General features: G+C 56.2%; 1 protein-coding gene and 1 pseudogene across 4 annotated transcripts; both read right to left on the reverse strand.

Annotated features, from left to right (window-relative positions):
• Positions 1 to 29,653: 29,653 nt before the first annotated feature.
• On the reverse strand, positions 29,654 to 34,505 carry LOC137217872 (phosphoethanolamine/phosphocholine phosphatase-like; annotated as a pseudogene).
• A 149-nt stretch (positions 34,506 to 34,654) lies between these two features.
• Positions 34,655 to 46,788, reverse strand: LOC137217871 (putative GTP-binding protein 6). Of its 4 annotated transcripts, none has more exons than XM_067724876.1 (10): positions 46,410 to 46,788; positions 41,713 to 41,850; positions 41,088 to 41,158; positions 40,830 to 40,960; positions 40,433 to 40,503; positions 39,131 to 39,289; positions 37,507 to 37,715; positions 35,798 to 35,946; positions 35,328 to 35,480; positions 34,655 to 35,032 (listed from the first exon to the last, which is right to left on the reverse strand). In XM_067724876.1, exons 1-10 carry the CDS (start codon positions 46,771 to 46,773, stop codon positions 34,909 to 34,911), a joined length of 1,569 nt encoding a protein of 522 aa, XP_067580977.1. In that variant the 5' UTR covers positions 46,774 to 46,788; the 3' UTR covers positions 34,655 to 34,908. The 4 variants fall into 4 exon arrangements, with proteins under 4 accessions (XP_067580977.1, XP_067580976.1, XP_067580975.1 ...); XM_067724875.1 differs by having other exon boundaries at positions 34,655 to 35,138; XM_067724874.1 differs by lacking the exons at positions 34,655 to 35,032; positions 35,328 to 35,480; positions 35,798 to 35,946 and adding an exon at positions 36,349 to 36,843 and having other exon boundaries at positions 36,902 to 37,715.
• Positions 46,789 to 60,948: the final 14,160 nt, after the last annotated feature.

A 60,948-nucleotide genomic window follows, 5' to 3' on the forward strand; every position in this document is an offset into this window, starting at 1 on the left:
CTAACGCTAACCCGCGCCGTCACACGTACGCTCCCCCTAAAGCGTTGTCGTACCCTCACCTGGACCCTAAACCGTCCCCGTCCCGTAACCCTAACCCTAGCCCGAACCCTAACCCTAACCCTTCCCCGAAGCCTGACACTCAGCCGTCCCCTAATCCTAACCCGTACGCTAACGCTAACCCGTGCCCTCACATGTACGCTCCCCCTAAAGCGTTGTCGTAGCTCACCTGTACCCTAAACCGTCCCCGAACACTAACCCTAACCCTAGCCCGAGCCCTAACCCTAACGCTTCCCCGAAGCCTGACCCTCACCCGTCCCCTAATCCTAACCCTTACGCTAACACTAACCCGCGCCCTCACACGTACGCTCCCCCTAAAGCGTTGTCGTACCCTCACCTGGACCCTAAACCGTCCCCGTCCCCTAACCCTAACCCTAGCCTCAACCCTAACCCTAACACTTCCCCGAAGCCTGACCCTCACCGGTCCCCTAATCGTAAGCCGTAAGCTAACACTAACCCGCGCCCTCACACGTACGCTCCCCCTAAAGCGTTGTCGTATCCTCACCTGGACCCTAAACCGTCCCCGTCCCCTAACCCTAACCCTAGCCTGAACCCTAACCTTCAACCTTCCCGGAAGCCTGACCCTCACCGGTCCCCTAATCGTAAGCCGTACGCTAACACTAACCCGCGCCCTCACACGTACGCTCCCCCTAAAGCGTTGTCGTACCCTCACCTGGACCCTAAACTGTCCCCGTCTCCTAACCCTAACGCTAGCCCGAACCCTAAACCTAACCCTTCCCCGAAGCCTGACCCTCACCCGTCCCCTAATCCTAACCCGTACGCTAACGCTAACCCGCACCCTCACACGTACGCTCCCCCTAAAGTGTTGTCGTACACTCACCTGGACCCTAAACCGTCCCCGTTCCCTAACCCTAACCCTATCCCGAACCCTAACCCTAACCCTTCCCCGAAGCCTGACCCTCACCCGTCCCCTAATCCTAACCCATACGCTAACACTAAACCGCGCCCTCACACGTACGCTCCCCCTAAATCGTTGTCGTACCCTCACCTGGACCCTAAACCGTCCCCGTTCCCTAACCCTAACCCTAGCCCGAACCCTAACCCTAACCCTTCCCCGAAGCCTGACCCTCACCCGTCCCCTAATCCTAACCCATACGCTAATACTAACCCACGGCCTCACACGTACGCTCCCCCTAAATCGTTGTCGTACCCTCACCTAGACCCTAAACCGTCCCCGTGCCCTAACCCTAACCCTAGCCCGAACCCTAACCCTAACCCTTCCCCGAAGCCTGACCCTCACCCGTCCCCTGATCCTAACCCGTACGCTGACACTAACCCGCGCCCTCACACGTCCGCTCCCCCTAAAGCGTTGTCGTACCCTCACCTGGACCCTAAACCGTCCCCGTCCCCTAACCCTAACCCTAGCCCGAACCCTAAGCCTAACCCTTCCCCGAAGCCTGACCCTCACCCATCCCCAATCCTAACCCGTACGCTGACACTAACCCGCGCCCTCACACGTCCGCTCCCCCTAAAGCGTTGTCGTACCCTCACCTGGACCCTAAACCGTCCCCGTCCCCTAACCCTAACCCTAGCCCGAACCCTAAGCCTAACCCTTCCCCGAAGCCTGACCCTCACCCGTCCCCTAATCCTAACCCGTACGCTGACACTAACCCGCGCCCTCACACGTCCGCTCCCCCTAAAGCGTTGTCGTACCCTCACCTGGACCCTAAACCGTCCCCGTCCCCTAACCCTAACCCTAGCCCGAACCCTAAGCCTAACCCTTCCCCGAAGCCTGACCCTCACCCGTCCCCTAATCCTAACCCGGACGCTGACACTAACCCGCGCCCTCACACGTCCGCTCCCCCTAAAGCGTTGTCGTACCCTCACCTGGACCCTAACCCGTCCCCGTCCCCTAACCCTAACCCTAGCCCGAACCCTAACCCTAACCCTTCCCCGAAGCCTGACCCTCACCCGTCCCCTATTCCTAACCCGTACGCTGACACTAACCCGCGCCCTCACACGTCCGCTCCCCCTAAAACGTTGTCGTACCCTCACCTGGACCCTAAACCGTCCCCGTCCCCTAACCCTAACCCTAGCCCGAACCCTAACCCTAACCCTTCCCCGAAGCCTGACCCTCACCCGTCCCCTAATCCTAACCCGTACGCTGACACTAACCCGCGCCCTCACACGTCCGCTCCCCCTAAAGCGTTGTCCTACCCTCACCTGGACCCTAAACCGTCCCCGTCCCCTAACCCTAACCCTAGCCCGAACCCTAACCCTAAACCTTCCCCGAAGCCTGACCCTCACCCGTCCCCTAATCCTAACCCGTACGCTGACACTAACCCACGCCCTAACACGTCCGCTCCCCCTAAAGCGTTGTCGTACCCTCACCTGGACCCTAAACCGTCCCCATCCCCTAACCCTAACCCTAGCCCGAACCCTAAGCCTAACCCTTCCCCGAAGCCTGACCCTCACCCGTCCCCTAATCCTAACCCGTACGCTGACACTAACCCGCACCCTCACACGTCCGCTCCCCCTAAAGCGTTGTCGTACCCTCACCTGGACCCTAAACCGTCCCCGTCCCCTAACCCTAACCCTAGCCCGAAACCTAACCCTAACCCTTCCCCGAAGCCTGACCCTCACCCGTCCCCTAATCCTAAACCGTACGCTGACACTAACCCGCGCCCTCACACGTCCGCTCCCCCTAAAGCGTTGACGTACCCTCACCTGGGCCCTAAACCGTCCCCGTCCCCTAACCCTAACCCTAGCCCGAACCCTAAACCTAACACTTCCCCGAAGCCTGACCCTCACCCGTCCCCTAATCCTAACCCGCACCCTCACACGTCCGCTCCCCCTAAAGCGTTGTCGTACCCTCACCTGGACCCTAAACCGTCCCCATCCCCTAACCCTAACCCTAGCCCGAACCCTATCCCAAACCCTTCCCCGAAGCCTGACCCTCACCCGTCCCCTAATCCTAACCCGTACGCTGACACTACCCCACGCCCTCACACGTCCGCTCCCCCTAAATCGTTGTCATACCCTCACCTGGACCCTAAACCGTCCCCGACCCCTAACCCTAACCCTAGCCCGAACCCTAACCCTAACCCTTCCCCGAAGCCTGACCCTCACCCGTCCCCTAATCCTAAACCGTACGCTGACACTAACCCGCGCCCTCACACGTCCGCTCCCCCTAAAGCGTTGTCCTACCCTCACCTGGACCCTAAACCGTCCCCGTCCCCTAACCCTAACCCTAGCCCGAACCCTAAGCCTAACCCTTCCCCGAAGCCTGACCCTCACCCGTCCCCTATTCCTAAACCGTACGCTGACACTAACCCGCGCCCTCACACGTACGCTCCCCCTAAAGCGTTGTCGTACCCTCACCTGGACCCTAAACCGTCCCCGTCCCCTAACCCTAACCCTAGCACGAACCCTAACCCTTCCCCGAAGCCTGACCCTCAACCGTCCCCTAATCCTAACCCGTACGCTGACACTAACCCACGCCCTCACACGTCCGCTCCCCCTAAAGCGTTGTCGTACCCTCACCTGGACCCTAAACCGTCCCCGTCCCCTAACCCTAACCCTAGCCCGAACCCTAACCCTAACCCTTCCCCGAGGCCTGACCCTCACCCGTCTCCTAATCCTAACCCGTACGCTAACGCTAACCCGCGCCGTCACACGTACGCTCCCCCTAAAGCGTTGTCGTACCCTCACCTGGACCCTAAACCGTCCCCGTCCCGTAACCCTAACCCTAGCCCGAACCCTAACCCTAACCCTTCCCCGAAGCCTGACACTCAGCCGTCCCCTAATCCTAACCCGTACGCTAACGCTAACCCGCACCCTCACACGTACGCTCCCGCTAAAGCGTTGTCGTACACTCACCTGGACGCTAAACCGTCCCCGTCCCCTAACCCTAACCCTAGCCCGAACCCTAACCCTAACCCTTCCCCGAAGCCTGACCCTCACCCGTCCCCTAATCCTAACCCGTACGCTAACGCTAACCCGTGCCCTCACATGTACGCTCCCCCTAAAGCGTTGTCGTAGCTCACCTGTACCCTAAACCGTCCCCGAACACTAACCCTAACCCTAGCCCGAGCCCTAACCCTAACCCTTCCCCGAAGCCTGACCCTCACCCGTCCCCTAATCCTAACCCTTACGCTAACACTAACCCGCGCCCTCACACGTACGCTCCCCCTAAAGCGTTGTCGTACCCTCACCTGGACCCTAAACCGTCCCCGTCCCCTAACCCTAACCCTAGCCTCAACCCTAACCCTAACCCTTCCCCGAAGCCTGACCCTCACCGGTCCCCTAATCGTAAGCCGTAAGCTAACACTAACCCGCGCCCTAACACGTACGCTCCCCCTAAAGCGTTGTCGTATCCTCACCTGGACCCTAAACCGTCCCCGTCCCCTAACCCTAACCCTAGCCTGAACCCTAACCTTCAACCTTCCCCGAAGCCTGACCCTCACCGGTCCCCTAATCGTAAGCCGTACGCTAACACTAACCCGCGCCCTCACACGTACGCTCCCCCTAAAGCGTTGTCGTACCCTCACCTGGACCCTAAACTGTCCCCGTCTCCTAACCCTAACGCTAGCCCGAACCCTAAACCTAACCCTTCCCCGAAGCCTGACCCTCACCCGTCCCCTAATCCTAACCCGTACGCTAACGCTAACCCGCACCCTCACACGTACGCTCCCCCTAAAGTGTTGTCGTACACTCACCTGGACCCTAAACCGTCCCCGTTCCCTAACCCTAACCCTATCCCGAACCCTAACCCTAACCCTTCCCCGAAGCCTGACCCTCACCCGTCCCCTAATCCTAACCCATACGCTAACACTAAACCGCGCCCTCACACGTACGCTCCCCCTAAATCGTTGTCGTACCCTCACCTGGACCCTAAACCGTCTCCGTCCCCTAACCCTAACCCTAGCCCGAACCCTAACCCTAACCCTTCCCCGAAGCCTGACCCTCACCCGTCCCCTAATCCTAACCCATACGCTAATACTAACCCACGGCCTCACATGTACGCTCCCCCTAAATCGTTGTCGTACCCTCACCTAGACCCTAAACCGTCCCTGTGCCCTAACCCTAACCCTAGCCCGAACCCTAACCCTAACCCTTCCCCGAAGCCTGACCCTCACCCGTCCCCTAATCCTAAACCGTACACTAACACTAACTCACGCCCTCACACGTACGCTCCCCCTAAAGCGTTGTCGTACCCTCACCTGGACCCTAAACCGTCCCCGTCCCCTAACCCTAACCCTAGCCCGAACCATAACCTTAAAACTTCCCCGAAGCCTGACCCTCACCCGTCCCCTAATCCTAACCCATACGCTAACACTAACCCACGCCCTCACACGTACGCTCCCCCTAAAGCGTTGTCGTACCCTCACCTGGACCCTAAACCGTCCCCGTCCCCTAACCCTAATCCTAGTCCGAACCCTAACCCTAACCCTTCCCCGAAGCCTGACCCTCACCCGTCCCCTAATCCTAACCGGTACGCTAACACTAACACGCGCCCTCACACGTACGCTCCCCCTAAAGCGTTGTCGTACCCTCACCTGGACCCTAAACCGTCCCAGTCCCCTAACCCTAACCCTAGCCCGAACCCTAACCCTAACCCTTCCCCGAAGCCTGACCCTCACCCGTCCCCTAATCCTAACCCGTATGCTAACACTAACCCGTGCCCTCATACGTACGCTCACCCTAAAGCGTTGTCATACCCTCACATGGACCCTAAACCGTCGCCGTCCCCTAAACCTAACTAACCCTAGCCCGAACCCTAACTCTAACCCTTCCCCGAAGCCTTACCCTCACCCGTCCCCTAATCCTAACCGGTACGCTAACACTAACACGCGCCCTCACACGTACGCTCCCCCTAAAGCGTTGTCGTACCCTCACCTGGACCCTAAATCGTCCCCGTCCCCTAACACTAACCCTAGCCCGAAACCTAACCCTAACCCTTCCCCGAAGCCTGACCCTCACCCGTCCCCTAATCCTAACCCGTACGCTAACACTAACCCACGCCCTCACACGTACGCTCCCCCTAAAGCGTTGTCGTACCCTCACCTGGACCTAAACCGTCCCCGTCCCCTAACCCTAACCCTAGCCCGAAACCCTAACCCTAACCCTTCCCCGAAGCGTGACCCTCACCCGTCCCATAATCCTAACCCGTACGCTAACGCTAACCCGCGCCCTCACACGTACGCTCCCCCTAAAGCGTTGTCGTACACTCACCTTGACCCTAAACCATCCCCGTCCCCTAACCCTAACCCTAGCCCGAACCCTAACCCTAACCCTTCCCAGAAGCCTGACACTCAGCCGTCCCCTAATCCTAACCCGTACGCTAACGCTAACCCGCACCCTCACACGTACGCTCCCGCTAAAGCGTTGTCGTACACTCACCTGGACCCTAAACCGTCCCCGTCCCCTAACCCTAACCCTAGCCCGAACCCTAACCCTAACCCTTCCCCGAAGCCTGACCCTCACCCGTCCCATAATCCTAACCCGTACACTAACGCTAACCCGCGCCCTCACATGTACGCTCCCCCTAAAGCGTTGTCGTACCCTCACCTGTACCCTAAACCGTCCCCGAACCCTAACTCTAACCCTAGCCCGAGCCCTAACCCTAACCCTTCCCCGAAGCCTGACCCTCACCCGTCCCCTAATCCTAACCCTTACGCTAACACTAACCCGCGCCCTCACACGTACGCTCCCCCTAAAGCGTTGTCGTACCCTCACCTGGACCCTAAACCATCCCCGTCCCCTAACCCTAACCCTAGCCTCAACCCTAACCATAAACCTTCCCCGAAGCCTGACCCTCACCGGTCCTCTAATCGTAAGCCGTAAGCTAACATTAACCCGCGCCCTCACAGGTACGCTCCCCCTAAAGCGTTGTCGTACCCTCACCTGGACCCTAAACCGTCCCCGTCCCCTAACCCTAACCCTAGCCCGAACCCTAACCTTCAACCTTCCCCGAAGCCTGACCCTCACCGGTCCCCTAATCGTAAGCCGTACGCTAACACTAACCCGCGCCCTCACACGTACGCTCCCCCTAAAGCGTTGTCGTACCCTCACCTGGACCCTAAAACGTCCCCGTCCCCTAACCCTAACCCTAGCCCGAACCCTAACCCTAACCATTCCCCGAAGCCTGACCCTCACCCGTCCCCTAATCCTAACCCGTACGCTAACGCTAACACGCGCCCTCACACGTACGTTCCCCCTAAAGCGTTGTCGTACACTCACCTGGACCCTAAACCGTCCCCGTCCCCTAACCCTAACCCTAGCCCGAACCCTAACCCTAACACTTCCCCGAAGCCTGACCCTCACCCGTCCCCTATACCTAACCCTTACGCTAACACTATCCCGCGCCCTCACACGTACGCTCCCCCTAAATCGTTGTCGTACCCTCACCTGGACCCTAAACCGTCCCCGTCCCCTAACCCTAACCCTAGCCCAAACCCTAACCCTAACCCTTCCCCGAAGCCTGACCCTCACCCGTCCCCTAATCCTAACCCATACGCTAACACTAACCCGCGCCCTCACACGTACGCTCCCCCTAAATCGTTGTCGTACCCTCACCTAGACCCTAAACCGTCCCCGTGCCCTAACCCTAACCCTAGCCCGAACCCTAACCCTAACCCTTCCCCGAAGCCTGACCCTCACCCGTCCCCTAATCCTAAACCGTACACTAACACTAACTCACGCCCTCACACGTACGCTCCCCCTAAAGCGTTGTCGTACCCTCACCTGGACCCTAAACCGTCCCCGTCCCCTAACCCTAACCCTAGCCCGAACCCTAACCTTAAAACTTCCCCGAAGCCTGACCCTCACCCGTCCCCTAATCCTAACCCATACGCTAACACTAACCCACGCCCTCACACGTACGCTCCCCCTAAAGCGTTGTCGTACCCTCACCTGGACCCTAAACCATCCCCGTCCCCTAACCCTAACCCTAGCCTTAACCGTAACCCTAACCCTTCCCCGAAGCCTGATCCTCACCCGTCCCCTAATACTAACCCATACGCTAACGCTAACCTGCGCCCTCACACGTCCGCTCCCCCTAAAGCGTTGTCGTACCCTCACCTGGACCCTAAACCGTCCCCGTCCCCTAACCCTAACCCTAGCCCGAACCCTAACCCTAACTCTTCCCCGAAGCCTGACCCTCACCCGTCCCATAATCCTAACCGGTACGCTAACACTAACACGCGCCCTCACACGTACGCTCCCCCGAAAGCGTTGTCGTACCCTCACCTGGACCCTAAACCGTCCCAGTCCCCTAACCCTAACCCTAGCCCGAACCCTAACCCTAACCCTTCCCCGAAGCCTGACCCTCACCCGTCCCCTAATCCTAACCCGTACGCTAACGCTAACCCGTGCCCTCACATGTACGCTCCCCCTAAAGCGTTGTCGTAGCTCACCTGTACCCTAAACCGTCCCCGAACACTAACCCTAACCCTAGCCCGAGCCCTAACCCTAACCCTTCCCCGAAGCCTGACTCTCACCCGTCCCCTAATCCTAACCCTTACGCTAACACTAACCCGCGCCCTCACACGTACGCTCCCCCTAAAGCGTTGTCGTACCCTCACCTGGACCCTAAACCGTCCCCGTCCCCTAACCCTAACCCTAGCCTCAACCCTAACCCTAACCCTTCCCCGAAGCCTGACCCTCACCGGTCCCCTAATCGTAAGCCGTAAGCTAACACTAACCCGCGCCCTAACACGTACGCTCCCCCTAAAGCGTTGTCGTATCCTCACCTGGACCCTAAACCGTCCCCGTCCCCTAACCCTAACCCTAGCCTGAACCCTAACCTTCAACCTTCCCCGAAGCCTGACCCTCACCGGTCCCCTAATCGTAAGCCGTACGCTAACACTAACCTGCGCCCTCACACGTACGCTCCCCCTAAAGCGTTGTCGTACCCTCACCTGGACCCTAAACTGTCCCCGTCTCCTAACCCTAACGCTAGCCCGAACCCTAACCCTAACCCTTCCCCGAAGCCTGACCCTCACCCGTCCCCTAATCCTAACCCGTACGCTAACGCTAACCCGCACCCTCACACGTACGCTCCCCCTAAAGTGTTGTCGTACACTCACCTGGACCCTAAACCGTCCCCGTTCCCTAACCCTAACCCTATCCCGAACCCTAACCCTAACCCTTCCCCGAAGCCTGACCCTCACACGTCCCCTAATCCTAACCCATACGCTAACACTAAACCGCGCCCTCACACGTACGCTCCCCCTAAATCGTTGTCGTACCCTCACCTGGACCCTAAACCGTCTCCGTCCCCTAACCCTAACCCTAGCCCGAACCCTAACCCTAACCCTTCCCCGAAGCCTGACCCTCACCCGTCCCCTAATCCTAACCCATACGCTAATACTAACCCACGGCCTCACATGTACGCTCCCCCTAAATCGTTGTCGTACCCTCACCTAGACCCTAAACCGTCCCTGTGCCCTAACCCTAACCCTAGCCCGAACCCTAACCCTAACCCTTCCCCGAAGCCTGACCCTCACCCGTCCCCTAATCCTAAACCGTACACTAACACTAACTCACGCCCTCACACGTACGCTCCCCCTAAAGCGTTGTCGTACCCTCACCTGGACCCTAAACCGTCCCCGTCCCCTAACCCTAACCCTAGCCCGAACCATAACCTTAAAACTTCCCCGAAGCCTGACCCTCACCCGTCCCCTAATCCTAACCCATACGCTAACACTAACCCACGCCCTCACACGTACGCTCCCCCTAAAGCGTTGTCGTACCCTCACCTGGACCCTAAACCGTCCCCGTCCCCTAACACTAATCCTAGTCCGAACCCTAACCCTAACCCTTCCCCGAAGCCTGACCCTCACCCGTCCCCTAATCCTAACCGGTACGCTAACACTAACACGCGCCCTCACACGTACGCTCCCCCTAAAGCGTTGTCGTACCCTCACCTGGACCCTAAACCGTCCCCGTCCCCTAACACTAACCCTAGCCCGAAACCTAACCCTAACCCTTCCCCGAAGCCTGACCCTCACCCGTCCCCTAATCCTAACCCGTACGCTAACACTAACCCACGCCCTCACACGTACGCTCCCCCTAAAGCGTTGTCGTACCCTCACCTGGACCTAAACCGTCCCCGTCCCCTAACCCTAACCCTAGCCCGAAACCCTAACCCTAACCCTTCCCCGAAGCGTGACCCTCACCCGTCCCATAATCCTAACCCGTACGCTAACGCTAACCCGCGCCCTCACACGTACGCTCCCCCTAAAGCGTTGTCGTACCCTCACCTGGACCCTAAACCATCCCCGTCCCCTAACCCTAACCCTAGCCTCAACCCTAACCATAACCCTTCCCCGAAGCCTGACCCTCACCGGTCCTCTAATCGTAAGCCGTAAGCTAACATTAACCCGCGCCCTCACAGGTACGCTCCCCCTAAAGCGTTGTCGTACCCTCACCTGGACCCTAAACCGTCCCCGTCCCCTAACCCTAACCCTAGCCCGAACCCTAACCTTCAACCTTCCCCGAAGCCTGACCCTCACCGGTCCCCTAATCGTAAGCCGTACGCTAACACTAACCCGCGCCCTCACACGTACGCTCCCCCTAAAGCGTTGTCGTACCCTCACCTGGACCCTAAAACGTCCCCGTCCCCTAACCCTAACCCTAGCCCGAACCCTAACCCTAACCATTCCCCGAAGCCTGACCCTCACCCGTCCCCTAATCCTAACCCGTACGCTAACGCTAACACGCGCCCTCACACGTACGTTCCCCCTAAAGCGTTGTCGTACACTCACCTGGACCCTAAACCGTCCCCGTCCCCTAACCCTAACCCTATCCCGAACCCTAACCCTAACACTTCCCCGAAGCCTGACCCTCACCCGTCCCCTATACCTAACCCTTACGCTAACACTATCCCGCGCCCTCACACGTACGCTCCCCCTAAATCGTTGTCGTACCCTCACCTGGACCCTAAACCGTCCCCGTCCCCTAACCCTAACCCTAGCCCAAACCCTAACCCTAACCCTTCCCCGAAGCCTGACCCTCACCCGTCCCCTAATCCTAACCCATACGCTAACACTAACCCGCGCCCTCACACGTACGCTCCCCCTAAATCGTTGTCGTACCCTCACCTAGACCCTAAACCGTCCCCGTGCCCTAACCCTAACCCTAGCCCGAACCCTAACCCTAACCCTTCCCCGAAGCCTGACCCTCACCCGTCCCCTAATCCTAAACCGTACACTAACACTAACTCACGCCCTCACACGTACGCTCCCCCTAAAGCGTTGTCGTACCCTCACCTGGACCCTAAACCGTCCCCGTCCCCTAACCCTAACCCTAGCCCGAACCCTAACCTTAAAACTTCCCCGAAGCCTGACCCTCACCCGACCCCTAATCCTAACCCATACGCTAACACTAACCCACGCCCTCACACGTACGCTCCCCCTAAAGCGTTGCCGTACCCTCACCTGGACCCTAAACCGTCCCCGTCCCCTAACCCTAACCCTAGCCTGAACCGTAACCCTAACCCTTCCCCGAAGCCTGATCCTCACCCGTCCCCTAATACTAACCCATACGCTAACGCTAACCTGCGCCCTCACACGTCCGCTCCCCCTAAAGCGTTGTCGTACCCTCACCTGGACCCTAAACCGTCCCCGTCCCCTAACCCTAACCCTAGCCCGAACCCTAACCCTAACTCTTCCCCGAAGCCTGACCCTCACCCGTCCCATAATCCTAACCGGTACGCTAACACTAACACGCGCCCTCACACGTACGCTCCCCCGAAAGCGTTGTCGTACCCTCACCTGGACCCTAAACCGTCCCAGTCCCCTAACCCTAACCCTAGCCCGAACCCTAACCCTAACCCTTCCCCGAAGCCTGACCCTCACCCGTCCCCTAATCCTAACCCGTATGCTAACACTAACCCGTGCCCTCACACGTACGCTCACCCTAAAGCGTTGTCATACCCTCACCTGGACCCTAAACCGTCCCCGTCCCCTAAACCTAACTAACCCTAGCCCGAACCCTAACTCTAACCCTTCCCCGAAGCCTTACCCTCACCCGTCGCCTAATCCTAACACGTACGCTAACACTAACCCGTGCCCTCACACATACGCTCACCCTAAACCGTTGTCGTACCCTCACCTGGACCCTAAATTGTCCCCGTCCCCTAACCCTAACCCTAGCCCGAACCCTAAACCTAACCCTTCCCCGAAACCTTACACTCACACGTCCCCTAATCCTAACCCGTACGCTAACGCTAACCCGCGCCCTCACACGTACGCTCCCCCTAAAGCGTTGTCGTACACTCACCTGGACCCTAAACCGTCCCCGTCCCCTAACCCTAACCCTAGCCCAAACCCTAACCCTAACCCTTCCCCGAAGCGTGACCCTCACCGTCCCCTAATCCTAACCCGTACGCTAACACTAACCCGCGCCCTCACACGTACTCTCCCCCTAAATCGTTCTCGTACCCTCACCTGGACCCTAAACCGTCCCCGTGCCCTAACCCTAACCCTAGCCCGAACCCTAACCCTAACCCTTCCCCGAAGCCTGACCCTCACCCGTCCCCTAATCCTAACCCGTACACTAACACTAACCTGCGCCCTCACACGTACAGTACCCATAAAGCGTTGTCGTACCCTCACCTGGACCCTAAACCGTCCCCGTACCCTATCCCTAACCCTAGCCCGAACCCTACCCTTAAACCTTCCCCTAAGCCTGACCCTCACCCGTCCCCTAATCCTAACCCGTACGCTAACACTAACCCGCGCCCTCACACGTACGCTCCCCCTAAAGCGTTGTCGTACCCTCACCTGGACCCTAAACCGTCCCCGTCACCTAACCCTAACCCTAGCCCGAACCCTAACCCTAACCCTTCCCCGAAGCCTGACACTCACCCGTCCCCTAATCCTAACCGGTACGCTAACACTAACACGCGCCCTCACACGTACACTCCCCCTAAAGCGTTGTCGTAGCCTCACCTGGACCCTAAACCGTCCCCGTCCCCTAACACTAACCCTAGCCCGAACCCTAACCCTAACGCTTCCCCGAAGCCTGACCCTCACCCGTCCCCTAATCCTAACCCGTACGCTAACACTAACATGCGCCCTCACACGTACGCTCCCCGTAAAGCGTTGTCGTACCCTCACCTGGACCTAAACCGTCCCCGTCCCCTAACCCGAACCCTAGCCCGAAACCCTAACCCTAACGCTTCCCCGAAGCCTGACCCTCACCCGTCCCCTAATCCTAACCCATACGCTAACACTAACCCGCGCCCTCACACGTACGCTACCCCTAAAGCGTTGACGTACCCTCACCTGGACCCTAAACCGTCCCCGTCCCCTAACCCAAACCTAGCCCGAACCCTAACCCTAACCCTTCCCCGAAGCCTGACCCTCACCAGTCCCATAATCCTAACCCGTACGCTAACACTAACCCGCACCCTCACACGTACGCTCCCCCTAAAGCGTTGTCGTACACTCACCTGGACCCTAAACCGTCCCCGTCCCCTAAACCTAACCCTAGCCCGAACCCTAACCCTAACCCTTCCCCGAAGCCTGACACTCACCCGTCCCATAATCCTGACCCATACGCTAAAACTAACCCAGGCCCTCACACGTACGCTACCCCTAAAGCGTTGTCGTACCCTCACCTGGACCATAAACCGTCCCCGTCCCCTAACCCTAACCCTAGCCCGAACACTAACCCTAACCCTTCCCCGAAGCCTGACCCTCACCCGTCCCGTAATCCTAACCCGTACGCTAACACTAACCCGCGCCCTCACACGTACGCTCCCCCGAAAGCGGTGTCGTACCCTCACCTGGACCCTAAACCGTCCCCGTCCCCTAACCCTAACCCTAGCCCGAACCCTAACCCTAACCCTTCCCCGAAGCCTGACCCTCACCCGTCCCCTAATCCTAACCCGTACACTAACGCTAACACGCGCCCTCACACTTACGCTCCCCCTAAAGCGTTGTCGTACCCTCACCTGGACCCTAAACCGTCCCCATCCCCTAACCCTAACCCTAGCCCGAACCCTAACCCTAACCCTTCCCCGAAGCATGACCCTCACCCGTCCCCTAATCCTAACCCGTACGCTAACACTAACCCGCGCCCTCACATGTACGCTCCCCCTAAAGAGTTGTCGTACCCTCTCCTGGACCCTTAACCGTCCCCATCCCCTAACCCTAACCCTAGCCCGAACCCTAACCATAACCCTTCCCCGAAGCATGACCCTCACCCGTCCCCTAATCCTAACCCGTACGCTAACACTAACCCGCGCCCTCACACGTACGCTCCCCCTAAAGCGTAGTCGTACCCTCATCTGGACCCTAAACCGTCCCCGTCCCCTAACCCTAACCCTAGCCCGAACCCTAACCCTAACCCTTCCCCGAAGCCTGACCCTCACCCGTCCCCTAATCCTAACCTGTACGTTAACACTAACACGCGGCCTCACACGTACGCTCCCCCTAAAGGGTTGTCGTACCCTCACCTGGACCTAAACCGTCCCCGTCCCCTAAACCTAACCCTAGCCCGAAACCCTAACCCTAACCCTTCCCCGAAGCCTGACCCTCACCTGTCCCCTAATCCTAACCCATACGCTAACACTAACCCGCGCCCTCACACGTACGCTCCCCCTAAAGCGTTGTCGTACACTCACCTGGACCCTAAACCATCCCCGTCCCCTAACCCTAACCCTAGCCCAAACCCTAACCCTAACCCTTCCCCGAAGCGTGACCCTCACCGTCCCCTAATCCTAACCCGTACGCTAACACTAACCCGCGCCCTCACACGTACTCTCCCCCTAAATCGTTCTCGTACCCTCACCTGGACCCTAAACCGTCCCCGTGCCCTAACCCTAACCCTAGCCCGAACCCTAACCCTAACCCTTCCCCGAAGCCTGACCCTCACCCGTCCCCTAATCCTAACCCGTACACTAACACTAACCTGCGCCCTCACACGTACAGTACCCATAAAGCGTTGTCGTACCCTCACCTGGACCCTAAACCGTCCCCGTACCCTATCCCTAACCCTAGCCCGAACCCTACCCTTAAACCTTCCCCTAAGCCTGACCCTCACCCGTCCCCTAATTCTAACCCGTACGCTAACACTAACCCGCGCCCTCACACGTACGCTCCCCCTAAAGCGTTGTCGTACCCTCACGTGGACCCTAAACCGTCCCCGTCACCTAACCCTAACCCTAGCCCGAACCCTAACCCTAACCCTTCCCCGAAGCCTGACACTCACCCGTCCCCTAATCCTAACCGGTACGCTAACACTAACACGCGCCCTCACACGTACACTCCCCCTAAAGCGTTGTCGTAGCCTCACCTGGACCCTAAACCGTCCCTGTCCCCTAACACTAACCCTAGCCCGAACCCTAACCCTAACCCTTCCCCGAAGCCTGACCCTCACCCGTCCCCTAATCCTAACCCGTACGCTAACACTAACATGCGCCCTCACACGTACGCTCCCCGTAAAGCGTTGTCGTACCCTCACCTGGACCTAAACCGTCCCCGTCCCCTAACCCTAACCCTAGCCCGAAACCCTAACCCTAACGCTTCCCCGAAGCCTGACCCTCACCCGTCCCCTAATCCTAACCCATACGCTAACACTAACCCGCGCCCTCACACGTACGCTACCCCTAAAGCGTTGTCGTACCCTCACCTGGACCCTAAACCGTCCCCGTCCCCTAACCCAAACCTAGCCCGAACCCTAACCCTAACCCTTCCCCGAAGCCTGACCCTCACCAGTCCCATAATCCTAACCCGTACGCTAACACTAACCCGCACCCTCACACGTACGCTCCCCCTAAAGCGTTGTCGTACACTCACCTGGACCCTAAACCGTCCCCGTCCCCTAAACCTAACCCTAGCCCGAACCCTAACCCTAACCCTTCCCCGAAGCCTGACACTCACCCGTCCCATAATCCTGACCCATACGCTAAAACTAACCCAGGCCCTCACACGTACGCTACCCCTAAAGCGTTGTCGTACCCTCACCTGGACCATAAACCGTCCCCGTCCCCTAACCCTAACCCTAGCCCGAACACTAACCCTAACCCTTCCCCGAAGCCTGACCCTCACCCGTCCCGTAATCCTAACCCGTACGCTAACACTAACCCGCGCCCTCACACGTACGCTCCCCCGAAAGCGGTGTCGTACCCTCACCTGGACCCTAAACCGTCCCCGTCCCCTAACCCTAACCCTAGCCCGAACCCTAACCCTAACCCTTCCCAGAAGCCTGACACTCAGCCGTCCCCTAATCCTAACCCGTACGCTAACGCTAACCCGCACCCTCACACGTACGCTCCCGCTAAAGCGTTGTCGTACACTCACCTGGACCCTAAACCGTCCCCGTCCCCTAACCCTAACCCTAGCCCGAACCCTAACCCTAACCCTTCCCCGAAGCCTGACCCTCACCCGTCCCATAATCCTAACCCGTACACTAACGCTAACCCGCGCCCTCACATGTACGCTCCCCCTAAAGCGTTGTCGTACCCTCACCTATACCCTAAACCGTCCCCGAACCCTAACTCTAACCCTAGCCCGAGCCCTAACCCTAACCCTTCCCCGAAGCCTGACCCTCACCCGTCCCCTAATCCTAACCCTTACGCTAACACTAACCCGCGCCCTCACACGTACGCTCCCCCTAAAGCGTTGTCGTACCCTCACCTGGACCCTAAACCATCCCCGTCCCCTAACCCTAACCCTAGCCTCAACCCTAACCATAACCCTTCCCCGAAGCCTGACCCTCACCGGTCCTCTAATCGTAAGCCGTAAGCTAACATTAACCCGCGCCCTCACAGGTACGCTCCCCCTAAAGCGTTGTCGTACCCTCACCTGGACCCTAAACCGTCCCCGTCCCCTAACCCTAACCCTAGCCCGAACCCTAACCTTCAAACTTCCCCGAAGCCTGACCCTCACCGGTCCCCTAATCGTAAGCCGTACGCTAACACTAACCCGCGCCCTCACACGTACGCTCCCCCTAAAGCGTTGTCGTACCCTCACCTGGACCCTAAAACGTCCCCGTCCCCTAACCCTAACCCTAGCCCGAACCCTAACCCTAACCATTCCCCGAAGCCTGACCCTCACCCGTCCCCTAATCCTAACCCGTACGCTAACGCTAACACGCGCCCTCACACGTACGTTCCCCCTAAAGCGTTGTCGTACACTCACCTGGACCCTAAACCGTCCCAGTCCCCTAACCCTAACCCTATCCCGAACCCTAACCCTAACACTTCCCCGAAGCCTGACCCTCACCCGTCCCCTATACCTAACCCTTACGCTAACACTATCCCGCGCCCTCACACGTACGCTCCCCCTAAATCGTTGTCGTACCCTCACCTGGACCCTAAACCGTCCCCGTCCCCTAACCCTAACCCTAGCCCGAACCCTAACCCTAACCCTTCCCCGAAGCCTGACCCTCACCCGTCCCCTAATCCTAACCTGTACGTTAACACTAACACGCGGCCTCACACGTACGCTCCCCCTAAAGGGTTGTCGTACCCTCACCTGGACCTAAACCGTCCCCGTCCCCTAAACCTAACCCTAGCCCGAAACCCTAACCCTAACCCTTCCCCGAAGCCTGACCCTCACCCGTCCCCTAATCCTAACCCATACGCTAACACTAACCCGCGCCCTCACACGTACGCTCCCCCTAAAGCGTTGTCGTACCCTCACCTGGACCCTAAACCGTCCCCGTCCCCTAACCCAAACCTAGCCCGAACCCTAACCCTAACCCTTCCCCGAAGCCTGACCCTCACCCGTCCCGTAATCCTATCCCGTACGCTAACACTAACCCGCGCCCTCACACGTACGCTCCCCATAAAGCGTTGTCGTACCCTCACCTGGACCCTAAACCGTCCCCGTCCCCTATCCCTAACCCTAGCCCGAACCCTAACCCTAACACTTCCCCGAAGCCTGACCCTCACCCGTCCCCTAATCCTAACACGTACGCTAACGCTAACCCACGCCCTCACACGTACGCTCCCCCTAAAGCGTTGTCGTACACTCACCTGGACCCTAAACCGTCCCCGTCCCCTAACCCTAACCCTAGCCCGTACCCTAACCCTAACCTTTCCCCGAAGCCTGACCCTCATCCGTCCCCTAATCCTAACCCGTACGCTAACACTAACCCGCGCCCTCACACGTACGCTCCCCCTAAAGCGTTGTCGTACCCTCACCTGGACCCTAAACCGTCCCCGTGCCCTAACCCTAACCCTAGCCCGAACCCTAACCCTAACCCTTCCCCGAAGCCTGACCCTCACCCATCCCCTAATTCTAACCCGTACGCTAACACTAACCCGCGCCCTCACACCTACGCTCCCCCTAAAGCATTGTCGTACCCTCACCTGGACCCTAAACCGTCCCCGTCCCCTAACCCTAACCCTAGTCCGAACCCTAACCCTAACCCTTCCCCGAAGCCTGACCCTCACCCGTCCCCTAATCGTAACCCGTAAGCTAACACTAACCCGCGCCCTCACACGTACGCTCCCCCTAAAGCGTTGTCATACGCTCACCTGGACCCTAAACAGTCCCCGACCCTAACCCTAACCCTAGCCCGAACCCAAACCCTAACCTTTCCCCGAAGCCTGACCCTCACCCGAACCCTAATCCTAACCCGTACGCTAACACTAACCCACGCCCTCACACGTACGGTCCCCCTAAAGCGTTGTCGTACCCTCACCTTGACCCTAAACCTTCCCCGTCCCCTAACCCTAACCCTAGCCCGAACCCTAACCCTAACCCTTCCCCGAAGCTTGACCCTCACCCGTCTCCTAATCATAACCCGTACGCTAACACTAACCCGCGCCCTCACACGTACGCTCCCCCTAAAGCATTGTCGTAACCTCACCTGGACCCTAAACCGTCCCCGTCCCCTAACCCTAACCCTAGCCCGAACCCTAACCCTAACCCTTCCCCGAAGCCTGACCCTCACCAGTCCCATAATCCTAACCCGTACGCTAACACTAACCCGTGCCCTCACACGTACGCTACCCCTAAAACGTTTTCGTACACTCACCTGGACCCTAAACCGTCCCCGTCCCCTAACCCTAACCCTAGCCCGAACCCTAACCCTATCCCTTCCCCGAAGCCTGACCCTCACCCGTCCCCTAATCCTAACCCGTACGCTAACACTAACCCGCGCCCTCACACGTCCGCTCCCCCTAAAGCGTTGTCGTACCCTCACCTGGACCCTAAACCGTCCCCGTGCCCTAACCCTAACCCTAGCCCGAACACTAACCCTAACCCTTCCCCGAAGCCTGACCCTCACCCGTCCCCTAATCGTAACCCGTACGCTAACACTAACCCGCGCCCTCACACGTACGCTCCCCCTAAAGCGTTGTCGTACCCTCACCTGGACCCTAAACCGTCCCCGTCCCCTATCCCTAACCCTAGCCCGAACCCTAACCTTAAACCTTCCCCGAAGCCTGACCCTCACCCGTCCCCTAATCCTAACCCTTACGCTAACACTAACCCGCGCCCTCACACGTACGCTCCCCCTAAAGCGTTGTCGTACCCTCACCTGGACCCTAAACCGTCCCCGTGCCCTAACCCTAACCCTAGCCCGAACCCTAACCCTAACCCTTCCCCGAAGCCTGACCCTCACCCGTCCCCTAATCCTAACCCGTACGCTAACACTAACCCGCGCCCTCACACGTACGCTCCCCCTAAAGTGTTGTCGTACCCTCACCTGGACCCTAAACCTTCCCCGTCCCCTAACCCTAACCCTAGCCCGAACCCTAACCCTAACCCTTCCCCGAAGCCTGACCCTCACCCGTCAACTAATCCTAACCCGTACGCTAACACTAACACTGCCCTCACACGTACGCTCCCTCGAAAGCGTTGTCGTACCCTCACCTGGACCCTAAACCGTCCCCGTCCCCTAACCCTAACCCTAGCCCGAACCCTAACCCTAACCCTTCCCCGAAGCCTGACCCTCACCCGTCCCATAATCCTAACCCGTACGCTAACACTAACCCGCGCCCTCACACGTACGCTCCCCCTAAAGCGTTGTCGTACCCTCACCTGGACCCTAAATCGTCCCCGTCCCCTAACCCTAACCCTAGCCCGAACCCTAACCCTAACCCTTCCCCGAAGTCTTACGCTCACCCGTCCCCTAATCCTAACCCGTACGCTAACACTAACCCGTGCCCTCACACGTACGCACACCCTAAAGCGTTCTCGTACCCTCACCTGCACCCTAAACCGTCCCCGTCCCCTAACCTTAAACCTAGCCCGAACTCTAACCCCAACCCTTCCCCGAAGCCTTACCCTCACCCGTCCCCTAATCCTAACCTGTAAGCTAACACTAACCCGTGCCCTCACACGTACGCTCACCCTATACCGTTGTCATACCCTCACCTGGACCCTAAACCTTCCCCGTCCCCTAACCCTAACCCTAGCCCGAACCCTAACCCTAACACTTCCCCTAAGCCTTACCCTCACCCGTCCCCTAATCCTAACCCGTATGCTAACACTAACCCGTGCCCTCACATGTACGCTCACCCTAAAGCGTTGTCATACCCTCACCTGGACCCTAAACCGTCCCCGTCCCCTAACCCTAACCCTAGCCCAAACCCTAACCCTAACCCTTCCCCGAAGCCTTACCCTCACTCGTCTCCTACTCCTAACCCGTACGCTAACACTAACCCATGCCCTCACACGTACGCTCACCCTAAAGCGTTGTCGTACCCTCACCTGGACCCTAAACCGTCCCCGTCCCCTAAACCTAACCCTAGCCCGAACCCTAAGTCTAACCCTTCCCCGAAGCCTTACCCTCACCCGTCGCCTAATCCTAACCCGTACGCTAACACTAACCCGTGCCCTCACACATACGCTCACCCTAAACCGTTGTTGTACCCTCACCTGGACCCTAAATCGTCCCCGTCCCCTAACCCTAACCCTAGCCCGAACCCTAAACCTAACCCTTCCCCGAAGCCTTACCCTCACCCGTCCCCTAATCCTAACCCGTACGCTAACACTAACCCGTGCCCTCACACGTACGCTCACACTAAACCGTTGTCGTACCCTCACCTGGACCCTAAACCGTCCCCTAACCCTAACCCTAGCCCGAACCCTAACCCTAACCCTTCCCCGAAGCCTTACCCTCACCCGTCCTCTAATCCTAACCCGTACGCTAACACTAACCCGTGCCCTCACACGTATGCTCACCCTAAACCGATGTCGGACCCTCACCTGGACCCTAAACCGTCCCCGTCCCCTGACCCTAATCCTAACCATAACCCTAAACCTTACCTGAAGCCTTACCCTAACCCGTCCCCTAATCCTAACCCATACGCTAACACTAACCCGTGCCCTCACACGTCCGCTCACCCTAAACCGTTGTCGTACCCTAACCTGTACCCTAAACCGTCCCCGTCCCCGTCCCCGTCCCCTAACCCTAAACCTTACCCTAACCCTTACCCGAAGCCTTACCCTAACCCGTCGCCTAATCCTAACCCAAACGCTAACACTATCCCATGCCCTCACACGTACGCTCACCCTAAACCGTTGTCGTACCCTAACCTGTACCCTAAACCATCCCCGTCCCCAACCCTAACCCTAACCCTTACCCGAAGCCTTACCCTAACCCGTCCCCTAATCCTAATCCGTACGCTAACACTAACCCATGCCCTCACACATACGCTCACCCTAAACCGTTGTCGTACCCTATCCTGTCCCCTAAACTGTCCCCGTCCCCTATCCCTAACCCTAACCCTAACCCTAACCTTTACCCGAAGCCTTACCCTAAGCCATCCCCTAATCCTAACCTGTACGCTAACACTAACCCGTGCCCTCACACGTACGCTCACCCTAAACCGTTGTGGTCCCCTAACCTGTACCCTAAACCTTCCCCGTCCTCTAACCCTAACCCTAACCCTAACCCTAAAACTAACCCTTACCCGAAGCCTTACCTTAACCCGTCCCCTAATCCTAACCCGTACGCTAACACTAACCCGTGCCCTCACACGTACGCTCACCCTAAACCGTTGTCATACCCTAACCTGTACCCTAAACCGTCCCCGTCCCCTAACCCTAACCCTAACCCTTACCCGAAGCCTTACCCTAATCTGTCCCCTAATCCTAACCCGTACGCTAACACTAACCCATGCCCTCACCCGTACGCTCACCCTAAACCGTTGTCGTACCCTAACCTGTACCCTAAACCGTCCCCATCCCCTAACCCTAACCCTAAACCTAACCCCAAAAGCGTACCCTAACCCTAACCCGTACCCTAAACCTAACCCGTACCCTAATACTAACCCGTACCCTAACCCGTACCCTAACTCTAACCTGTAGCCATACCCTGAACTGTACCCGAAACCTAACCCTAACCCATACCCTAATCCGTCCGCTAATCCTCCACCGGACCCTAACACTAACCCGTACCCTAACTCGTACCCTAACCCTAACCCTTTGCCGTACCCTAGCCTGTACCCTAAACCGTACCCGTTGCCTAACCCTAACCCTAATCCTCACGCTAACCTGTATCCTAATCCTAACCTGTACACTAAGACTAACCTGTACCCTAAAATGTACCCTAACCCTAACCCGTACCCATACCCTAAACTGTACCCTAACCGTAACCTGTACCCTAATCCTAACCAATACCCTAACCCGTACCATAACCCTAACCCGTACCCTAACCCTAACCCTAAACCGTACCCTAACCAGTACCCTAACCCATACCCTAACCCTAAACCGTAGTCATACCCTAAACTGTACCCTAACCTGTACCCTAACCCTAACCCCTATCCTTACCCATACCCTAACCCTAACACGTAGCCATACCCTAACCTGTACCCTAACCCTTACCCTAACCCTAACCCGTACCATAAACCTAAACATAACCTGTACCCTAATTCTAACTCGTACCCTCGCACTAACCTCTACCCTAATCCGTATCCTAAGCCTAACCTGTAGCCGTACCCGAACCAGTACCCTAAACTCTACCCTAACCCTAACCCTAACCCTATCATTAACCTGTACCCTAATCCTAACCCGTGCCTAACACTAACACGTACCCTAACCTTAAACCATAACCATACCCTAAACTATACCCTAACCCTAAACCATACCCTAACCCGTACCCTAACACTAACCCATACCCTAACCCTTACCCGTAGCCGTATCCTAACCTGTACCCTAACCCGTACCCTAACCCTAACCCATACCCTAAACCTAACCCTAACCTGTACCCTAATTCTAACCTGTACCCTAACCCTAACCTGTACCCTAACCCATACCCTAAACCCTTATCCTCACCCCTAACTTAATTTTGATTTTTATATTTTAAAATATATTTTTCTGTTGTTAAAACAACTTAGCAGAACAACAAAATAAATCAGAAAGTAACCTGAGTGTCCCTCAAAAATTAAGTCTGAAATACTTGGTACTTCTGTTCTATGGACTGTTATGTAGCCTATAAAATGTGTGAGAGCTAAATCTGTTTTTCTACAGTGAGAAACATGATGTTCCACATGTGAGGAACACCTGGATAAAATGAGAAAGCTACACATTATGTTGGTCGTTTCAGGGAGTTGGAAAGCAGGGCAAGTGGTAAAATATTATCTTTCCCTTTAATCTTTTTAAATTTCACTTGTTACAAAGCATTGAATTATAATTGTACTTTTAAAAAGTAACAATGGAAATTTAAAAGAAAAAATATATATTGTTTTTAATTACATTTCATAGAATTATTATCCCTGAATCATAATTCTGTTAGTACACCAGTATAGAGATTATTTCTTAATATTTAGGTGAGAACCATTTCCTTCCGTTTTTGAGAATAATTCTGTAAACTCATTTCCAGGAATGGCACTCTTCCCCAAATCAAAGGTTTAACAAGGGAGATGCAAGCAGAATAATCATGAACACACAAAGCAATACAACAGGAACAAACAATTTCTAACTTCCAATAACAGTTCAATTTAGAAGAGGGTTTATATCTTCAGAACAAAAGCATTCCTCCTTGACTTTCTAACCAGTCAAAATCTGTGTATTCCACAGAAAACTGTGATGTTATTCCCATAAAACTACCCTTTACTGCTTCTGCCTCCATTAAATTTCCTAGGCACTAGTGTTTTAATGTACAGGTTAAAAACAAAATCCTAGTGTGATTTATTTATAATGCGTGTGTTCTTTGTCTTATCCTAGTGTCTAAAGTCTTCTCCATGGCTGGACCCCAAATAATATTCCTTTACGTTCTAAGTGACATCTGGAGAGTGGGAGAGGTTTAATAAATACCTTAACCCTAAAGCATACCCTAACCCGTACCCTAACCCTAATCCTAACCCGTACCCCAACCCATACCCTAAACCCTAACCCTAACCCTAACCCCTAACCCCTAACCCCCAACCCTAACCCTAACGCTAAACTCTAACCCTAACCCTTACCCCCTAACCCCAGCCCCGACCCCCGACCCCCGACCCCTGACCCCTGACCCTGACCCTCACCCTCGCCTGTAAAAACAAGGTCATATGACTATAATTCATTCCAGGAACACAACCATATTGAGGGAGAAAGGAAATAGCTACTCTAAGCTCTGGATGATAGACCAAAAACCATATTTAAAGAAAACTATGTCATTGCTGTTTTCTACTCCAACAGACAGGTATAATGAAGCAAGGAATCCCCCTGGCCCTCCAGGATCTGCCTGGGGACCTAATCTGGGAAATTCTTATACATCAAGAGATGGCTCTGAGCTGAATTTCTGCAAAACAAGACTATCCCGTGCAAAGAACAACCCAGTAGAGCTTTGTATCCCATCAGCTACAGGAAGAGAATGGCTGCAGGCTACTGAAAGCCAGCAGCATTTACAACTTAACTCCCATGGCCTCTGCAGTGGTACGTCTGAGTTTTCTGTTTGCTTCCCTTTTCTGACTCTCTTCTCAATAAATGCACATTTCTTAATATAATGTCATAGTGGAAGCAAAACAGACCTTCAATTTTTAGATCTCAATTTATAAAACACTTAGAGTTTCTAGGGGTTTTGCTTTTAAATTCAAGTACCACATAATTTGAAAATTGTACAAGTTCTAATTATTCAGTTCCAATACACCAAACACTGGAGAGGTCCCTCTCAGCAGGAGCGCCACCGATTCCACAATGAAAGGGTAACAAGGCGCCCTCCTCCCTTCTCTTCTGCCAGAGTGACCACTATGTGTTTAAATCCACGCCCCCTGGCAAGTTTCTAAGGTGAAATTCTGACACCCTTCCCTTTCCCATCCCAGCAGGTGGCCAAGGGTCGGCTGGGGCTGGAGAAGTGCAGTAACCAAGGCTGGGCCAGCTGGCCAGAGTGGGGGTTGGCGGGGCGGGGGGTCCCAGCACGTGAAATCACCATGCAGGATAAATCCCTTGGGCTTCCCATGGGCCAAGGGTGAGTCTCTCAAGGCACCGGCCCCTCTCAGGTTCTGCTTGCAGAGACATCGCGGGGGAGGGGCACTTGGCTGCTTAGGAAAACCGCGCACGAGTGAGCTTTACACCTGCAGATGTTCTGTAAAACGGGAGTGAGTAGGCTCGGGCTCGTCCTCAAAGCCTTTACTCCAAAGGCGAGCCCTTCCTGCTGCCGCCAGGTTAGGTAGCTCCGCGACTGTACCAAACAGCTCTGGTGTAATTCGTCGTTCCTTCCTCCACCCACCCCACCGAGCCGCTGTCCCCTTACCTGCGGTCCGCGGCCCTCCGCTCCGCGCTCGGATGCCGCTGGGGTGCCAGGGACCCACGGCACGGGTCGTTCCCAGCCGCCGCGCGCTGGCTCCTTAGACCCCCGCCGGCTCGCGCGGCGCCGACGGCGAGGAGCCCCGAGGACGCCCCGCGCCAGGTGCGCTCTGGCCGGGACGCCCGCTTCCGGGAGAGGCGCGCAGACCGCCGCAGCCAATGCCGAACAAAACCCGCCCCGGCAGCGCCGCGTCCGCGCGGCACAGCACGATCTCGGCGCTCTGGGCACGGGCGCCGCGGGCCGAGCGTCTCCTCTCCTGAGAGGCCGCTACGGAGGCCCCGGCGCGTGGGCCCCTGCGGCGCGGAAGACCGCTCCAGGCCGGACTCACCGACACCAAAACCGCCAGGAGGAGCGCTTGGCGGGACTCGGCAAACAACCCAATGTTTTAAATGGAAAAAGGACTTGAAAAGACCCTTCTCCAAATAAGACATACAAATAGTCAACAAGCACATGAAGAGACGTTAATCATCATGAGCCGTGATGAAATTCAAGTTAACACCACAGCGCCATACACCCCTCCACACACTAGAAGGCCTACAATCAAGAAAGCTAAAAATAACAGATGTTGGCAAAAATTTAGAGAAACTGATACAGAATTTCCCACAGGGAAAATGAATGAGTTCTGGAGGAGGATGCTGAGAATATTTGTACAACAACGTGAATGTAGTTAATGCCATGGACTGTATGCTCAAAACGATTTAAATGGCAAATGTTATGTTATGTGGGGGTGGGGGTAACATAATTTAGCCCCTGCTTTATACCAGACCCCAGAGTCAAAGCTTCTCATCCATTTTCTCGCTTTTACTTAACCTCCTAGGATCTTCACACTCCCATTTAACAGACGAAGCTGAGCCTGAGAGGTTAAACTAAGTGACTTGCCCAAGGCTCACTCGGCCAAGTCTACACTGTTCAATGTTACTGTATTTACTGAGCACCTACTAGAGCACCTACTGAGCAATACCTCCAGCACCTGCTAGAGACATTGTGGGAGGACCAGGGTGAACGGGGGCTGAAAGCAGATTACAAAACATGGGTAGATCCTGGGGCCCTGGTCTCAGACACTGAAGTTTCTTGGAGTGGAGGGGATGGCCTGTGTCACACTTGTGGAGCCTTTTATTCCACCCCACCGCACCCCCAGAGGAGGGAAGCAGCTGGCCTGATACTGAATATTAGCTCAGCTGGGGAGAGGTCCTGGGGCTCTGGAGAAGGCCTCTCCTGCCCCACTCCCCACATTGCCCCCTAGAGTCCAGTACGTGGGCACAAGCATCCCTGTGGTGGGGCAGGAGGCACATCTCATGGCACCCCTCTCCTCCCGCCCTGCAGTGGTGACACTGAACCCATACACGCGCCAGAAGGACGACGAACTCTCCTTCTCTGAGGGCGCCATTATCTGCATCACCCGCCGCTACTCCGACGGCTGGTGTGAGGGCATCGGCTCAGAGGGGTCTGGATTCCTCCCCGGGAACTATGTGCAGGCCAGCTGCTGACGCCTGGGATCTCTGGAATGCTGACCCAGGCACCGCCTTCAGTGAGCCTCTTGAGTCCCACTCCAAAGCCTGCTCCAGTCAAGACTGGACCAGTCCTGCACGCCTCCTGGGCTGTGAGCTGTGTCTGTTCCTTCCCCCCAGTGCAGTGGGAAGGGGTCCTGGTAAAGACAGAGGAGGCACCCAGAGGCCTGCTGGAGACAGGAAAGAACTGGAAGCCAGGGAGTTTGGTGCCCTTATCCACAGGGGACCCTTACGCCATGAAGACAGGGTCTCCAGCTGCAAGTGCCGACTTTGAATACAATCCTGACGACCTCCTGATGATTGCCCTGCAGGGCTAGCGGCCGAGGGGCTGAAAGGCAGCCCACTTGCACGGCTCCTGCTAATTGAGCCTCCTCTGCCTGCCCTAAGCAGCAGAATCTCCCATCTCCTCGGTGCTCACGGAGCCTCCACACTAGACCCCTGTGCCCCTCCACTCTCCCATGTCCTCAGTGCTCACTGAGCCCCCTCCACACTAGACCCCTGTGCCCCTCCGCTCTCCCATCTCCTCGGTGCTCACGGAGCCTCCACACTAGACCCCTGTGCCCCTCTGCTCTCCCATGTCCTCGGTGCTCACGGAGCCTCCACACTAGACCCCTGTGCCCCTCCGCTCTCCCATCTCCTCGGTGCTCACGGGGCCCTCCACACTAGACCCCTGTGCCCCTCCACTCTCCCATCTCCTCAGTGCTCACTGAGCCCCCTCCACACTAGACCCCTGTGCCCCTCCGCTCTCCCATGTCCTCGGTGCTCACGGAGCCTCCACACTAGACCCCTGTGCCCCTCCGCTCTCCCATGTCCTCGGTGCTCACGGAGCCTCCACACTAGACCCCTGTGCCCCTCCGCTCTCGCATCTCCTCGGTGCTCACGGGGCCCTCCACATTAGACCCCTGTGCCCCTCCGCTCTCCCATGTCCTCGGTGCTCACGGGGCCCTCCACACTAGACCCCTGTGCCCCTCCGCTCTCCCATCTCCTCGGTGCTCACGGAGCCTCCACACTAGACCCCTGTGCCCCTCCGCTCTCCCATGTCCTCGGTGCTCACGGGGCCCTCCACACTAGACCCCTGTGCCCCTCCACTCTCCCATCTCCTCGGTGCTCACGGAGCCTCCACACTAGACCCCTGTGCCCCTCCGCTCTCCCATCTCCTCGGTGCTCACGGAGCCTCCACACTAGACCCCTGTGCCCCTCCGCTCTCCCATGTCCTCGGTGCTCACGGAGCCTCCACACTAGACCCCTGTGCCCCTCCACTCTCCCATGTCCTCGGTGCTCACTGAGCCCCCTCCACACTAGACCCCTGTGCTCCTCCGCTCTCCCATCTCCTCGGTGCTCACGGAGCCTCCACACTAGACCCCTGTGCCCCTCTGCAGAGGTGGGCTGCACCCTGCTCTTCTGCCTGCTGCCTGCTTTGTTGTGTATTCAGGCTTGGTTCCCCAAGCTGGGCACTCCTCCAAGAGTGGGGACCAGCTCCCTCACTTAAGTGGGGCTCTCTGAGAGCAGAGATCACCTCGCCCTCATCCCTCAGACTGCAGCGTGAGAGATCTCGCTCACCTCTGCCCCTTCACCTCCTTTACAGCTCTGAAACACCAAAAGAGGGAGGTGGGCCTTGGGTTTCCACTGGCTCTGCTTTAGAGCATCATGGCTTTCTGTTCCATACGGGAGGAGGGGGACTCAGAGGGCCCCGTCAGTGGGGCGACTTTGGTTAAGTCCCTGGTTTCTTGCTGCATAGACGAGGCTGGGGTGCGAGGAGACACCGTCGGGCTCTGTGAGGTCCCTGGCTGGCCAGACCCGAGCCCCGGGACAGTGTGCTACCTCTTTCCACCAGCAGGAGGGGACCGTTCCCTCCAGCTTTCTTTCCTGTGGGGATGCCGACAGGGTGGGGGCGGGGAGGGAGGCAAGGAGTGTAGTGTAGGGTCACAGTAGGTAAAGCGAGGTCTAGGCCTGGGACCGTCGGCAGGGAGCGCCACCTCTCTCCGCAGGGAGTCCGGTGCGGGGGAGGTCGCGGGGGGGCATTTCAGGGCCTGGGTCCCCTGGACAGAAGACTGGAGGAGGGAGGCCATGCATCCCAGGGCAACAGTTAACCGTGACGCGGCGGGACATGTTCCTTCTCTACCCTGACAGGGAACCCCGTCCTCCCAGCTGGGAGGACAAGGTTTTTGGAAACACTGCTGCCTGCTCAGTTATGCGCGCCACCCTGGTTCGGCCAGACTCCGGAATTCGCTTGCAGTGGAACTGGCGGAGGCAGCCGAGCTGGGTTAACTGCACAGATGGGGTCAGCTCCCAACTCCCTCCTCCAGTCCCCAAATGGACCACCCTGGGATTCCGAGAAATCCCGGAGGGATATACCAAAACGAAAGGGAAAAGGAGTAATAAAACTAGCTTTCTCTTTCCCGACCCCCACCGCCCCACCCTCTCCCCGCCCGGGTGCCCTCTGCAGGTCACGTCCTCAGCACCTGTTGCAGGTGTAGGCGCACTTCGGTGGAGGTTTCCCAGGGCACCACCCTGGCGCGGAAGCAGCTGGGCTCGGTCTTCTGCGCCTCCTGCATAAGGTGGTGCATGGGGTAGCGGCGGCGCGGGAAGGCCACGTCGCCGCCTGCCAGCAGCCCCATGGGGCAGAAGTCGTTGGCGCCGTCGTTCACGTAGAAAAGGCGCTCGAAGTGCACGCCGTCGTGTGCCCGCTCGCGCAGGTAGTCGCTGAGCACCTTGTGCTTGCACATGTTGGCGGGGCAGCGAGCGCAGCTGTGCGCGTGCAAGGGCCGCAGCGCCAGCAGCCCCCAAGGGTCGGGCCCCGACGGGTTGCTGAAGATGCGGCGGAACAGGCCGTGGTGGCCGGCGGCGCGCAGCACACTCTCCATGCCAAAGGTGTTGGCCTCTGAGATTAGAATAATCTCAAAGCAGGCGCCCTGCTTGGCCACAAACTGCAGCAGCTCGCCCATGCCGGGCGACAGGGGGATGGCCTCGTAGATGGCGCGCAGGTCCCGCGGCCGCACGCCCTTCTCGCCCAGGTACTGGAAGACGCGCTGCATGTATTCCTGCAGAAGCCCTCGCGCTAGGTAGCACGCAGGCTCTCAGGCAGCCGCTTGCCCGCCGCGGCCCGCGCACGACAGACTCGTCGCTGTTTTCGTCCACGATGGTCTCGTCAAAGTCGAAGGTCAGGAGGAAGCGCGGCACGCCCGGCGCAGCCATCCCGCTGTCCTCTACCAGCTTTGTCCTGAGCGAGCGAATCCTTTTGTGGTCACCAAAAAGAGTCCCTCCGAGGAAAGGGGGACAGGACCTCTGAGCTTCACCTTCAGGGTGGGGAGCGGCGGCTGCAGAGGTCTGTCCTGGCTGAGTTTGGAGTGTAAAGAGTGGGAGAGCGCCTAGCTGAGGTATTTGGGCGCAGGATGGAGCAAGGGGTGCTTACGGGGATTGGAGGGGACGCCGTGTCTTATCCATCCCCGGATTTCTGGGCTCCGGCTCTCACGAGTCCCTCCAGTCCAGAGGGTCCGTGAATGATGTGCATCTGGGCCGTTCCCTCCACTTGCCCCCCACCCCATGTTACGTATTTTTAACCACAATAAAAAAAATGAATGAAGCACTGATAATACATGTCACAACGTGGATAAACATTGAAAACATTCTAAGTCAAAGAGGTCATACTGAAAAAGCCACTCATATCACAATCATCTTGTGTGCTTTAAATCCATAGCAGTTTTGAAAATGAGGGGATGGGACTTCCCTGGTGGTCCAGTGGTTAAGACTCTGCGCTCCCAATGTAGGGGGCACAGGTTTGATCCTTGGCAGGGGAACTAAAATCCCGCTTGCACAGCATGGCCAAAAAATAAAATAAACGTCATTGGCCTGGTTTTGGGTCATAGCATCGCCCTTGAACCCATCAGAGCACCCATAAGGTGTACCATGGGATTGGCTAGATGTGGATCATACGCCCATCTTCAAGGTGGGTGGAACGTAGCATCAGCCCTCTGGAACTGTTTGGACTGGAAACAGGTAAGAAGTTCCCAAAGGAAAGCTGAGGTTCTGGACTTTGGCATGCGAACAGATGCTGGCTTGGGGAAAGCAGCAGATTCAATTGCCCAGCAGCATGGTCAGCTCAGTAATTGGCCACAGAGGCTTGACGGGGACCAGACTGGCCTGAGCTGGAGGACCACAGATGCCTGCCTGGGTGTTCAGAGGTCAAGGGCTGTCCTGAGACTTGATGTCTGTTGATGCCCACTCAGATGGGACAAAGGATGCCTGCAGTCCCAGGAGGGCCCCACCAGCCCTCAGGAGGCAGCACCCGGGGGCTGGTAGGTTGCTGCACCAAGTTCTGTATAAATTCATAACATGTCCATGCAGTGACCTCAGCCAGGCCTGTGCTGGACCGGGGCTGCCCAGGCCAAGTGGGGCCAGCACTACTCTTTCCAGTTCAGATGGGAGGAGGAAACCCTGTGGACTTCTGAGGCCCTAACAACCGCTGACTGAGGTTGAGTTGGATTTGAAACAGTCAGTGACCGGAGCAGACATTTCATTCTTCTGCTATCAGGTTCCAGGACGGGGGGTAGATAACCAGCGGTCCAGGTGAACCCCACTCATGAGTGACCCAGGGCAAGTCCTGTCCATCCTAGAGGACTCAGAGGTGTGGGGTTAGGGGGGTCGTGGGCCAGTTATGCTTAACACTGACCCACTAACCCTAACGCCCAAATCTCTACTGTTAACTCCCTAACCCTAACCTCCTAATCTCTAAACCTAAACCCTAATACTCCTAGCCCCTAGCCCCTAGGTACTCGACCTTGACCTGTAGACTCCTAACCCTTACCCTGACCCTGACTCAGACCATCTAACCTAACCCTCTAACCCTGACCATCTAGCCTGCTCCCTTTAACTCTAATCCCTCCAAACCTGGCCTCAGCTGAGTGGCCCCATCCAGAGGTGAAGCAGGACCTGTCTTTGGGCCCCACGGCCTCCGCCCTCTCCTCCCCCCGGCAACCAGAAAGCCCTGGGCTGTTGGCCTCTCCTGGCAGAGGGGCAGCTGCTCGTGGTCTACCTGTGCCCACACCCCCCTCCTCGGGGGCCCTTGGCCTCTGGACTGTCTGACCTTCAGTCCACCTTCAAGAGCCCGGAGGCAAATCCGGGTGAGACGCCTGCTTCCTTGGCACAGGTGGGACCCGGTCCCCATCCTCACGGCCCGGCCAGAAAGCTCTGTGCGCACCGTCTCATGAGGCTGCCTCTCCCCAGCCAGCTGGAGGGGTCGGGAGTCAGATGGGGAACCGAAGTGTCCAGGAGGTTGGAGTGCGGAGACCGTCTCTGCAGAAGGGTCGTGGGAGGGTCTGGGTACTGGGGGGAGGGGTGGCCTTACACCTGTTCCCACCCTACACGAGCCTGATCCACCCCTCCGGGCCCCCCGAGACCCCTGCCCTCCCCCAGGCCCCGTGAGGCCCCGCCTCGTGCTCCTGCCTGGGGTGCGCTCGCTCAGCTCCCGCGGGGGCGTGTCTGGCCCCGCAGCACCTCGCCAGCACCCGAGGCAGTCGCGGGCTGAGCTCGCCTCCTCAGTCCTTGGGGAGGGGGCTTCCGTGGGTGGGGGGGACCCCAGGCAGCGGGTGAGGGGCACCAGGAGAGGAGGCCAGAGGCCAGAACCGACCCCCTACAGCCCTTGCTTGTGTCTTGCCGCCAGGGAGGAGTTGGGGGTGGACCAGACTCGAGCCGGGAGGCTGGACCTGGGAGGAGCTGGGCGGCCAAGCCCAGGGGTCCCTGGCTGACGGGGCCCCTGGGACCACGTGGGCAACCCCAGCCTGACAAACGCGTGGGCTGGACCCGGGGAGCCTGGATGCTCCCCACCCACCAGGGTCTATGCAAAGCCTCCCCTGCCTGAAGGACCCTGTAGGAACGAGACCCGCAGGGGCTGAGCAGAAGGACGGGGACAGGCCAGCAGAGCAGCTGTCGTGAGGCCCTGGCTGGCTGACCCCCTGGCCTGGTCCTCCATCGGAAAGGAGACTCTGCTCCCAGGGGCCACCCTGCAGCCCCTCCTCCTGCACCCCGTGCAAGAGGACCGGATGGGGCTGTGGTCCCGGAGCAGGACCTGGTCCCACTCTGCACTCCGCCTGCGGGGTCCCTGGAGCCAGCTCCTCTCGGATCGGGGAAACTGTCCTGCACACGTAGGCTCAGGGGCTCGCATCCCGACTGTCCCGTGCCCCACGATAACATGCGGGTGGTCCCCCCCACCCCGGGGTCCCAGGTGGGTCCTGTACACGCTGCCACAGGCGCCCAGATGGCAGCTGCAAACACAGATTAATTGTCCCCGTCCTACAGGCAGCAGTCGCACGTGGCCCCCCAGGCAGACGCCAGGACGGGCAGGGCTCATCCTTCTGGAGGCTCCAGGGAAGACTGTTTCATCCCTTTCCCAGCTCTGGAGCCACCGGATTGCTGGGGTCGGGACCCCTCTCTGCACCTCACAGCAGCATCTCCGCAGAGGCAGTTTCCTCTGAGCCCAAACTCCAGTTCTGTCCTCACACCTGCCCCGACTCTCACTTCTGCCTCCTGTTCACGGGGACCCACGGGGAGGGGGCTTGGTAGGTTCACCGGGGGGCCTCGAGGGCGGGGATTGTCTCTGGAATTAGGACGTGGACGTTGTAGAGGACAGGATTCCGCCTGCCACACTGCCCCAGGCGGAAACTCCACAGAATGGCAGTTACAGAAGCAGGCGTGGAGGGCCTGGGCGCACCAAGGACTGAGCTGGGGAGCCTGTAGAGCCGCGTGTGCACAACCGAGTCTCAGAAAACAAGGAAAGCTCACACGGACACCCTGCATCCACACGCTTAGGAGAAGCGCAGAGACTTTTTCCAGCTGAGCTGAAAGCCTGCGACAACTCAGGAAACGGCCCTATAACGCTGAATACAGAGGTAAGGAAAAAAAGCCTTTCCTGGTGCCAAAAGGGCAAGGGAGCGCCCTTCTCATTCGCTTTCCCTTTAGAAAACCTGCAGCATAGCGTCCCGTCTCCCTGAGATGTGTGTGACTCTCTTTAAGCTGGACCCCCGGCCTGTTTGCATCCCGGGAACGTCTGTCTGGGGGCCCTGGAGCCTCTGCAAAGTGAACATCGGGAAGGGGGTCCTGCCTCACCATGAGGGAGTTTGGCCCCAGGATGTGATTCCCTGCTTGTCGACAAGATGCCCAAAGTTGTATTTTTTCCTTTGGGTAAAGACAACTAACGGGTGTGTGATGGGTGGTCCCGGCCGCCTGGCCCAGTACACGGGGAGATTCTTCCTGCTTGCTGGGCTGTCGGGAGACATTTTAATTACACCCCTGACGCTACCGTGGGGAAGGCCGAGGACTGGCAGCCATGAACACGTGGACGCAGAACGGACGGGGAAGCCGGACCTGCCTCCTTCACGGCCAGTGTTCGCAGGGCTTCTGCCGGGCGGCCGGCACGGAAGAACCGGAAAGGCTGGTTCACGAACACATGCAAAGCTTTTACTGTCTCATGGCTCAAGCACCCTGGACGGGACGTCAGCTCTCCAGACGCCCGACGGTCAACCGGAACCACTCGGAGCGCCACCATCGATGCCAGCTCCCAGCCCCACCGGCCCTCCCGCCAGGCTCACGGGGGTGTAGGGCCCACGCAGGGAGCCCGCTTCTCTCTCCCCGGCCCCCGGGGAGCTCCCCCCTCAATCCTCAGGGAGCATCCCCACCCTTGGGCTTCCTTTCAACCTGGAAAGAGCTTCCTGAACCTGCCGTAAGCTGAGTCGCTTATGATGACCTTGACATCGGCCACCCCGGCCTCAGGCCTCACATCCACCGCCTGCACCGTGGCCTCCTGATGCAGCCAGCTGGGAGGAAGACGCGTTTGGTGGTAACGGGCGGCCCCGACAGAGCCCCGAAGCCCCCAGCGAGGCGTCCCGCTTCTCGGCGGGTGGCATCGCCCACGGCCCCGGCCTGCGGGTAAGCGGCCAGCCACCTGCTCACCGCCTGAGCAGCCAGACCGGCTGCGGGGGATGCGGCTGCCCCGCGTCGCACCCGGACCCCACCTGGCGCCGCCTTCCCCGCCCAGACCCAGGGCCCCGCCCCGCGCAGCGACTGGTGGGACCCCCGCCACCCCACCCCCGCCGGGCCGGCCTGACGCACCTCAGCTGCGGCCCCGCCAGCCCCACTCGCAGCGTGAGGACCCGCCTGCTCGTGGCTCTCAGAACTGCTTCCTCCAGCCTGGCTTTCAGCTCTTCCAGCCCGAGCCCCAGGAGCGCAGACACGGCCACCGCGCCGGGTTCGGCGGGTATGTACCTGTAGGGGCGGCCGACGGCTCAGCGAGGGGGGCCGGAGCGGGGACCCCGCCCGCAGGCCCAGCCGTGACGGGCTCGGATTGTGCCGGGCGAGGACGCGGCCCCGCCGGAAGGTGAGAGGAAGGACGTGCGTGAGTCTGGGGTGCGATCTGGGCCCGCGGGGTGGCGGGTCCAAGCGCGCCGCTCGAGCGGCAGCAGGCGTGGCAGGGCACGCCTGAAAGCAGGAGCGGGGAGGCGGCCGCCCCGCCGGCGGGAGACCCGCGTGCGCCCTGGTCGCCAGCGCGAGGGTCCGGCGGCGGTGGGGCGGCAGGCGCTCACCCGGGCACCAGGTCCACCTTGTTGGGCACTTCCACCATGCAGTCCAGCAGCGGGCGCGGCAGCTGCAGGGTCCGCAGGGCCGACAGGACGCTGGCCTTCTGCAGCTCTGTCTCGGGGTGGCTCACGTCTCGCACGTGGACGATCAGATCCTGAGGACCAGAGGGGCCAGGCAGTCGGAGAGCTCGGGGCCAGCGGTGCCCGGCCCCGCTCGGGAGGACCCGCCAGGCCCACGATGGGGGCTGCGCACCGCTCTCCCTGGGGGGTGGGTGCGGCTGCCCCACGGAGGCTTGTGCCCCAAGAGGGAGGGTGGGACCTGAGGCCACAGAGCCGCTCTGCCGTGCACGGAGCCCCCCAGTGCCCCTCGTTCCGGGCCAGGCTGCCGCTCCAGGTGCACCCGGACTGAGGGGCCGCCTCGTGTCCCCGCCCCGCAGGTGCTGGCCATACGCCTGCATGCGGCCACTTGCCCCCGTCACCAACCCCCCACCCGGTGGGTGCTGTGCTCGAGGCTCCGGGCCGCTCCACTGTTCTGTGAAACCAAGCTCACGTTCTAAAAAGGCTTCCACCCCTATTCCACACGTTTTACAGGCAGGTACCTTATGCAAAATTCAGAAGAGACAGAAAAGGAGAAAGAGCAGCTGAGGGTAGTAATTCTGCCACAGGAAGGACGTGCCCTTCACAATTTGGGGGGTTCGCTTCTGGGTTGTCTCTTTTTTTGGATGAACTTAAATTTTCTTTTAATCAGCGTTTCAGTTCAGTTCTAGATTTTCAGACACTTTTGAGGACGGTGCTGGCAGCTGCACGTGGCCCTCAGGCTCAGCTGCTGTGACCTCGAAGGTGCTGGGGCATCTGTCACCCGGAGGGCCCCGCAGCCCCTGTACCCTGAGTAAATGCCAGGGTTCACTGGCTCGGGGCCCCAGTGCAGCCAAAAGGTGCAGAGAACCCCTTCTTCATTAGCATTGCCTTCACAGCACTTACACTCGTACAGAGCACAGCTCGCTGAGGGCCAGGGATGGGGGGGATCCAGTCATCGTGAAGTTTTGTGTAATGTGACCCTGCCCCGGGATGCTGTGATGAGGGGACCCTGCCCTGTGATGCTGCGATGAGGGGACCCTGCCCCGGGATGCTGTGATGAGGGGACCCTGCCCCGTGATGCTGTGATGAGGGGACCCAGGCCCGTGATGCTGCGATGAGGGGACCCTGCCCCGGGATGCTGTGATGTGGGGACCCTGCCCCGTGCTGCTGTGATGAGGGGACCCTGCCCCGTGATACTGTGATGAGGGGACCCTGTCCCGTGATGCTGTGATGAGGGGACCCTGCCCCGTGATGCTGTGATGAGGGGACCCTGCCCCGTGATGCTGTGATGAGGGGACCCTGTCCCGTGATGCTGTGATGAGGGGACCCTGCCCCGTGATGTTGGGATGAGGGGACCCTGCCCCGTGATGCTGTGATGAGGGGACCCAGGCCCGTGATGCTGTGATGAGGGGACCCTGCCCCGTGATGCTGTGATGAGGGGACCCAGGCCTGTGATGCTGTGATGAGGGGACCCTGCCCTGTGACGCTGTGATGAGGGGACCCTGTCCCGTGATGCTGTGATGAGTGTACCCAGGCTCGTGATGTTGTGATGAGGGGACCCAGGCCCATGATGTTGGGATGAGGGGACCTGCCTCCTGTTGGTGGGTATTTGAGGCGACCTGGCCCTCCACACTCACCGAATGGCCCACGTCCTCCAGGGTGGCCGAGAAGGACTCGACCAGGCTGTGGGGCAGCTGGGAGAGGAAGCCAATGGTGTCCATGTAGATGACAGTCAGCCGGGAGGGCAGCCACCCCGCGTGGGCTGTGACGTCCAGCGTGGCAAACAGCTGGTCCCGGGGCTGGATGGCGGCATCCCCTGTCAGGGCCTTGATCAACGTGGTCTTTCCTGCACGTCGGGCACAAGGGGACCATGCGTCTCAGACCCCTCCGGTCCCCCACCGACCACTGTGGACCTCGCGGCTGCCCCACACTGATCACAGGGCGCTGGAGGATGGGCAGGGGCAGGAGGTCTGTGCGCTCGGAACTCTCCGCAGGACCCATGGGACGCTGTGCCGGCTGTGCAACGACTCAGCTGCCACTGTCTAGCCTTCAGGGTAAAGTGGACCAGGGCCAGGGCAAGAGTGCTGGTGTAGACGGGAGAGATGGCATAGACAAAGACAGTGGTGACGTGCATGTGAGGTGGGCAGGCGTCCAAACAGGCGGAGGGATGGTCCCGTGGAGTAACCGAGCTGTGGTGTGGTGTCCGGGTAGACGAGGGAATGGTGGAGTAGGGGGGTGCAGTGTGTGCAGAGAGGTAGTGAGGGTGTAGACAGTGCTGTGTGTACCTGAGGAGGTCCTAGAACACCCTCCTCCACAGCCTTTCCTGACGACGTGGACACTTTCTCCACCGAGCCCAGGTTCAGGGGCAGCAGCAGTAACCGTCCAGCCCAGGGAAACCCCTGGCTACGCCTGTAAGTCCCGCCGATGGCCCACCAGGAGGTGGTGAGGGGTCCTGCCGTCGAGTAACTGGATGGCGGGGCTCGGCCTGGACGCCCCTGCTCAGTGCAGGACCCCGAACTCCCGGTCAGTGAGAGTCGGGATCAAGCCAACACTCACTGGATCCTGTGACAGTTAGCGGAGGACACGGCACCCTCTGGGGATGCAGCCAGGAGGGGCAGTTGGGATTTCCTGACACGGGTGATCTTACCTGTAGACATTTACGACTTTTCAAGCCTGGACACCCACCCCACAGCTTCCTGTGCACGTTTATGGGACATTCCCTCCCTCCTCTGGACGCAGACCGTGAGTGCCTGATAAAGGGACGGGCCCGTCACGGCGGTGCTTCCCGAGCACGTGGCGGGGCCGGGCCTCAGGGGAGCCCAGCAAGTGTTGTGGACTGAATCCCCACAGTGGAGGAAACTGGGTGCTTTCCACTTATCTCAGGGCACCTGTGACCCTAAAGGACGCCCTACACTCTGTTCCCCACGTGGAGTCCACTTGATGTGCTCGTGCAGACAAAGCTGAGGACAGACTGTGAAGTTTTCCTCAGCAACATCTGAACCACTCTGATCCCTGCAAGACCCTGTTCACTCTCAACGGACTTAAAACTGTCACTACTTCCTCGTTCTCAGAGTCTGGAGGACATCCACTAAGAGGGGCGTCAGTCCACGGCAGTCACACGGGGGGCCGCCCCGGGACGGGGCCCAAGTGCAGCCCTTCTCACTGCGGGCTAGCCCTCCATGAATACTCAGTCTCGCTGGGTTGGCAAGTGGGTCCCCCTAGCATACACCTGCCCGGCCCCGGGGAGGGCCCACTTCTCACCGCAGTTCGTGTATCCAACCACGGAGACCACAGGGAACTCCCGCCGCCTCCGCTGCTGCCCCAGGAGAAGCCTCTTCCGGCGGAGTCTGTCCAGGGCCTTCCGAATCTTCGCTTCCTTATCTTTCAGGAGGCGCTCTTGCACCTGCATGAAAGACTCTCCTAGAAACACCCGAGATGGTGAGTCAGGAGCAGACGCAAAAGGGGCAAGAGCCACGGGGTGCCTGCAGGGGACGTGGACAGGCTCACGCGTGGGGCTGCAGGGACCCCCCCTCCCCCACCCAGCCTGCTCCCCTGTACACTTGGCCCCAACACCTTCTGTTCTGAGACAGCTCTGCCCGGCGCGAGGTGGCCTTGCACTTCTGCCCTCTGAGGTCTCCTGGGCTCCCCTTTACCCAGGAGGAAGAGGCCAAGGGGAGAGCCTCAGAAGGGCCCCCATGATACCCACAGTGGGCTGAGTGGTGCCCCAAAGATGTGTCCACACCCTGACCCCCAGGACCTACAGATGGGGACTTATTAAGAAACAGGGTCTCTGCAGATGTGATGCAGTGAAGGGTCTGAGATGAGGTCCCCTGGAGGGTGGCCCTACAAACAATGACAGGGTCCTTCTAAGACACAGGAGAGGAGGGACCCAGACACAGAGGAGAAGCCCCGTGAAGATGGAGGCAGAGACGGGAGGGACGCGGCCACAAGCCCAGGGACGCCTGGAGCCCCCAGAAGCTGGAAGAGGCGGGAAGGACCCTCCCCGGGAGCCTCTGGAGGGACCACAGCCCTGGGACACCTTGACCTCAGAACAGGACCTTATTTGGACAAAAGGTCTCTGCAGATGTGATGCAGTGAAGGGTCTGAGCTGAGATCCTCCTGGAGGAGGGTGGCCCTACATCCAATAACAGGGTCCTTCTAAGAGACAGAAGAGGAGAGACACAGACACAGAGGAGAAGCCCCGTGAAGACGGAGGCAGAGACGGGAGGGACGCGGCCACAAGCCCAGGGACGCCCGGAGCCCTCAGAAGCTGGAAGGGGCGGGAAGGACCCTCCCCTGGAGCCTCCAGAAGGAACCAGCCCTTATAACTCCTTGATCTGGTCTGCAGGATTCGGGGAGGATGAATGTCTGTGGTTTTAAGGCACCGGTTCGTGGTCCTTCGTTACGGCCGCACCAGGGAAACACCTTGATACCCTCCCTTTGACTGTGACCACGGACGAGGCCCCATCAGGACCTCTGAGGAACGTCGTCCCCTTTGTAGGGGTGGTGGCCACGACACGCCCCCCTTCTGAGCTCCCGGTGACAAGACGTCAGACACGGTACCTGACCCCATGATGTGGCGAGAGTCCCGTCCTCGTCCGCCCAGGTGGGCAACGTTGTTTTTCAGGTGGGACCTGGCGTGGAAATGGGTCGGCTCAGGAGACGGAAGCATGTGCCCGTGGGAGCCTGGGACAGAGCCCTGGGTGGGGAGTGGGCATCTAGACAGGAAGAACAGGCTCGCTGGGGGCCTCCCCGCCGTGTGGGCCTTCACGGGAGGGGACGGAGGGTCCCTTGCTGGGTGGCACTCCAGTGGGCCACGTGCCCTAGTAGGTGGGTTGCTTGGACATGTCCCCACTGGCCACATTCCACCCTCACCACCCTGGCAACAGTCGAGGTATAGAAAAGCAAGAAGGGGTCCAAGGAGGGTTCCATCTGCCCCGAGCCCGGGCTCTGGAGGTACCTGAGCAGGGGGAGCTCGGCCAGCGCCACCTGCAGCCGGGCCTCCTTGGTGCGGGCGTTGCAGCGGAAAATATGAAGAACCACCGTGAATCGGTCAAACACCTGCACACCCCAGGCGGCTTCCAGTTCTTTCTAGAAGATGGAGCGCGAGGGAGGGGACCTGTGGTGACCCCAGGCCCGTGGAGACCTGTGTTCTCACGGGGACACTAACCCACTCGCTCAGCCGCCGTGGGCGGGAAACAGCGAGCTTCTGAGGTACCTTGGTGGGTGCAGCCATCCTCTCCACATTCAGGAAGACGGCGGTGATTTCCGGGGACCCTCTGATTTTCTCTAGGAAAAGAGGTTGGCCTCTCAGAGGTCTGCACGCCCATGGTGTCTGTCTGGGGACCCTGCACTTTGGCCGTGTTCGCCGGACACCCCGAGTCTCTGAGCACAGTATTTGTCAAGTGTGGGTCGGGAAGGACCGGACCGGGTCCATCTTCAGGGGAGTAGATCTCACACACATGGGGGGTCCCGTGACCCCGTGGGGACTGAGTGCCCGTTAGACACAGATGGGCGGTGAGCGCCCCCCTCGGCATGTCTCCCGCTCTGAGCTGTGAGCTAGACATGGCTTTGGGACGGGGACGTTGCGATCCATGGAGGGCAGGGGTCACACGCAGGATCCCCTCCGCAGGGCACTGGGGAGGGGGGTGGGCTGGGCTGGGGCGCAGGGCTGGCGTGCGCCCGACTCTCAAAGGTCCCGCCTGTGTCCTGGGGCCTCGTTTGAATCCTGACACGGGCGTGGTGGCTTTTGCCATCTGATCCAAGTTCCTGTGAGGCCCAGAGGGACGGCCATGCTTGCTTTGTTTCTGGGAGGGTGACGGGGACACGTGTGCTGGACTCACCTGTCAGGCGCTCCAAGGTCCCTCTGCCGAAGACGAGCTTCCTGTCTGGCGTTTTGGTGGGCACCACCACCGTGTCCACCACCGACCAGCCATCCAGCGTGTGCACCAGCGCCTGTGCCTCCACCACCTGCCACTCAGCTTTGGGGAGAGACAGGCCAGTGTGAGGGTCATTTACGGCTGGGTCAGCCCCGGGCCGTGTCCAGCCCTGCCCAGGGCCCTGGGCCACGTGCCCCAGGCTGGGACGGCTTCCTGCTTCCTGCCTACACAACGGTCCCGAGAAAGCGACCCAATCAGCGTTTGCTCGAAATGCAGCTGCTCTTCTGGGTAGGTGGTCAGGAGGGGTGGACACAGGACCGGGAAGGGGAGCAGGGCCCTGAGCCGAGCAGGGACGCGGGGATGCCCCCACCCCCCGTGCTGGAATCTGGGACATCTGCCCCGTGGGGACTCATGGTCCCTTGAGACCCACTGGACAGCATCCCCTGTGAGGCTCCCAAGGGCCCATAAAACCTGCCGCCCTGCCTGCGGGGTGGGGCCCTTGCTGAGCCTGGCCCAAGAAAGGCAGCGCCCACCCAGGGCCCCGGCCGTGAACGGTGAGGGCGTGTGTGTGTGTGTGTGTGTCTGTGTGTGTGTGTGTCTGTGTGTGTGTGTGTGTGTGTGTGTGTCTGTGTGTGTGTGTCTGTGTCTGTGTCGGGAGAGGCAGGGCCCAGCCAGGGCAGGAGCCCAGGACACCGAGGGCACAGGCCGTGGATGGAGGGCTGTCGGGGGCCGCCCCGCCCTAGGCTCTCCTCCTGACGGTCCTTCCCGAGCAGGAAGGGGGCATGGGATAGCAGAGACTCTCCCCTGACGGACAGCAGGCAGATGGGCAGTGATGCCAACGTGTCCCGGGGCTGGGCCGGACAGGGTGGACGGGGCTGACTCAGGTCTGGAGGGGTGGTGGCCTGGAGGACAGCTCTGCGGGGCCCCGGGCGTGTTCTGTGAGATGTGGAGCGTGTACCCCAAGCCCCATGGGAGGCCGGCCCCCCATCCCGCGCCTGTGCCCCCGCCCCCTGGGAGGCCACCCTTGCACAGAATCTCAGAGCCGTGGCCCCTCTGTGGCACCGCTGTTTCGCTGTCCCCACTCCCCGGACACCTGGGTGCTGCTGTCTCTGGGGTCACCTGACCCTCCTCAGGGCACAGCCAGGACACAGGCCAGAGGCTGGGGAGTAGGGGCCAGGCAGGGTCTGAGGCCACAGATCAGGGTCCCCCCCTTCTCTGGACCGTGGTCCTCATCCTCTGGGCTGTGCGGGGGCCCCATCTTCTGGGACATGGGGGGCGGGGTCCCCCATTCTCTAGGCCAAGGGGAGGTGGTCTTCTTGGGTGTGACGCCCCATGGGCCCGCCAGCTTGTCCCACCTCCTGCACCTGCTGGTCGCTCAGGTCAGCAGGTGCTTGGTCACGCCTGACCTCCGTCCTTCAACTCCAGGTCTGACCCAGCAGTAATCCCTGCAGGTGCTGTCTCTCCTGATCGCAGGGGCCACAGCCCCAGCTCCGTGGTGAGAGCCTGCGTGGGTGCCAGCGGCCTCCCTCCTGCTGCGCTGCACAGCTGCCTGCCTGGGGGTCTGGCACCCCGCAACCCCACCCTGAAGGCCAGGGTTAGGATTCGGTGGGGACGGAAACGGAGAAGCACTAGTGCGGGTCACAGCCCAGGGGCACAGGCACCATAAGAGACCGAACCCTGATCCCAGGACCACAGAAGGCTTCCCCTCCCCCACACGTCAGCCCCTCACCACTAAGGTCTATTTACAGCAGTTCCTTTCACCTTGTGCATCACGTCTAGCTATCAAAAAAAAATTACCAGGCGCACCAAAAGGCAATCCGAAGAGACAGAGCAAGCATCAGAACCAGACGTGGCAGGGGTGTTGGAATTACTGAACCAGGAATTTAAAACAACTATGATTACCATGCCAAGAGCTCTAATGGATTTAGTAGACAGCATGCAAGAACGGACAGGCAAGGCAAGCAGAGAGATGGAAATCCCAAGAAAGAACCAAAAAGAACTGCTAGAGATCACAAGCGCTCTGGCAGAAATGACGACCGCCTCACGTGGGCCTGCTGGTAGACTGGACTTGGCAGAGAAAGGATCCTGCAGTTCAAGCATATGACAATATGGAAAATTAAAAATGTCTGCTCTGCAAATGACGTCATCGGCGGACTGAGAAGTTAAGCCACAGACCTGGGAGAAAATATGTGCAAAAAACACATCCGTAAGCGCTGGTATCCAAAATATAAAAACAATTCTTAAAGTTCAGCAATAAGAAAACAACCTACTAAAAAATGGGCCAGACACCATAACAGACACCTCACCAAAAAGATATACAGATGGCAAATGAACACAGGACAAGATGGTCCACATCCTCTGTCATCAGGGAAATGCAAACTAAAACAGCAATGAGACACCACTACACACCTATCAGAAGAGCCAAAATCCACAATCCTGACAACACGAAATGCTGACAAGCGTGTGCAGCACCCCTCCCACTCACTGCTGGGAGGGAAGCAAAATGGTACGGCCACTTCGGAAGATGCTCTGGCAGCTTCTCATAAAGCTAAACATAGTCTTACCATACAATCCGGCAATCATACTCCTTGGCATTTGCCCAAAGGATGTGAAAACTTACATCCACACAAAAACCTGCACATCGATGTTTATAGCAGCTTTATTCAAAATTGTCAAAACGGAAGCAACAAAGGTGTCCTTTAGTACATGACTAGATTAATAAACTGTGGTCCATCCAGACAATACAATATTATTCAGCGCTAAGATGAAATGAGCTGTCAGGCCATGAAAACACATGGAGGAACCTTAAATGCATATGACTAAGTGAAAGAAGCCAGTGAGAAAAGGCTACACACTGTGTGGTTCCAAGTCTATGACACTCTGGAAAAGGCACAACAATGGAGACAGTAAAAGGCCCAGTGTTTGTCAGGGGTTTAAGACGGGGAGGGAGGGATGAACGCGTGGGGCACAGAGGATTTTTAGGGCAGTGAAACGACTCTGTATGATGCTATAATGGTGGATACACGTCATCGTACATTTGCCCAAACCCACAGAATGTACAAGACCAGGAGTGAACCTTAATTAACGTAAACCGTGGACTTGGGGTGACGATGTTATGTCAACATAGGCTCGTCAGTTATAACAAATTCACCGTCTGGTGGGGATGCTGAAAACGGCAGAGGCCATCCGTTGGTGAGGGCAGCGAGTATATGTGAAAAGTCTCCATACGTTCCCCCCAATTTTGCTGTGAAACTAAAATCACCCTAAAAACAAGTTTTTAAGAAAAAAAAGGAACGAAGCACTGACACAGGCTACAACATATGTACGCCTCAGAAACATGGTGCTCAGTGAGAGAAGCCAGACACGGAAGGCCACATATCACGCACATGAAATGTCCAGGACAGGCAAATCCACGGGGACAGAAGGCCGACTCCTGCTTGCCGGGGGTTGGGTGGGGGAGAAGCAAGGGGGAGGCCTACTACTGAGGGTACAGGGTCTCCTTCCGGGGAGATGAGAATGTTGTGGAACCAGACAGAGGTGGTGGCTGCACAAGACTGTGAACGTCCTAGTTGCCCCTGAGTGGTGCCCTTCAAAGTGGTTAATCTTATGCTCTGCTAACTGTATCTCAATAAAGGTCTAAGAGGAGTAAAGGAATAAGGAGAATGCCACCCCTCAGCCCGCAATCGCGTCACTGCTCTGCTCAACCCAGAGTACCTGTGATGACCCGACTCCTTGCATGGCTGCACCACTGCAGTGACTTGGCTCTGACAGCCCCTAAACAGCCGAGGGGCAGCGGTCCCAGGAGGGCCCAGGACGTGCTCCCTCAGGAGCCCTAACCCTGGACACTGTCCCTATTCATCCGTGGGGTCCGTCTCCCCAGGCCATCCAGGACCACCCTGGTGAGACGGCCCCGTCTCCGCCCCCGTCCGTCCGCCTTCCTGCTGGGTTCTGAACACAGCACTCAGGTCAGGCGGCGGGCTCCTGCCCGGCGTGTTTGCTGTCTTCCCAGCACGACCGGGGCGGGTACAGTGGGGTTGCTGATGCCCGAGGGCCATGGAGGCAGGTCCCAGGCGTCTCAGGGGCTCAGCCGGGTTCACGGTTTCTGCTACAAAGGGCGTGTGGACACGCTTGTGCACAACCTTCGGGCGTAGTACTCAGCGTTACACAGTGAAAGCGGGTCAACAAGGGCTTAAAGCTGAGCGACACACCCCATGCAAACCGGCGTTAGTTGTTGCATTCTCTTCCTTTACAGATGGGGAGGCTGCGCGGGGCAGAAGGGGCCGAGCGACAACCTGGGGCGCGTCCGAAAGGGGAAGGGGCCCCGGACCCGCTATGTGCACGCGGGAAGGCGCCCCAGCCCAGAATTAGGATTTCCAGGCCCGCTGCAGGGGTGCGGCTGCCGGGAGCGGGTCGGGTGGGGGCAGTCCAGCTCTCGGAGTCCCGCTCCCAGAAGCCACGCCACAAGGGCTCCAGCCCTCAGAGTCACGCCCCCAAAACCACGCCCCTTCAGCCCGCCCATTCAGAAGCCCCGCCCTTCGGCAGCTCAGCCCAGAGCGCCAGAACTCGAAACCCGCCCCCGGCGTCCCCGCCCTTTAAGTTCCGGGACTCGGCGCTCTTCACGGCTCTCCCCCCCATCAGTCCGCGGCCACAGTCACGGTCACCTCGGGTCCCCGGCGGCTTCCCGGGCCCCCACTTGACGTCAGGGTGAACCAAGCACACGCGCTGGGTCCCCGCCGGCAGCAAAGGGTCCCTCCTCAGCAGCTCCTCCTCCTCCTCCTCCTCCTCCTCCGCAGCTTCTGGTTCCTCCTCACCCTCCTTTCCTCCAGTCCGACTTCTCCGGCCATCTGCACGTGGTCCCCGCCCCCCACCCCCTCGCCCCTCCGGGCACCCCAGGCCCCCTCGGAAGGCGGCGAGCGCACGCTCCGGGCAGGGCGACAGCGGCGGCGCGGCCCTCGGAGCCCCGCAGCCGCGAGCCACGCGAAAGAGCCAGGACCCCGGGCGGACGGCGGCTCGCACGGCCCACATACCGCAAGCGCTCCTACGCAACAGGGCGGGGCCTCAGGGGCGTGCTCCCGTGCAGGCTGCCCATTGGCCGTCCGGGTCACGTGCTCGCCGCCGCCTGATTGGTGCGCGCGGTCCGGGCCGGGAGGCCGGTCTGGGACACCGCAGCCTGGGCACACGTTTCTCTCTGCTGCGGATGCTCTAGGCGGCTTCCCAAGGCACGTAGTGCCGGAGCAGGGCCAGACCGGGCACCCAACCCAGTGGGCGCTCCCCCACGCTCGCCACCTCCCCGCACCCCGGTCAGGCCTCTGCGCAGGGTCGGGGTGCGGTCCTGGGGATCAGTCCCGTCCTCCGGAACCCCGAACTCTGCCTTGGTGGATCCGAGTGTGGCTCCAGGGGTCCCAGACCCTGCCTTGGTGGAGGTCCGAGGGCGGCCCCCGGAGCCCCAAACGCTGCCTTAATGGTCCGAGTGCAGCCCTGGGGTCCCAGGTCCTGCCTTAGGGCTCTTAGTGTGTCACAGGAGTCCCAGATCCTGCCTTGGGGGTTCAAGTGCATTTCTGAGTGTCCCAGACCCTGCCCTAGGCGTACAAATGCGGACCCGGGTCCTAGACCCTGCCTTAGGGGGAGTCTGAGTGCAGCCCTGAGGGCCCAGAACTCTGCCTTAGGGGTCCCGGTTCAGCCTGGGTTTCAGACCATGCCTTGGGGAGGGGTCCCGGATCCTACCTTAGGTGTCCGGGTGCGGCCCCGGGGGTCCTAGACCCTGCCTTGGGGATCCAGTCCCATCCCTGGAGGTCCCAGACTTTACCTTGGGGTCTGGAGTCTGGACTGGACGGGTATTGCAAACACTGCTTGGGGGTTTCAAATCCAAGTCCGGGGATCTGAAATCTATGGTGGTAGCTTGACTGTGGCCCTGGGGGTCCAGGCAAGTCGCGGTGGATCCTAAACTCTGCCTTGGGGCTGTGTGTCTGGCCCAGAGGTCACAAACTTGGGCTTGGAGTCTCCTGTCTGGCCCTGGCAGGATGAACTCCGTGTTGGTAGCCCGAGTGTGGGAATGCAGCCCTGGGCCCCAAGACCCTGCCTTGCCGGCAGGGGTGGGGGGTCCTAGTGGGACTCCAGGGGTCATGAACCCTGCTTTGGGGATCCCATCCTATCCCTGGAGGTCTCGAACCCTGTCTTGGGGGTTCCACTTGATCCTTGGGGATCCCAGACCCTGCTTTACGGGATCTGAGTGCAGCCCTGGGACTCCTCAGCCTTGCCTTGCAGGCCCAAGTCTGTGACAGTGCATTCCCAGCCTCTACTTTGGGGGGGTTGAAGTGCCGCCCTTTGGGTCCCAGACCCTGCCATGGGAGTCCAAGCCCATCCCCAGGGGCCCCTGACTTTGCCATGAGTGTCCGCTGCTGTCCTCCTGCAGGAGTCCCAAATGCTGGTCGCGGCTTCCCAATAGGACAAGGGGGTGTTCCAAAGTCTGCGATGGTAGCCTGAGTGCAGCCTTGAGGGTGTGAGTCATGCTAGCGGTCTCAGGCCCTGCCCTGAGGGTCCGAATCCAGCTGGCAGATGGAGCTTGGTTCATGATAGCAGACTCCACGGCATCACAGAAGGTGGGAGGCAGGCTGATTCCAAAGGAGAACCCCTCCCATTCAGACTGTAATTAGTCATATTCTCTTGGCAAAACTTACAAATGGCATGGTAACCCTAACCCCACCATTGAAAAAAAAAAAAAAATACAGTCAAGCCCCAGCCATCACGGATTTGCTCGGCGGGGGGGGGGCGGTGAGAAGTCTCTGATTCACGGACGATCCTGCACTTAGAATCAGGAGAGCTGGTGGGTCACCTCTCCCCCTTCGCAGCAGTAGGAAACGATGACTTTGATGTGGTGCCTCTGTCCCCATGGTGTTGCCAGTTTCTTTTCAGTGGCTCCCTTTTGTAACTTGCTTCCCTCTACTGACAAGAGGTGTTAAGAAGTCTAATGGTGGGCTATGCACTTAAAATCCCCAGGGTTTGGGGGTGTCCGCACGTTTGGGAGATGCTGTGAGTGAGTCGGGGTGGCAGTGTCGTTACATGGCTTACAGCTTCAAGGGCTGCATTTAGCAATTTGACTTTTCTTGTACCTTAGATGAAGGTCTGGCCAAATTGTGGTGAAATCAGAGTCTGTCTCAAAAGGCAGTGGCCCTGCGAATATGTGTAAAGGCTACTTATTAGGGATTTTGTCAGGATAACAATCTGCTCAATTTGTATACGTTCGTTACTTGGGCTTGAAAGTGCATTTTCCCTCCATGGAAAAAAGTGACATATTTGTGTAGATAATTAGAAGGTGCAGAAAACAACCCAGAAGGAAATAAAGATCACCTACAATATGACCATACAGAGATAACTATTGTTAAGATTTTGTTATTTATTCTTCCAGTTTTTTAATGTACATATGCACACAGGTTTGTGGATTCATATCATATATATTGTTTTATAAAATTTTAACTTAAATTGTATCCTGCATATGCTTTCAGTACATAAAGTAGCACTGTGTCTTGACTGCGTAGAATGTGATTCAGTGGCTATTTCATCAGTTACTTAATCCCTCATGTTAACTGGGCTTACATGTATGCCTGGGGATATGACTGCCATGTAGTGAGATCACTGTTCTCTATTCACTCCTCATGCATTTCATATGAAAATAAGCGGCAGCCCGACTATAATTTCGATAGTTGTACTGGGCAAATCACTGAAATGTCGAGGAGTTTCTCATTTGGGCATTAAGCATGAGTGAGTGAGAACCTTCTTTTCTTAATTGAAGTATAGTTGATTTACAATGTTTCAGATATACAGCAAAGTGATTCATTTATATATATATATATTCTTTTTCAGATTCTTTTCCATTATAGGTTATTACAAGATATTGAATATAGTTCCCTGTGCTATACAGTAGGTCCTTGTTGGTTGTCTATTTTATATATAGTAGTGTGTATCTGTTCATCCCAAACTCCTAATTTATCGCTCCCCCATCCCCTTTCCCCTTTGGTAACCACAGGTTTGTTTTCTATGTCTGTGAGTCTATTTCTGTTTTGTAAATAAATTCATTTGTATCATTTTTTTTTAGATTCCATATATAAGTGGCATCTTATGGTATTTGTCTTTTTCTGTCTGTCTTCACTTAGTATGATAATTTTTAGGTCTACCCATGTTGCTGCAAATGGCATGATTTCATTCTTTTTTTTTTTTTTGCGGTACGCGGGCCTCGCACTGTTGTGGCCTCTCCCGTTGCGGAGCACAGGCTCCGGACGCGCAGACTCAGCGGCCATGGCTCACAGGCCCAGCCGCTCCGCGGCATGTGGGATCTTCCCGGACCGGGGCACGAACCCGCGTCTCCTGCATCGGCAGGTGGACTCTCAACCACTGCGCCACCAGGGAAGCCCAATTTCATTCTTTTTATGGCTGAGTAATATTCCATTGTATACATGCACCACATCTTCTTTATCCACTCCTCTGTCAACGGACATTTAGGTTGTTTCCACATCTTGGCTATTGTAAATAGAGCTGCTGTGAACATTGGGGTGCATGAATCTTTTATTTTTAACTTTTAATTTTTTTTATTTCTTAAAATGTCCAGATAATTTAGTATTGAAATAATGCGACAATTTTTCAAATTAATGGATTTAAGGAGAAAATTCACATACTAATTGCTATTCATGTTTACAATGTTGGTAAGCCACTTAATAGAACTCAACATTATTATTGACTTAAACATTTATAAAATATGAAGAGTTGCATGATAGGACATCTGTCTCAGTCTAAAAGTCTTTATCGTGTTGACTGGGGAAACACTAGGGCCACCTCATTAAAGCCAAAATCAAGATAAAAATGTAGACTAGCACATATTACTATTTTTAGTATATTATCTAAAATAATTACGTGAGAAAAATATTTAAAGCAAATAGTTAAAATTACTGTTGTTTAAATATGTTGTACTGCAGACATTCAAGAACTAAAAACTGCTTTAAACTCTAGGAAAATTCAGTAGGGCACATGGAAACAACAATATAATGTGGAGAAATTTTATATATGCATATTATTAAAATGTGTGTGTTTGAAGATAGGATTTAATAAAGAGAGCTTCATTTACCATACAAGAGATATGTAAAGTTTCTGAGAGAAAAAACTTAACAAGGAATGTGAAAGATGTACAGATATGAATAAAACTTTACAGTGTTTCAAAAGTACTCAAAAGAGAACTTGAACAAATATACTAATGTGGGGATAATTCTACAGAATTCTAATAAAGGACATATAACTGTACCGTAGACTACGGGGCCAAACATAAAACAAGTATGTGATTGGTTCCCGGTATTACTTGTACTGTCAAAGGACGAAGAGGCGGCGCTTCACAGGGGAGGTTTGCAAATAGGCTGAAACAATCATGGAAGGTAGTAGCAAAAAATATTCCACTAATTACTAAGTATTCCCCATGTGTCTTTTAAAATTAGACTTTTTACACTTTCCGGATATATGTCCAGGAGAGGGATTGCTGGGTCATATAATAATTCTATTTTTAGTTTTCTGAGGAACCTCCATCCTGTTCTCCGTAGTGGCTGCATCAACTTACGTTCCCACCGACAGTGCAGGAGGTTCCCTTTTCTCCACACCCTCTCCAGCATTTGTTATTTGTGGTCTTTTTGATGATTCCCATTCTGACCAGTGTGAGGTGATACCTCATTGTGGTTTTGATTTGCATTGCTCTGATAATTAGCGATGTTGAGCATGGTTTCATGTGCCTGTCGGCCATCTGTGTGTGTTCTTTGGAGACGTCTTTGTGTGGAAATATGCCTGCCTTTCTCTTGGGTAAATACCGGGAGTGGAGTGGCTGGGGCATATGGTAGGTACGCGCCTGACGCTTTACAAACCCACCAAACTGTTTTCCCAGCTGGTCCCTGTTTCACACTCGCATCAGTGGTGTCTGCGTCCCGGTGGCCCAGCGTCCTCTCCAGCCGCTGTGGGCCTTTGGGATGGCTGTGAAGGGGCATTTCCCTGTGGCCTCAGTCTCCGTTCCCTCATGTCTATTGATGTGCAGCGTCCTGACATGTGCTGATTTTCCCATCTGCATGTGTTCGCTGAGGAATCTGTTGGGATCGTCTCTGGGCCTTTTTTTGTTGAATTGTTTGTTTTCTTCTGGTTGAGTTTTGAGACATCTTTATAAAGACCTCTACCAGGAATGTGCTTTGCAGGTATTTTCTACCAGACGCTGGCTTGTCTGTTCACTCTCCTAAGTATCCTCCACAGAACAGAGGTTTGAATCGTGATGGAGTCTGAGGTATCAGTTGTTTCTTCTGTGGATTACATTTTTTGATGATGGATCTAGATCGCAAAATCCTTTCCTCCAGAAGTTTTATGGTTTTACATCTCAGCGTTGGGGCCATGACCCATTTGGGGTTAATTTTTGCCTAAGGTGAAAGATGTAGGTCAGATTATTCTTTCTGCACTGAGTTGCCCGTGCAGTTTTGCGAGAAGCAGTTGACTGCGTTTCTGTCCCTCAGTTTCTGGACTCCGTTCTTTTCCAGCCGTGGGACCCTCCTTCACAAACACCACGCTGTCTTTGTTACTGTCGCTTTATGTGTGAGTCCTCCAGCTTTGTCTTTTTTTTTTTCAAAATTGTTTTGCCTGTTCTGGTTCCTTTCTCTTTCCATATAAATTTTAGAATTGGTTTGTTAATATACACAGAAAATTGTGGTGAGATTTTGATTGGGATTGCATTGAATTTACAGATCACTTTGGGAAGAATGAACATCTCAACAATATTCTTTCTTCCAGTCCATGAACACGGTATATCTCACTGTTTCCTTTTTTTCCCAGTGTTTTTAATCGTGGTATAATATACATAACATAAAATTTACCATCATAACTATGCTTAACTGTACGCTTCAGTGGTATTAAATACATTTATAATGTGTAACCATCATCATTAACCATCTCCATAACTCTCTTCATCTTGTAAAACTGAAACTCCACATCCATTAAATAATAACTCACCATTGCCCCCCCCGCCCCTGGTAACCAGCATTCTACTTTCTATCTCTATGATTATTCTGAGGACCTGGAATCATATATTATTTGTCTTTTTTGACTGGCTTATGTCACTTAGTATAATGTCCTCAAGGTTCACTCATGTCATAGCATATTGCAGGATTTTCTTCCTTTTTAAGGTGGAATAATATTCCGTGGTATGAATATCCTACATCTTGCTTATCCATTCATCTGTCGATGGATACTGTGTTGCTTTCAGGTTAGCTATTGTGAATAAGGTTGTGATGAACATGGGTGTACAAATATCCCTTCCAGACCTTGCTTTCAACTCTTCTGGGTATATATGTAGAAGAAGAATTGCTGGATCATATGTTTGTCTTAATGGCAACGCCACGCTGTTTTGATTACTGTAGCTTTGTGGTAAGTTTCAAAATCAGGAAGTGTGAGTCCTCCAGCTTTGTTTTTCTTTTTCAAGATAGTTTTAGCTATTTGGGGTCCCTTGAAATTCCATGTGAAGTTTAGGATGAGTTTTTTTATTTGTGCAGAAAACATCATTGGGATTTTGATAGGGATTTCATTGAATCTATAGGTCACTTTGGGCAATATTGACATTTTAATGACATTAAGTCTTTCAGTCCATGAACATAGATTGTGTTTCATTTATTTGTCTTCTTTAATTTCTTTCAGCAATGTTTTGTTGTTTTCTTTGTAATGGTCTTTCTCCTCCTTGATTAGTTCCTAAGTATTTTATTCTTTTTTGATGTTATTGTAAATAGAATTTTTTTTGTAATTTCCTTATCAGATTGCTATTTTTTGTGTATAGAAATGCAACTGATTTTTGTATTGACTTTGTATCCTTCTTCTTTGTTGAATTTATTAGTTCCAACAGTTTCTTTGTGGAATCTTTAGGGTTTTCTACATATAAAATCCTATCATCTACAAACAGATAATTTTACTTATTTCTTTCCAATTTGGATGCCTTTTTCTTGCCTCCTTGCTCTGGCTAGAACTTCCAGTACTCTGTTTAGGTTTCCTTTTTAAAAAAAAAAAAATTATTTATTTATTTTTGGCTGCATTGGGTCTTCATTGCTGCATGAGGGCTTTCTCTAGTTGCAACAAGCGGGGGCTACTCTTCATGGCGGCGTGCGGGCGTCTCATTGCAGTGGCTTCTCTTGTTGCAGAGCACAGGCTCTAGGCGCATGGGCTTCAGTAATTGTGGCACACGGGCTCAGTAGTTGTGGCTTGCGGTCTCTACAGTGCAGGGCTCAGTAGTTGTGGTTCATGGGCGTAGTTGCTCTGCGGCATGTGGGATCTTCCAGGACCAGGGCTCAAACGCATGTCCCCTGCATTGGCAGGCGGATTCTTAACCACTGCACAACCAGTGAAGTCCAGTACTCTGTTGAATAGAGGTGGCAAAAGTGGATATCCTTGTCGTATTCCTGATCTTAAAGGAGAAGTTTTCAGTCTTTCACCACTGAGTTTAATCTACTGTGGTTTTTCATATTTGACTTTTATTTTGTTGAGGTAGTTTCCTTCTATTCCTAGTTTTTTTTTTTCTAATCATGAAAAGGTGTTGAATTTTGTTGAATGCTTTTTCTGCATTGATTGAGATGATCATGTGGTTTTGTCCCTTAATTCTGTTGTTGTGGTGTCTTATTTTGATTTTGCGTGTTGAACCATATTTGTAATCCAGGAATAAATCTCACTTGGTCATGGTGTATAATTCTTTTAAGATGTTGCTGAATTTGATGTACTAGTATTTTTGCATCGGTGTTCATAAGAGATATTCGTCTGTAGTTTCCTTTTCTTGTAGTGTCTTTGGGTTTGGAATCATGGTAATGCTGCCTTCATAGAATGAGTTAGGAAGTGTTCCTTCTTCTTATACGTTTGAAGAAGTTTGAGAAGGATTGGTACTAGTTCTTTAAATATTGGGTAGAATTCACCAGTGAAGCCATCAGATCCAGCGCTTTCCTTTGGGGAGATTTTTGATTACTGATTCATCTCCTATTAGTTATAGTGCTATTCAGATTTTCTACTTCTTTGTGACTTAGTCTTGGTAGGTTTTGTGTTTCTAGGATTTTTCCATTTCATCTGGTTATTCCATTTGTTGGTGTACAATTATCCTTAGTACTGTCTTAGAATGCTTTTTTCTTTTGAGTTGGTAGTAATGTTCCCACTTTCATGATTCTGATTTCAGTGATTTGAGTCTTCACGCTGTTCTCCTTAGTCCACCAGCTTTAGGTTTGTCAACTTCGTTGATCTATTTGAAGAACCAACTTTTGGTTTCATTGATTGTTTTTCTGTTGTTTTTCTCTTGTCTGTTTTATTAATCTCTGCTCTAATCTTTATTATTTCCTTCTTTTTGCTAGCTCTGGATTTTATTTTTTCTTGGTAATTCCTTAACTTATAAAGTTATGTTGTTGACTTGAGATCTTTCTTGTTTCTTAGTGAACGCATTATACAGCTATAAATTTCCCCTTAGCACTACTTTCCCTGCATCTCATAAGTGTCGGTATCTTATGTTTTCATTTTAATTCACCTCTAAATATTTTCTAATTTCCCTTGCGATTTCTTCTTTGATCCATTGATTGTTTAAATGTGTGTTGTTTAATTTCCACAGTTTTGTGAATTTTCTGGTTTTCCTTCTGTTACTGATTTCTCACTTTATCCCATTGTTGTCAGAGAAGATAACTTTGTATGATAGCTATCTTTTTAAATCTATGGAGACTTAATTTGTGGCCTAACATATGGTATATCCTGGAAAATGTCCCTTGTGCACATAAGTGGAAGGTGTGTGCTGTTGCTTTGGGGTAGTGTGTTCAGTATTTGCCTGGTAACCTAGTTGGTTTGTTGTGTTCATTTACCTTTTCGTCACTTATATTCTGTCTGGTCGTCCCATTCCCGAGAATAGGGTATTGAAGCCACGAACTATTTCTGTAGAGCACTGTCTATTTCTCCTTTCAATTCCATTAACGTGGTATATCTCATTGTTTCTTAAGATATTACTTGATTTTTTTCATCAAAGTCTTGTAGTTTCCAGCCCACAGATCCTATACCTATTTTGTTAGATTGATACCTAAGAATTTACTTTTTAGGGTGCTCTTCTAAATGGCACTGTTTTTTAAGTTTCAGTTTCCAGTTTTTCATTGCTTGTTTACAGAAATATGACTGATTTCTTTATACTGACCAACCTTGTATCCTGCGGCCTTGCTAATAAATTCAGTTTTGAGTTTGAGGACCTTTTGGTTACATTCTTTGGGATGTTCTGCATAGCCCATCATGTCATCAGCAAATAGAGGTGGCTTTATTTGTTCTTTCCCAGTCTTATTGGGCCTTTCATTCCCTTCTCTCCCTTCCACTGACTAGGACTCTGGGACACAGTAGGAACAGCCGTCCCTGCCCTGTTCTCAGCCCAGTGCACATGCAGTTGTGGACCTGCATCCCCTCCTGCGTAGGAAGGAGACTGGTGCCTGCAGTGCTCGCCGGTGCTCGAGGGCAGCCCTGCCAGCCACACGGAGCAACTTTTGCCTTTGGTCTCGACTTGTCCTGTTAACTTCTGAGGAGTGGGTTAAAAAATGAGAGATACAAAAGGTATTTTCTGCAGTATTATGTATAACAGCAATAAATGTCCCAAGGAGGAGTGGTGGTTAACTGAGTTACGTTACATCCAGGGCTGGGGGGCACAGGTAGCAGCAGACAAGGTGTTGAAGAACTTCCAAATGTTTTAAACCTGTGTGTGTGTGTGTGTGTGTATGTGTGTGTGTGTGTGTGTACACTTGTTTTATTTTCCTGAAGACACTTGGGAGCATGCCGCTGAGGTGAGGTCCCTTCTGTGTACTGAGTCAGCGGCGCTTCCTTAAGGCAAGATCAGGGGCCTGTCGCAATGAGGCTGTTGGTGGCAGGGAGCCACCTGGGCTCAGCGCTGAAGCCCGTGGACATTGGCCACAGTCTGCGGGGAAGGCCACAGTCCTGTCGGGCACTGTGTCCACATGTGACCCCTGGTTTCTGCTGTCGCGACCGTACCCCCAGGTTGTGCCATCTCCAGGCATGACCCCCGGGTCCCACCATGACCCCAGGGTTCCGTCATGATTCCAGGCTCTGCCGTGACCCCCAGGTCCCACCATGACCCCGGGTTCCGCCATGATTGCAGGCTCTGTGGCCCCGCGAGGCTGCGGTGGTCTTGACCCCTCCTGCCAGGCCACTAGGCTGCACCCTCCCTGGAAGCGCAGGGAGAGTGGTTCCCTGCCTATGTTTCGTGCTCTCACTCATCCCACAGGACTTCTGTCCCTGGTCGCTGGCCTGAGTTCCCTGTCTCCATCCTGGGTCCTGACGGGTGGGGTGATGGGTGCCCTGTAACCCTGCAGACAGGGTTCGGGGACAGGTCTCCAACCCTCCAGGCAAGCACACGGGCCTCCCCGGACGCTGGTGGTTCATGGCCACGGTGGCAGGTCAAGGACCCCGGCTGTCAGGCTGTGGCAGGGACAAGGGCGGGGAAGCCCCCATGGAGGCCGGAGGGTGTGATGCTCCGCTCAGGGCCCAGGGAGGACCAGAAACCCCGGCTAAGGCCCTGCCTGCAGACCGTGTCCTCTCCCCCGACCCTAGATGGGGTGTTCTGTCCCCTGTCCTCAGACCCAGTGTCTCGTCACGGGTACCTAATCGTTCACATTCACAGGTGAGCTCACCGCTGCCTGTCGCCCCCAGGCCACGTGGGTGGAGTCCTATGACGAGGTCGGAGTCTCCCTGCTGGACTTCATCAGCCAGTCCAGGGCTGCAGCTGCGAAGGGGAGCCTCGCACGGGGGCTTCTTGGTGTCCTTCACACTCGGGTCATGAGGCGCACTCTCCTGCCCAGTGAGCTTCCAAGAGACCAGGCAGGCTCGGACCCCTTGGAGGGGCTGGCTTGTTTTCTGGGCAACGTTATCTGTTATCTCAGAGGGAAGGGGGACTGTGTCCACCCAGGGAAAGAGACATCCATGTCCTGACCCCAGAGCCTCAGGACGTGACCTCATTTGGAAGTACGGCCTGGTCGTGTAAGTAGGTAAGACAGGGGCCTTAGGGTGGCCCCAGCCCTGTGTAACTGCGTGCTTATAAGATGAGCGGAGACACAGACACAGAGGGGAAGCCACGTGAAGGTGAAGACAGAGACGGGAGGGAGGCGGCCACGAGCCCAGGGATGCCTGGAGCCCCCAGGAGCTGGAAGAGGCGGGAAGGACCCTCCCCTGGAGCCTCCGCACTTTCCAGCTAGACGGCTACCATGAGTGGGCCTGAACTGAAGGCAGCACCGTGGCCCTGACCATTTGGTCTTGCCCGCGTGGCGCCCTGGGGAGTGACTCTCACAGGACGTGGCCCAGCGAGGTGTTTTCACATGAGACCGTAGGACACTGGTCCTGTAAACAGGCAGGCCCGTCTCACCTTTCCTTCTGGGCTCTGGTCTCACGGGGGACTGGGCACCGTGTGGGGCTGGGCGTTCAGCCTCTGCACAGGACCCCTGGGTGTTGCTTAAAAGTGCAGGTTACACCCCAAGAACGACGGAAGGGGAAGTTCTCATCTGTCTCTGTGGATCTGCTGCCCCAGGGGCCTCGTGTGAGTGGAATCACACAGTGTTTGTCCTTCTGTGTCTGGCTCATGTCGCTGAGCATCATGCCCTCAGGGTCATCCACGCTGTAGCCTGTGCGAGAATTCCCTTCCTTTTCAGGCTGAATGACATTCCTTTGTGTGGATGGACCATGTTTTGGTGTTTTGTTCACCCATCAATGGACACAGGTAGTATGTACAGTAATTCCTCATGTCTCATAATATTCAGGGAGTAACTCGCTCAGTGCAGCCCTGACTCGGATGGGTCACCTCCTCTTTCCTCACGGGGTCCTGACGCCCGGTCAAGGGGGTTCATTCTCGCCAGACTCGGCATCAGGAGGGGTTTTGACACCCCTCATTGGGTCTCCTTCCTGTGAGACCCTGTGCTTTTTTTTTTTTAAACATCTTTATTGGAGTATAATTGCTTTACAATGGTGTGTTAGTTTCTGCTGTATAACAAAGTGAATCAGCTATACATATACATATATCCTCATATCTCCTCCCTCTTGTGTCTCCCTCCCACCGTCCCTATGCCACCCCTCTAGGTGGTCACAGAGCACCGAGCTGATCTCCCTGTGCTATGCAGCTGCTTCCCACTAGCAATCTATTTCACATTTGGTAGTGTATATATGTCCATGCCACTCTCCCACTTCGTCCCAGCTTACCCTACCCCTCCTTGTGTCCTCAAGTCCATTCTCTACGTCTGCATCTTTATTCCTGTCCTGCCCCTAGGTTCTTCAGAACCATTTTCTTTTTTTTAGATTCCATATATATGTGTTAGCATACAGTATTTTTCTCTTTCTGACTTCACTCTGTGTGACAGACTCTAGGTCCATCCAGCTCACTACAAATAACACAATCTCGTTCCTTTTATGGCTGAGTATATTCCATTGTATATATGTGCCACATCTTCTTTACCCATTCGTCTGTCGATGGGCATTTAGCTTGCTTCCATGACCTAGCTATTGTAAATAGCGCAGCAATGAACATTGGGATTCATGACTCTTTTTGAATTATGGTTTTCTTTGGGTATATGCCCAGTAGTGGGATTGCTGGGTCATATGGTAATTCTATTTTTTGTTTTTTAAGGAACCTCCATCCTGTTCTCCATAGTGGCTCTACCAATTTACATTCTCACCAACAGTGCAAGAGGGTTCCCTTCTCTCCACACCCTCTCCAGCATTTATTGTTCCTAGATTTTTTTGATAATGGCCATTCTAACTGGCGTGGGTGATACCTCATTGTAGTTTTGATTTGCACAGTCTTACCGGGTTTTTCTCCACCTTCCTTTGCTGGGTTTTCCGTGCCCCCTGGAGGCCGCGTCTGCACGTGGCTCAGCTCAGCTCTGGTCAGCGTGGCCGTATAGCTTCACCGTGGCCCTCTCGCTGCCCCGGGGGCCCCACCCTCCCCATGGAAGGAGCGTCCCCGGTTGAGGGCCCGGCACGGCGCCCATAGCTTGGACCCTCTGCTGAGGGTGCATCTCGCCCTGAGGACGAGGCTCGGGGTCCAGCCTCCCCGGTAGGTGTTGGACGCACCTCCTCGCTGGGCCAAGGCCAGGCCCGATGGGGTGGGGGATGCTGAGGGCACCGCAGTCACAGTTAGTCTGGGGTCCCAGGCAGTGTGGCTGGGCCACGGGTGGCTGTCTCCACTCTGTGCCTTTCAGTTTTGGAACACAGTGGCAACCAGTGTGTGCTTAGTGTTGCCGTGGTAACCGTCCCTTCCTGCAACTCCCAGCATTGCCACCACTTTGGTGACACCTTTGAGGAGACGGTGACCAGGACGAGCATAACCACGGGCTGTGAAACGCCCCATCCCTGCTCTTCTGCTGCAGCAGGAAGCCCGGAAGGGCTGACGGTGCCCCACGGCCACCCAGCCGGGGCGTGCAGTCACGGTGAGTCGCCGGGGCCTGAGGACGGCGGGGACACACTGGGGTCACCTGCTGCCTCCATAGAAATCACCCGCCCTGGTCTGCAGTGTGTCCTCAGCTGCGCGTGGGCACGGGGAATCCTGGTGTCCTGTCCTGTCGGGCAGTGGTTACAGCAGATGGTGGCTGTAACATCAATTTGTCTCTTCTCCTGGAGGCTGGACTCTGAGACCAGGGTGCCAGCGGGTCAGGTTCTGGAGAGGCCTCTTCTGGGTCGGGTCATAGGCGGCCCCTTCTGTGTCCTCACAGGGCACAGGGCGGAGGGCAAGCTCCGTCCTGAGTCTTACGAGGACTCTGACCCCATCGTGGGGCCACACGCGTGTGACGTCATTAACCCCGATCACCTCCCAAGGCCTCACCTTCTAATCCTGTCCCACTGGGGGGTTAGGGCCTCCACATGTGGATTTGGGGGGACACGCACACTGAGTCCATCCCATGTGGTTTATGAAGTCAGCCCCACCTTAGGGGCGTTGGCCTTTGTGTCCTGTCCCTGAGGACAGGAGGAGGGAATGGGAGGAAATGGCCCCGGTGTGTCATTGGGATATGTGACAGGTCGGGTGTGGCACATGGTGTGTGGGGGTCTCGCCCTGTTGCCCAGGCTGGGGAGTAACCTGTGGTTCTGTGTTTGGCTGGACTGTCGCCGGGGTGGGGGGCGGCTTTCCCAGCTGAGCCTGGGACCTTCCTGCCATCTGCA

This window comes from Pseudorca crassidens, chromosome Y (genome assembly GCF_039906515.1).
Source record: "Pseudorca crassidens isolate mPseCra1 chromosome Y, mPseCra1.hap1, whole genome shotgun sequence".
Classification (NCBI taxonomy): domain Eukaryota; kingdom Metazoa; phylum Chordata; class Mammalia; order Artiodactyla; family Delphinidae; genus Pseudorca; species Pseudorca crassidens.

Excerpts from the sequence above, each read along its gene's own strand:
- LOC137217871 (XM_067724873.1), bottom strand. The coding sequence starts at position 46,773 with ATGTGGGCCGTGCGAGCCGCCGTCCGCCCGGGGTCCTGGCTCTTTCGC. Across the intron at positions 41,851-46,409 it reads GAAGCCGCCGGGGACCCGAG|CTGAGTGGCAGGTGGTGGAG; the intron begins GTGACCGTGACT and ends CTCTCCCCAAAG. Across the intron at positions 37,716-39,130 it reads GGTTGGATACACGAACTGCG|GAAAGACCACGTTGATCAAG; the intron begins GTGAGAAGTGGG and ends CCCGACGTGCAG.